We start from the raw sequence: 72,089 nt of genomic DNA on the forward strand, positions 1-72,089 counted from the left end.
ATAGTTGTGTTGTAGGCCATTATTCGTAAATGTGTGTAGGCATATTCATCAATGAGCTTTCCATATTTCCATTTTACTTCAAGACTAGTTAAATATTTTAAGGAAAAACATAGAACCCCATCCAAACTGGGTTCTTGTGGGCATCTCTTCTATAGGTTGTAAACCAAACGTCAATTTACTTTGGAAATATCAACATTGTTAAAAAATGATATTTTACCCTAAATATTTTCTTTGTATAAAGTGCTATGAGATATTCCCAAGGATTTTTTTTTAATTTCATACTAGCATTATCTAATTTAGTTTTGTTTTTTTCAGAGTGTGTGATTCATCTAGAGATGACCTGATTCACAAAATTCTATATATTAGCCTCTAAGTGGCTAAAAATGCTTTGTGACATTGTGTTTTACATATCCAAATACTAAATTAGAGTAACCTCTATCATCCACAAGAATACTTTTTGAGTTCTTTCTCTTTTGGTGCCTTGTTCTTACTGCACCAATGACTATAACCATAATTGTTGTTGGCAGTAATGATTCTTCCCAGTAAGAGCTCCTCAAAAAGGACCATTTGGTACAAAATTTGTCCCTTGCCTAGTAACATTGAGCAAACAAATTGATAGCATTGATACCAATCTAAGGGCTTGAAAGGAAATTTGCACAATCAAAATCTGGAGACACCAAACAAACATGAATCCTTTTTTGCATCTCTCTTTAATGAAAACTTAAGATGTTCAAAAATTATCAATTGGAGTGAATTTTCATATAGTTTACTTTATAATGTAATATTTATAAGTAGAGTTTTTTTAACTTTCCAAGCTATTAATCTTCTATATAGTGATATAATGACATTTATTTATCATCCTGTAGATACACAAGCACGTTCATTTGTTTAGGGAATGTATAATTAAAGAATTTGATCTAGAGGCAATTACTTCTCTATTGGTTTCTATTGATAGATATATGATTGACTTGGAACAAACATATTATCTTCCTCAAGTAGGTTGCACTTCCATGTAAAACTAAATCATATTTTTAGTTTTAACTATTCTGTAATACTTGAATGTTTGTTGTGAATTCTTGAGTTGAATCCATAACTAGCGTAGTGGTAAGAAGAACAAGATTTTAGATTAAATTTGCTCACTAACACCATGGAGTTACTACATAAATGTGACCTCTACAATACAAAATTAGTGTGTGTTGGCTAGATTATTAACTTTTACATCATCCAAAATTAAAGTTTAAATTAGATTATATTGACTTTAATGGCCAACATTGCTCACAATGGAGATGATGCTCACTGTGGAGGTACTACTAACACCATTTAAACCTAAAGAGATTCTCCTCTTGGACCCTTTAAATATGTAACACCAGACTTTAAATGATTCACATAAATTTGGGTATCTTGGTTAGTCCATCTTGAGCCAATTTACCAAAAATTTTGTTTGTTTAGTAGAAGGCAATGCCAGTACTAGTGAAATGATTATAAATTCTACACTCTGAAAAAAAATCATTTTCTATTTCATAAGGTAATTTATCATGAAAATTTTGTAATTCAAGATTTGTCTTTGCCTTCCTTATAAAAGGCAGCCAAACCTTCATCAATTGTATTTGTCTCGGACCAGAAAGTATAACATTTCCATAACCAACTGCCTCCTAAACATTTATAGAAATTTCTAAAACCTTTAGCTTTGTCTCCCACATGGCTAAGCCACATCTTATATCTTGAACTATACTAAGAATATAATTTGGAGCTTCTTCCCACATGCTGACAAAATCAACAAGATCCATCTTAGGAAAAATCTAACACATCCATAATAAATTAGATAAAAAATTCAGAACATGACTTCACAATCCTCTATAACATCTGTTGTAGATGAAAAGGACATCATTACCTTTTCAAAAATGATAAACAAGTCCATGATATTCTTTTCTACTTCAAATTTTACATGCTCGCCTGCTAAAAGAATAGGTGCATCATCATCCTTTATGAGCATATTCTCTACCTGCTATGGCACATACTTTTTGATTTCATCTAGAGAAGGAAACAAGTCAAATTATATTTTGTTTGCTGAAATAGAAACATGCATTGTAGAGAGGAACATGTTTCTTACTGTAGTTGGTTCAATTGAATAAGTACTGCAAGAATGGTAATGAATTTAAATGCTGCCCCCAAAATTTAATAAATTAGAGAATATCAAAGAAGAGGTTAGAAATGCATCTAATCATCTTTAAGTTCATGGTTAAGTGTACTTGAGTTTAAGTAGTGTAGGAAGAAGTATCACTTCATCTATATGAATATCATTTAAATATAATAACTTCTAAGTGTACCATTCCTTTTTATGAGCGATGAATTCTTATAAGTCTTTACTTCTAAAAAATACATCAATGAGCTTCCATCTACATAGTTGAATTTTGATCAAAATGTTAGGAATAACCACAATGACAAATATAATGTAGAAGGAAAATCAAAAGATTATATAATATAATCTAAGATACAATCAGTAGTTTTCACCTATGTGAATGGACATAAGCTGATCTTTACATGGCTGAATTATTTAACATTTTGGGGGAATGCAATCAATCTATTCATGGTTGTTGTATAATGTACACTTAGACTTAAATGGTTTAATAGTCTACCCACAACATGTCACAATCGCTCTCAGAAACATAAAGATCCATGTGCCTCATGAAGCATCTGATTTACATTAGCTAGCTTGGAAAGGCTAGGTAATAGAGGCAATTCAATGAGTTGTTCCTCAACTAATTGTCTATTTTCTATGATAAGTTCTTCTAATATTTCAACCATTTTATCTACACATGAAGTAAGTTGATGTTGCCCTCTCTCAAGACACAACATAAGTGCAACCACTACTTGAGGAGCCACATGTTTGAGGCTTATGGGAGATACTTGAGCAAGCCTTTGAATGAATAATTGCCACCCACATAGGCCCTTGTATTGAAGACTTTCTTTCTCAACAATATGCACAAGTAAAACCATAACTTTTGGTACAAAAGCATTAAGGTGAGAACCAATTTTTGGCATCACAGTAGGTGAACAAGAAATTAGAGGAAATTATAAGAAGATAAAAGAATGAGGGGGAGGCCTACATATAGAGGCAAGAATAAATAACACAAACACTCATCCAAATGATATATAATATGATTAATACTAAAAAACTTACTAGATTTGTACAGAACAACGTAGGAGAAGCATTAACAAGCATATACAGGCACATTAACTATTTGAAAGAATGCTCTGAAGAATCATGTTCTCATGGGATGTCCTAAATGTAGAATATGGTCAAGATTTCTTGAAAGGGATTTAGAAACTTCTAATAAAATGCCTTTGATGGCTGTTAAAAAGGTCTCCTTAATCTTTTCCAAAGTATCCCTAGTCTGTGCTGAATGAGATCTTTGGAAAATGGTGTGATCAAATGTAGTTCAAGTAAAATAATAGAGTTTGATATTTTTGAGGGAAAATAGAAACATCTGAGTACACCAGGTTTATCAATTGTTTGATTGGTTCTCTAAATGCAATCTTTCAATCTTCTTCCATTTAGTCTCAAACATTTTTTGTAATAGAAATCAAGAACTGAACCAACTTGTTGAACTTCATAGAGAATTCAATACTAAATAATTTGGTTGATGTGTCCAAAAAAATAGGCATTCAATTTGATAACATTCAACATCTTGCTTTGTTGAAAGATTTGGCGAAGTCAATTTTTCTCCACAGGTTTGAGAATTGCATGGAATTGAAAATATTGCATTGTCTTTTTCTTCTTTTTCCTATAAAGGGACATGACTTTGCTTAACAAAAATGGATTTCTAGTAGTCTCCTTGTTAGAAATAAGATTCTTCTAGCTTAGCATCTAGAATTCTCTTCCAAAGGCCTTTACATTTTTTGAATTTTTATTTGCAACAATTATAGATCAATAGATAATCACACCTCTATCCATTCATTTATGTTATATCATAGTGTACTACAAGGTTGTAAAACACACTGCTTCTGGGATGATAGATTATTTTATTATCATAATTTTTGGGTTTATGTACCTTCCATGGAAGCACTTATAAGAACGTGCTACTTTGTGGGTTGTTGTAAGGGATGGAAGTTTCTACATGCCATTTGTTACAACTGCAACAACTGCGGATGTTGAATTAGATAAAGTGTCATTCCTCAAGGAATGGGTATCTAATGTAAAATTATAACTCATTTTTGTATTCTCTTTCACTCCAATTTTCTAAATTCTTACACAATCAAATCTTAGAAAAATGAAATGCATTTCTAATGGATTGTGGAAATATGATTACTTTTAATGGCACTTTTTTTTTTTTATAGTATTAAATAAGAAATGCAGGGTGCTTCAGATAATACCAAGGGGATAGTAGAGAAGGTCAATTTATAGTAAAGATTTGCATTATTCTTGTAGATTGCTTCATACTTCACCAACAAGCTTCTCAGAATTGTCTATGGCACACAACGTGACATTACTATTAAATGAAGAAGAGAGAATGCTAGTTTTCATGAGTTTCTAGAATTGGCAAGATCCTACCCACCAATGGGTGACAGTGCATTGGAATTCATCAAGCATGTTTCTACTATTCTTGCTCTTGATCACTATGTTCAACATGATGTTTTGGTATATATCTACATCCAAAATCCCTTTAGTTCAGTTGTATTTTTTGTTTTGTGCAATGTTAGTCAAGATATGACTTGGGGGAATGCTAATAGTCTAGATGCTAGATATATCAACAAAATTAGTTATTGTTTCCTACTAATTTCTTCTTTTTGTTTTGATATTTTTGTTAGTATTTTTATTAAAGGTTTTGAATGCTATTAATTTTGAAAATGGATAAAATATGTATAATATAGCAAAGAAAATAGAATAATTAATGGTTTCTAGCAAAGTGTGTCTTCTAGGTTTATATATAGATCTATTTTTTTTACTAGACCAATTAATGGCATAGATTTTTGTATCTCCTCTAGGAACAACCTTGCTATGTTCGTAATGTTGTGATTCCCTTTTGGGTATGTGCCAAGAATTTATGATTTAAAGTGTTTTTCCTTGCACCAACTCAGATGTCTCCTTGTGTTTGATTAACTCTTGTCTCCTTTCCTCCATTATAACTTGAGTATCACTCATGATGGATCAAGAACCAACATTTTCACTAATGTGTCTATATTTGATTGCCTTTCTTTCTTCCTATAGTTTACGCTGGCTCAACACTCCTCTATCCTTGTTATTGTTCTTCCCTAAGAAGAAATTGTTTTTTATTGCTTGTCTTTTACTATTGATTCCTATTTAGTGGTAATAACTTGTCTTGTATTTCCTACTTGCCAAATTAACCCATCATTATCTGTTGAGTGGACTATGATGTGTTTGTGTGACTAGAAATTTGTTTTTCTTTTCTTGTTGTATGCTAATGATGATTGAGAAATCCCTATTTTTTATAGAATGGAGTAGCTGTAAGAATGGAGCAGCTAAGTATAAATTGATTTCTAGTTGTTTATCTCTTCTATGCTCTCTGAATGATTTCTAACATTAGATCTATGCATTCATATATTTTGTTCTCTAAAGTGTATTTATATCAAATTTTTTATTGGAATAAACTATATTCTTTTTTATTTGTCTTTTGCAGTTCAAAGACATGTTGTTATTAGATGACCTGATGTTTGATCATATACTTATATTTATTTGGCACTAATTTTAATAGTCTATATACTAGTTGGACACATTATTTTCTTCTCCTTATGATCCTCCTATTATATACATATTTAACTTTATATCTTTTCCTTATAAAATCTACCAATTGTTAACACATTTATAGAATAAGTCAAATGTTGTTTGAATAGGTTCTTATTTGTTGATTTGGATTGTTAGTGTTGAGTGTCCATGGATTCTAGACTGCTGAGTGATTCATGTATGTTTTATTTTTCCCATTTATTTTTGTTCTCTCTCCATGCCTATTCAATAATTAGTCAATAGCCTATTATAGGTGGGCATTTCATCCCAAACCTATCCAATGCTTCAAAACTACTGGTTTGATTTTTTTTGGGAGGTGGTTTGGAGTTTTAAAAATAAAATTAGATCTTCAAATAAGATTTGAGAATCAAACTACATTTTACAAATCACTACAATATTCCATCTTTACTCCATATAAACAAGTTGTGTTCACATTACTCGAGAAGTACAATAGAGAAAAATAGAGAAAGTAGGGTGGCATCATAGGTGGCCTAAGTAATCAAGATGACTATGAAAGCATGCCTAGGAATGGAGAATCAAACTCGAAGCAGGGTGTGGGGCAAAACCAAGGCACACAAGATGACTGGGTGTAAATCAACATAATGCAATCAACACTCTTAGAGCCCATGAGGCATTAAGGGATAGCACTGCACTGACCTACCAAGCACAATGGATCATTGATCGACAAAGCAAATAGAATCTCCATAGATCCCACTTAGTGCATTGATGGCACCAAGAGAGAGTATATACTCTTGAAGCTTTTTGCCAATTCAATTTTGTGCATGTACTCCTCTATTTGATAGCTCTTCTATTGAGTTTAAAACAATACTATTTTAGGATGCCCCACCTAAAATGGCTTGAATAGGGTCCCCTGGACTTCCCATTAAGCTTCATACCTATAACCACCAGAACAAGCTATAGCTGGATGCCTAGAAGATGATTTAAAAAATTTGTAAATTTTTATTGTAGTTCTGAATGAGAATCTAGTCTAAATGATTTGCTCTAAGATATTTCAGAAAATGTCTGAGTCAATTTTGCAAAAGTTTTGCTGGTAGCTACTAAGAGAAGTTGTATGATTTACATAAGGAGATTGGGATCCCACTTCTAGACTGTTAAAGGTACGCATCCCGAGCATTTAATACAACTCTTTGATGGTTTTCTTGAAAAGAAGAGGCTATATCTAATAGAAATGGATAATAAATGGCCCAATGAGAAGCAATATCAGGGAAAATCTTGTAGAAGAAGGAAACTTGTTCATTTAATTAGGATGCCATAAAGCAAGAATAAATAATTAGTGACACAGTCAAAGGCACAAAAATTCTCTTCATGCCTTCTTATCAAGAGCTCTGAATCATGATGTTCATGGGTAGGGAGGAAGGTAGAAATGTCTTTTTATTATTTTAATATTTAATTAAATTATCTTTACTCCAAGATTATATAAACGTTTGGAATAGTTACAAATGTGATAACTTTGCAGAAAGGGTTTGCACCCTAGCTTCAGTGTGAACAAGGTAATGGTATTCCTAATGTGTGTGGGAATTGTGGTGAAAGTGTCTCATGTGGAACACATCAACGTCTCCTTCAGAGAAACCCCATGCTAGGGGAGGTGCAGTCAGTATGTGATGAGCAGTCTCAACTATCCCCAGATCAGCTAGTGGCTATGGAGCAACTTATATGCATCTGTAGCCAGTGTTAAATAGTAGAAGTCTTTTATATCTACAACTCTATCTACAAACCATCAAAGGGAACTGATAGGAGATGATGAGAATTGTTGGAGTAATAATGGTGTGTCTAATATTGAAGGGGGTTGCTATGAAAAATGAATTGATCTCTCAAAAGAGAAGGAGCCTTATATTTGGAATGCTATTAAGTTTGGAATAGTTAACATACCAATCCCTCCAAATATTTCAAACAAGATTGAAAATCTTTAATGTTTTTTATTAAAGATTCAATTTTATTGTCATAGGTTATGGAAATGTTGGAGAATGTTATATTTGAAGAAAATACAGGGGAAGTGGACTACTTTGATAAGTCTACTACTAGTAAAGAAAATCACATTGCTTTTCATTTTGGTTTTCAGAAATTATTTATTATTTTTGACTTGTATAGAGAACACAAGAGCATTTTATCCCATTTATTTTATACCAAATACAAAGATTCCTTATGTTGGGCCTCATCCAAACAACATTGTGATGCATTTGGAGCATTACCACAAGTTAGCAAGCTCACATTTGCACAAAGAATGTATCATTTTATTAGTGGATACACTGCTCTAATTAGCTCTACAACTCAATCTCAATCGTACCATGAAATTTTTTAGAGTTCAATGTAAAGGGATTTGTGAGAAAAGAGATATATTTTTTTCCTACTAGTTGTGTTTTACATCTAGTTTAATAAGTACTTCATAAATTGTATATAGATTATAAATATCTTGTCATTCCAACATCAGCAATATACCAATACAAAAATCTTATAAGTAATATACTATAAAGCATTTATGAAAGACTAGAAGCCGCTATATAGAAATCTAGTTTAACATGTAGAAACCCCCTCCCCCTTCCCAATTATGAAAGATTAAGAGTTACAAGTTATAATTTCTCTTCAGATGTTCCTATAAAAATCTAAACTCATGCTTCTAAAATAAAATGAAAACCAATATTTCAAGCAACAAGTCAAATTGTGATACTTAGGATAATTTCCATGGGTAGATGAGTTTGACTCATTAAATACATAGTTAAATCCTAATAGCAATATCACATTTTAGTTTTATGAAACATCATTGTTATGACTAATGTATATGTGTATTTATCTTGAAATTCAATGAGCTCATGAATTATTCAAATGTTTGAAGGTTGCAGGGATAGACAATGGAATAAAGGAGCCCAAAGACACATTCTCAGCTTGTGTTGGAGCAAAATTTATCATGTTACACCCCACAAAGTATGTTGCAATGCTTGCTGAGACAAGTCAACACCATGGAACTACAACATGGTTGGTCAACACTAGTTGGTTTGGTGGAAGGTAAGTCCAAGACTATTTGTTAATCTCTAATAGTTACTTATTAGTGAAGTCTCATTAAAGAACTATATAATATGGATACTATCTAAAGCTAATGTAGAAAATTTTTATAGACAATTGACAAATAAATTGGTATCAATAATGTTGAAAATTCATGTAAATAATACATTGATAAGATATGGATATTGAAGGAATGGATGGAGTATTGATTATCAATATCAGTTAATAAAAATAATGATATGCTAAGAAATCTATAAACATCTTTCGGTCTATAGTTTTAAAAAAAAGTTTGTTTCCTTGGAGATGAAGTACATAATCAATGTAAGGAAAATCTTCCAATATCTCATACATGATTTATCAAGAAATTCTTGAGCAAAATCATGTTGGAATGTACCAACCCTTCATATACTTTCATACAATTTTGTAGCAATATATCTAACCATATTGAACCTTCAAAAGCTTTCATATGCTTATGCATACATTTATTTTTACTCATATATAAGGACTTCCACTTGTTTACATAAATCATACATCTATGGTGGGGGCAAGAGAATAAAGCTTGCATACACCAGGAGTATAACAATGGGTCCTTGTTAAGGCTAATCACAACTAGACATCCATATTTGGCCTCAATATTCTAGAGCATTTTACTTTTATTTGACTCTTTACAATGCATTTATATGTATTTTTCATTAGCATCAATATGCAAAATTTTGAGGGACTTTAGGTAAAATTATCCAGTTAAAAACATGTATTTATAAGAGTCCATGCTCACACACAAGAACATCGAGTACCCTAATAGTGTATGTACTCCCTTAGAAAGAAAAAAAGTAGTATTTTGATTCGACAAAATATGTAAAGAGAATTATTTGATTGTTGATCATACAAGATCTTTTACATTGTCTCCCATTAGTTCTTATTATAAAACAAATTGGACTAAATTATGTAGAACTTGACACTTAAAGGAAAAAGACATGTGAGGTGTCTCTATTTTGTAGGCATTTGAGGGTTGAAGTTTTTTGGGTAACTATTAGTTTTTTGTATTGAAAAGTTGAGAGCACTAGTCTTTTTGGTGCCTCTATGTAATACATAATTTTGTAATGTATTCTTTTATTTGGTGCCCTATCAATGATTTAATTTTTTCATTGGTTTGAGAAATATTTCATGTGAAGTTGTATAGCTTCTATTCTATTCCTTGGTCTTAGTTGGTAGCTTTGCAAGCTTTCTTCTCTTTCTTTCAATAGAAATAAAACCATTGTGATGGATGTTAAGTGTGAAGTCTTTTAATCGGCAAAGTTTACACCATCTTCAAGATGATCCAAATCCTTATGAACAAGCAATTTCAATTCTTGGATGAACCTTGTTCACTTTTGATGGGGACAACTTAATCCCATGTTTTGGTTTTGGGGGTGGTAAGTTTCAAACTTATTTTCATATTATCTTGCCAATTCATTTTCATATGATACTTTATACAGTTCACATGAGACAAAGTGAAATGTCTATCAGTAACAATATATTTTTGTTGCATTGTACAACTTCAACTCATGACCAACAGGTGTTTAGTTTCTATCCAGGTGGTAATTTATGCAATAGATTTGAAGAAGTACTAAGAAGATATAGGGAAAGAGTCCCCAACTGTGACTTGCTAGTTAGTAAGGATTTGTATTTGATTAAGCTTTTGTATGTATGATAAAATATAAATGTAGAATGGCTTGTCTATTGAAGTCTTGGGCTCAGAAAGTATGTCTTTCTAGAATGACTAATTGGGTTCATATTTATATTGTTCATATATGCAATCTAGGTATTGAATATAGTTATGTCATTTACTAATGTATTTCATTTTTTTCTTTTTTTCTATTAGGGCCAACTTCTTTTGCACCAATCATCAAACTTGTGATTCATATTGTGGAGCAAAGTGGGGAGTAACACCATGTCCTTTTGATAACTACAGATGGACATGTTGTATATCATTTATTTATGCTTCTTTTTAAATGTACTATTAAATTAACAAATTGAAACTTCTTTCATCTTGTTGGATAAAAAGTATTTGCTTACTAGAATTCTTGAATTATATGTAACATAGACTTACACAACATACATTGTCCTTATTGTTTATGCATGTACACTATTAGTCACGTGACTAAGTTTAGTCACATATATACAAAATTTAGTAGTTTTTTTAGCCACATATTGTTGTTTTTGTACTAGTGATGGAAAGGAGGATTGATATAAAATTAAGAGAGAGTAAACTATGTTGAAATGGATTTCTCTAGTGATCAATAAATTGTTGTTGTCAAGAGAACTATGATTCACACATCACGACCATGTGATTTTAATGGGACTACCCCTTGTGTACATCATGAGGAAGTGATGACTTCTAAATGATGTCACTTATATTTGCAGAAATTACTATAAAGAAATTTGAGTTGTTGTGAGACGGTAATGAAGTTTTTAAGAATTCATTTGAACCATCTATGAGTCTCTCCTTGATGATTGAAACTTGATGAATGAGTTGTAGTGTCATTAATGTGGAATATTCATACTTAATCAAGATATTGGCGTATTGTGGACAAGTTTGATAAGATAGAAGGACATGTTTGCTTCTTCTATTAAACTAAATGAATGTTTGGACCTTGAATGGAAAGAAAGAGCAAGTCGGAACTTAGAAAGGAGTTGTCATATTTGATACAAAATTGTTCAACAATATAAGAATGAGTGGTAATTTTGCATTGTGGGGGGAATAATAGTCAATTTTTCATTCCAACTTGAACCTTCTTTAGAGAGGAGATGTTCCATTCGCAAATAATCTAAGAAGACAATTTCTAAATCTTCATGTGTAGATAAGTATTTTTATCTTTTACATTTAGCGACTCTTTTTAGTCTCTTTTATTTGTAATTATATAAATACTATAAGGCTTATTTTCCTTGATCTTTTCCTTTATGTTTGAGAATATTCTTTCAGAAAAAGAAGGTTGGTACTTTACATTTGTTACTAGATATTGTGCAAAATCAACGTAATGATAGTAGCTCCAAAGACCTTGATGATCAAGATGGATAAAATGAGGCTATAATCTTTGATGATTAAGATTATGAGAGTCTTGTACATTAAGAGAGAGTATGAAACTTCTTTGAAGGCAACATATGAGCTTAGAAAATTGATACTCAAAAGGAGTCTAGAAATACATGTGGGTGACTGCATGTTGATGGGCATACTCCTATGTATATTATAAGGAAGTATTGACTTATCACTAAAAAATCTAAAGATTGATATCAAATTTAGAGTGAGTTTGATAGGCATTCTTGGGTGAAAAGAGTTTTTGAGGAAGTAACTAGAGGACCTGATTTCCTAGGATCAATGTTCAGAGGAAGAATTTTTGAGATGCACTCCTTTGTAGATGATATTTTTCCTATGAGGTAAAGTTCTAAGAGAAATTCTTCATAATGCGCTCTTCTCTATGAGAGAAAAGTATGAGGTAAAAACCATTTGTTCCACCCTGTAATAGCAGCTATGGTGGGTCCACCCTTTGACTTGGTTTATGGTGGATATCATGTGAGTTACTACATGATGTTGTTGTCATTATGTCATGAAAGCTAATGATATTTCATTGATTTATATATTTAGAGGGGAGTTATTGAAAGGTGATGATCTTATCAATAATTGGACCTGTTATCATAATAGACTACATTAAGTTATTGTCTCGGTGTGTTAGAAGTTATGATAACCAACATAAGATAACTATTGTAAGGTGACGATCTTATCAATAGATGACCAACCTTCTAACACCAAAAATGTTGAAGATTATTGGTGTCATTGTTATTAGGTTGGATTTTTCCAGACACATTGATATCTATCATGGTTATTAGGCCAAATCTTGTTGGACACCATGAAGATTATGGGTGTCATTGTTATTAGGCTAGATTTTGCCAGACAAATTGATATCCATCATGGTTATTAGGCTGGATCTTGTCAGACACCATGGAAATTATTGGTGTCATTGTTTGTAGGCCAAATTTTGCCGAACACATTTATATCCATCATGGTTATTAGGCTGGATCTTGCCGAATACAATGAAAATTGTTATGGTTCTTCTGGTCGGATATTGTCGGACACAATAACTTAAATCTATTATAGACTACACTTAAAGTGGTATTCAAACTTGTATTAAAGTTGTTTTAATTGCTTAATTTCCCTCCTTGCTAAAAGGAAAACTATTGAGAAATTTAGTCTCATTATGAATTGTAGCAAATTTCATATATAATATATATGTGTCTTGATAGATTTATGTTGATATCCTTAGATATGTTATTCAAGGAATATCATACTGAGATGATATCTCTTCATATACTTGAGAACATAATATGTTTTGCATCAATCCTTCCTAACTAAGAGGGAGTGTCAAGTTTGTAGTTACAGTCAGATTGATGTGATCATAAGTTTCATTATTGATGATAATATAAATATTCATATATATATATATATATATAATAACTACAATTCCAGATAACAAAACTTCAATCATATTTTTTTTATCGTGAAAAAGAATAGGTAAGAGTTAATAGCTAATCTACATAGTACCTCAATTTGACTTGGAATCTCAATTCCTATTGAGGTTATTTTCTATTTCAAATAAGTTCTATCCTGCTTAACCCAATGAAAAGGACTAGGGTGAAAATAAGCAAAACTAATAAAAAACCAAAATAACTAATTATAGTAAGCATGGAGTTCATTTTGGTCATGAGACAAAAAAATGGAATCCTAAGATGGCACCTTACATTTTTAAAGAACGTCAAAATAGTCATATTATAAATTTGACTTATACTGCTCATTTTTAATCAGAAGCCTGTGATTTTGTGTTCGATGGAGCAAAAAGAGGAAAACAATTTATGATAGTTGGTACAAAACATCAAATAGCTTATATATATATATATATATATATATATATATATATATATATATATATATATATATATATATATATATGTGGTTAGTTATATTATTTCATACCAACTAATGATGTTTAAACCTTGGAGACATGTCCCATTCTCTGATACTTATATGAGATCCAAATCTACATTTGAAACATATCTATAACAATGACAATATAATTACATTTGTAGACACGATCTATGTTAATTAACATAAACAAATGTAGAATGAACTAATACTTGTATATGGAGAAGATGATAATATTAGAAGAGCCAAAGCTGAAAGTAACACTTACGCTTTTTCTTAACCAAAAGATAGTTAGAATACACAATAACTTTTAAATTTGAAATTATAGAACTACATCAGCACTGGGTCGAAGTAAATACAAAATTTAAGGAACAAAAAGCTAAAATAAATAAATAGAATGTTAATATCAACAAGCTGAAATAAATAAATTGAATGCTAATGATCAGCAGGCTGGAGTAAACAATAACAGTGCAAGTATCATCTAATTAAAGCCAACAATCAACAAGGTAAAATAAAATAGAACAAAAATCTCAGAGACTAGAATAAACAGTGCTAGTATTTGAGGGTGCACAAATCTGCTAGAACACGCAAGGATGCTGACAATAGATACAAAGAAATTTCCAACGCTGGCGAACCTCCACATCTGTGCACAAGATTTAGAATTTGGTAGAATAAGTTATGTAGCTTGGGCGGAGTTTGGAAGTTTTAGAAATCCCATTAGAGAGGCATGCTGAAAGTTTGAGCAATACAATAAAACAAAACAAAACAATTGCAGATCTCATACATCAAGATTGAACAATCGCTCCGATAGATAATAAGATAAGAAAATGAAAAACATGAGAAAATTTTAACAAGAGCCGGTGGAACTTTAAGAACATAATCAAAAGTTGAAAACTAAATAAAAACTCTATTTCACAATTTCTCCAATATACCAACAATATAACCATTGACACAAGTAACTAATTATTTCATCAAAGTATTAAGTCAAGAGAAAAATGGTAAAAGAAACCTGGATAGCATAAATTATGAATTGCTCCTATTTTCTTCTCACAATTTTCCTACTTTTCTCCTTGTATCCCCCCACCCCCGGCTCTTGTCTCTACTTCATAAATATAAATGACTACTCATAGTTATTAAATAGAAATATCTACCCGTGCTTAATAAATAGAAATGATTGCCCATACTTAACAAATAGAAAAATGGTTGCCCATTCTTATTAGATATTTATGTACCATATTTATTTCAGATGCAACAATTTTACTTATTTTTGGTATTTAATTCATGTTATCATAAATTTTATCTAACAAATTAACAATTTTAATTCAACTATTTATATTTTTAATTTTAATTTTTTCAAACAATAAAATAAAAAATGTTAATATTTACTTTTACTAAGTCACTTTTTATTAAATTGTGAAGAACACGAACACACACACACACACACACACACACACACACACACACACACACACACACACATGCATTAATCTTAAATTTAAACACAATTTATGTTTATGATGTATAATTTAATCATTTTATACATTCACTCTATGATATTCCAAATTATAAAGGAAATGAACAAGCTATGTGTTCTATCTTCACATTCTCATACGAAAAATTCAACATTTCCTTTACTTGAGAATAATATAGATTGTTTTAATATAAGGAGTAAAGTAGAGATAAAACACAATGTAAAAGTAGAAATAAAATCAATATTCTAGCATGTAATAATGTCTAAGTGTTGCATGCGGCTACTAGATGATGCCCACCTACCCTTTCGAGGAGTTAACCTCCTCTAGTACCTTGACTACGCTCTCACCTTCTTCCTGTAGCCACTCAGAAAAACTCGAAGAAGCATTAGTAGGCCAGTGTCCAATAATTCATAATCAACATTAACTCATAACTCATGGATAAAGTAAATTTCATACATTGTATAGGTCATTTAAAATACTTGGCATCACGATTAACATGTACAATATGGAGCATAGAATTGGATTGAACATCATCATTCATCAAAGATAATTTAAAACACTCCACAATATTATTTAACTACTATAATATAATCTATCCAAAAAATACACTAAGGTCAAAGTCCAATGACCCTCTCAAATAAATATGTATCTAAGGTGAGTTGTGACACAAAATTCTCTAGAAGTGTTGTCTTGAGATTAGGCAAGACCAAATTTAAAAGTTTAAAATTAAATGGGGAAAGAAAATTAAATTAGAATCTTCTTACTCTCTCTCCCCCAACCAATATTTACTCTCTCTCTCCAAACCATAACCTTTCAAAAAAAAAGTTAGAGTTAGTGAGTTGGAGTTGATGGTCAATCTTTCTTATTCTCTCTCCCCAAACCTTTCTTACTCTCTCTCTTTGAACCTTAAATTTTTAGAAAGATAAGGTTAAGAGGTTTGAGTTGAGATTTAGACATTATCTAAGCGCTTATGCCTTAATCCTAACCCAAACATTTGAGTCCAAACCTCAACTTTCAAATAATTACTGGCTGGATTACACAAAGATAACAATCGTCGCAAGTGCCAGAGTTCCTGTGTATAGTCTATAAGATTTTGTGGTAAGTTTTGGGAAAAACTTTCATGGTGTACTTAACAATATATTTTTGGAAAGAGATAAAAGATCATTTTTACTATCATAGAAGAGTATTCCTACTCAACTAGGCTTAGTAGCACAAACAATAAAAAGGTCTTGTTCCAATATTACATTTTATAACATTATAGTGAAGACAAATAGAAATAGAAGGGCAATTAATTGTGAAATAATTCTCACAAAGGTTAAGATGTCATCACTTGATAAGATGGTAAGATTTTGGGCTACTGCGTGGTTAAAGGATTACAATATTGTATCAAATTATCAAAATGACATATTTGAAAATAGAGCATATGTCCTTGAATAATTCTTACTAATACTTAGCAAAAAAAAATATTTTATGTCCATGTTCATAAAACATATCATGATGAAGTAAAATATCTTTAAATTTTGTAATTGAAATTTTAAGATAGAGAGTAAACATTTAATGAATAAAAATTTCTAAATTTTATAATTAAAATTTTAAAGATAAATTTGACATTGATTTTGTTAAAGAGCTTTATGCATAAAAATATCTTTAAATTGTGTAATTATAATTTTAAGTCTTTATAAAATCGTGTGTTTTACCTAGTTCTTGATATTTATCAACTAAATCATATCATTTACATTAAACAAAGACTATTGTACTAAGAAACTTACAACTAGCATTTGCACCTAAAGGAGGTGCAATAGTGGAAGATTTTTATTTTTTATTTTTAAATGAGTTTTCGTTAATTTATGAGGAGTTAACATAGTATTTAGTTGCAAATATTTTAAAGTTTTGAAAGTTAAGATGTTAATATATAAAACTATCATAAGGACTCTTGGGAAAGATTGAAACATATAAGACTGGAAAAAAATATTTTAGAAACACTCATAAAGAAATGAAATACATGATTTAGACAAGTTAATGATTTGCAAAGAGAATTCATAGTTTCAAAATTACATATTAGAATAATTTATTTTAAATTAAACAATAATTTAAAAATATGGTTTAATTTCATATATATATATATATATATATATATATATATATATATATATATATATATATATATATATATATATATATATATATATATATATATATATATATATATATATATATTTCAAATAGAATAGATAATTTTTCTTATATTAATTTAAATAATAATAAATATTTATATTTATAATCTCTAATATATAAAGCCTATGATAAAAGTAATTATAATTTAAAACTATTTGCCAATAAATAATGATAAGTATCATCTCAATTTAAAGTAGTTAATATTTATAATATACAACATAATATTGAGTATAATTATATAGAATAAATATATAATTTCTAATAAGTAATTTTGATTAAATTATAAAAGATTCCATATTAACACTTTTGTGTGTGTGTGTGTTATTTTGAAAGAGGGGTAAACGCTTTGACCTGGAGCTATGTGTATATGAGCAATGTTAGTATGCTAATAGAAACCAAATTTAAATAAAGCTTCTACAAACTAAACAAAATTCATAAACTTCAAGATAGACTAAGATGAGCTCTCAATTGAAAATATGAGCCATTAATGGGCTCTCTCAATGAGAAGCTCTCTTGTTGAGTGGCTTTATCTAAATGGATAGGATGTATGCTCAATATGCTTCCAAAGGCTTCAATGGATGATTGTGAATTTTTGGTGTGGATAGATGGCTTTTGTATGGATTTGGCTCTCAAAATAGCATTATAAATTTACTTCATGGATTGTGTTACTTTGCAAAGGGGAAGGATCCAATTTATAGGCAAGAGGCTTGAGGGATTGAGGGCTAAGATGCAAGGATGGGAAAAAGCTCATGGAGGGCTCAGATTGCATGAGAAGAGAGCACATGGATTGTGCTTCTTTACAACTAATCAGGGAGTGACACATGTCACAGGGTGAGAGGATGGAGGAAAGGGGAAGGATGAGTCAACAAAGGAGGCTCAAGGGATAAAATCTTTATAAAGACCCTCATAATGACTTGTAAGAGCAATAAAAGGGCTTGGAAGAGTCATTTATGGCCTAGTGGGCTTCATAAAGTTTTGTGGTTGAAGATATTTGTGAGAGATACCATGAAATTCGAATTTGAGGGTTTAGGGAGGTTTTAAGCTTGCTTAGGGTTGTAAAAATGATTAGAGGAAGGGTTAGAGATGGCTTAGGACTAGGCAAGTGGATGGCAAGTGGATTGCAATTAATGAGGGTGGGTGAAGGAGGAGATATTTGTTAACTTTGGCTTGAGTTAGCAAGTCTTAACCCATGTTTAGGGAATGTGACAAGGTTAGGAGGGGATTAGGATTAGGGTTAAAGACATCTTCTAGAAGAGTATAGGCTTTGGATGAGGATGAAGACTTTCTAGAAGAGTCTAGAACTTCTTAGGATAAGATTTTATGAAATAAATAAAGTTTTATTGATTTCAAGGGTTTGGGTTGAGGAGATATTTATTAATATATTTTTAATAAACATGAGGATTAATATTTAATCTTGATTAAATATTTTGAGTTGGGATTAGGGGTAGGAAATGATGAGATTAGCCTTTAATCAAAATTAAAGAAGGATTAGAAGATTTTGGAAGAGGTTATTGGTCTTAAGGAAATTGGCCAACTTTTGGAAAAAAAATAAATTAATTATTTATTTTGGGATTTTTGGTCAATTTATTAATTAAATAATTAATAAATAAGGAAATAATGTTTAAATAAGATTTAAACATTTTTGGGAGGGATTTCTTAATTAAATATTTTTAATTAAGATAAAGGGATTTAATGGCATAAAAATTAATTAATTAATTAATTAATAAATGATGATGTCATCAGAAATTTTTTAGAAAATAAAAATACTTTATTTTCTAAAGGTTTTTTAGGTGTCTACATTTTGCCCCTCTTTGATGTGATGCCGCAAGTGGCATGACATCAAAGATAAGAAAATAAGATGCCCAAGGCTAGAGCAGAAGAGGAGAGAATGGACTGTGAGATGCCCCCTCAAGAAGGCGGTGGGGAGAGAAAGCGAGGCTCGACGACTTCTTGAAAAGTACAAGAATCCGAGATGAGCAAGAAGACTCAGATTTGCTTAAGAGAAGAGGTTTGGTTAGCTCAAACTCTCACTACGGGAGAATGATAAAGGGAGAATCAGAGGCATAAGAGGAAGCAAGCTTAAGATCTTAGGGATTGCAGAGGATGAAGGAGTGGAGCGCTATAAAAGGAATCCAGGATGGGGAGATGGATGAGGGGATTAAAAAAGCTGATGCAACAGGATTTCAAAGAGTCAGATTGGCGGAAGATGGGTTTCAAAGATCCCTAGGACTAGGATTGTGGATCTCGAAAGATGAGGCTTGGTGGATTGATTTGGATTGGTGGATCCCTAAGACTAGGATTGCGGATCCCTAAAGCTAAAGGTGAGGAGTGATTCAAAGAGATATTGATGCATAAGCTGGGGTAGGAGAGACAGATGCTGGATATGGATGGGGGATAATGGAGATGAAGGAAAACCATTGAAGCTTTTTGAGCGGGGGGGGATACTTCAAAGAGAAGTACCACCATGTAGTTGAGCACTAGATTTGCTATAGGACTGTTGGTTAATTGCCAAGGTTACGAAGAACATCAAGGCCTTTTCACTAATTGTCCAGAGGACTGACGAACTGACTCAAAACAAACACGCAAGGATTGCCCCAGTATCACACATGAATCCCAGAGGAAGCAGTGTGGAAATGACACTGGGTAACCCACAAGCAATAAAGAAAACAAGAAAAAGACATAATCAAGACCTTACGCTCTGATTGCCCCATTCACAGTATACCATGATATTTTTATACGTTGATGAGGGAACAAGGAGATTGCTTGGAAAAGATACTTCAAGACCCAAAAGGGAAGATCCCAAATCAAAAGAAAGTGAAAATCCAAAAGAGAGTCGTTTGCCAATGGGATGGGTAGGAGGAGGTACTAATGGACCAAGATCAGACATGAGGAAAGCTATATCCTGCAAGGACCTATTGGAGAGCACCTAAGCTGGTGGATTTGGATGAGTGATGCGTCTGGCAAGCTGAACTAAGAAAGATAACACTTTGGTGATAGGAAATCTAGCTAAAGGATGCATTGGAATAGCTAACCAAGATGTGCGATGGGTGCAAGATGCTGATCAAGGATGAACTGACACGAATGCTGGATAGATGCAATGGTACTAGGCTAAAGAGGATGTACAAGCTGAAAAACCAAGATATTTACAAGCGAGCTAATCAAGATATGATACAAGCTAATGGACCAATGATAGGGATGATACAGATAGATAAAAAGCTCAGGATGAGAGGATAGCAGGATGGCTCAATTTGGTGCAAGAGGCAGAAGCTAAGGATGAGGTGATAACGAAAGATATGGATTTGACAAGATGCATCCAATGATGATAAGAGATTTTGTGACCAAGGATAGCTAGAGGAGCAGGATGAGATGGCTGGATAGGATGGTAGATAGCTAGGATTATGATGGATATAAAGAGATGACATTGGGTTTGCATGAGGATAGCCTAGAGCTAGATACCAATGACAAGGGAGGATGGACAATACAAGATCTCCAAGGAATATAGTGCCCCCAATCAGAAGATAACATGCGAAAGGAGGTCTTATGATGGATGTGATAGGATTGAAGCTAGGATGGAAAAAGCTGAAGGGGCTAGGGAGATGGATGATAGCTGAGATGATTGGCTGAAGCTGCATAAGATTAATGGATGGTGTGAGATGGAAGCTGGAGGATGGAGGATAGGTGGATAGATTGGAAGATGGAGTTGGATCTCAAGAGATGACCAAAAGAACGAGGGTGATAGGCTAAGCTGGGGATGGCGGGATTACGCATGACACTTGTTTGCCAAGTTTTCATCATGGTACTTGTCCAAGGTGCTTGAATTGCCAAGTTTTCACCAGTGGACGCTTTATTTTTCTTTTCTTTTTTGACTTTTTGACTTTGGACTTAGCTGGAATGATTTTGGCTTTCTTCAGCTATTTTGGCTTTTTTGGGATTTTTCACTGGCTGTTGGAATGTTCAATTTTGTTGCTAGCTGTTGGTACACCGGATGTGTGATTTATGCAATAGATCGGATTAGATGGGATTGATGGTAGGAGATGGAGGGATGAAAATGCTGGAAAGGAGCATGAGATGGGGATGCTTGCAAGAGCAACATTGGCACATGTTGGAATGGGTGTGAAAAGAGCATATGGGGGATAGATGGTAGATGCGGGCGTGATGGAGGATTTTTGGAAGCATGCTTGGGGATATAGGCACCCAAGATGGAGTTAGGAGATGGGGGACATGAGTCACTAGATGGGGGATTAGCAATGGTGGATGCCATTATGCATTGGGTTTCAACTTTTTTCTTGGGGATCCACATGGTTTTGGATTTTCTTTTCATAGGCTTTTGCATTGTTTTGCATTCTTTGATTGGATTTTTCCTTTTTGGAGTATGTCTTTTAGAATAGACATATGATTGCCTAGGATGTGGATTTTTAGCTTTATGAATTTTGAAGTTGGCATTCACATTGCTATGGTAAGCTTTGGGAAGATGGTTAGGAGAAGCTTTGTGAGATGGAGAGGATATGAAAAAGCATGTAGGGGGATGATGATGGATGATGTGCCTTGATATGTGCCTTTGTTGATCTTGCATAGAAATGGATGGAATAAGATTTTTATGATGGTTGATAGGAGGATGGAGGATGGTAGATTTTGGGACATAGGGACCCAAAATGGATTTAGCGGATGAAGGGGGGATATGGTAGGTTGTTTTGGGTTGCAAAGATAGTGGAGGGGGGATGACATAAGATTTCTTGAAGGAGTGATGGGAGGCTTGCATGGTGGGCTTGGAGATAGGCTTGGTTTGGGGGTGTGGTGTACCAACACCTTTAGATGGTGAGCCTTTGGATACATATCCAAGACCATGAAATCCTAGATTTTTTTGTGTAATAATAGGCTCTCTGATTCCTTGCTCTTTTGGTCCTAAACCTTGACCTTGATAATGCCATCGATTGAGCATTTGAACAAGCTGAGGAAACTTTTTGCTTGTAGAAAATGGTAGAAGTGATTTATTAGGTGTATTGCAATGGGGAGATACTGTTCTTAATTCTTCTGCTAAGAGAGGGCCACCATGGATGAATGTAAGTGAACCAAGAGGGTAGATTATAGATGGTGGAATAGCTTGGATAGGTGGTAAGATGGAAGCATGGAGCAGGGGAGATGGAAGGATAGGATCTTGATGTAGCTGGTGGGATGACAAGATATCTTGTAGTTGAGGAGATATGGCTTGAGGTTTTGGAGATGGAGGAGATGGTGACTGCACTATGGATGGAAGACATGGTACGATGATATCTTCATTTATTCTTTGGGGGATGTCAACATGCTTTTGGGCAGGATCTTGATAGGATTGGTTTGGAGTGGATGGTGCGATAGGAGGTGAAGGGATGGATTCTTCAAAGGCAGCAGATGGATAGATGGGAGATTCAGTAGTGGAGATGGGTGAGTAGAAGATGGATGCATAAGGGTCATTATGGGAGATTTGGGAAATGCTTAGAGGTGATGTGGATAGGATTTGGAGGGATTTGATAGGTGGTGAGATTTTGATGCTTGTGGGAAGTGGAAGGATTTTAAGCAATTTGATGGATGGTATGGGGATGATAGCTATGGGAGATGGAGGTGATATTATAGATTGGGAAGCTTCATTACTGACTACTTCACATGGTTGGATTAGATGACATGGCTTATTGACTGCTGGAGGCAACTTTTCTTGTATTTTCTCTAGGAGATTCCTTGGAGACCCGTGTGTCGAAGGTGGAGGTGGATTGACAGGAATAGCTAGTGTGATGGGGGTGGAAGATTGGAAGCTTGGTTGATGGGGTGATGGAGGGGAAGCTGGAATATCAGATGGCATGACTAGATAGTTTGGAATAACTATTGGATTTTGGGGGATGCTTGGGGGAATGTTTCTAAGGCTTTAAATATACCCGTCATAGTCAACAAGATTTTCATCATCATTGGAAAAGGAGGTGGTGGGAGCAAGGACAATGCGACCAAACACATCATGATAGGATTGGTACTTCATGCTTTGATGATGAGTTTGATGGGGATGGGGTCTTGCGTATGGATGAACACGGAAGCTCATGGTTGGATTTGGGTTAAGCACAGATTTTGGATTGGCTGATGAAAGATTTTCTAGGGAGAGTCAAAGTTGCATGACAGACCTAAGGAGGATTGGCTGGAGATTTTTGGCTTTCCTGTGGATGGAAGACTTCAAGGGCATGCTGTCAAAAAGTGAGAGTTTTGCTTTTCTATGTGCTGGATTGGTGGAGATTGTGTCAACCTAAGAATAGACTAATGATCCTATGGGAATGACACGAGATTGATCACTTGTGGATCCCAACCTTTAGCTCAAGGTGATGAGAGATAACAGGTGACAAAGCTAGATTACCCTAGACAAAGCTCTGTCAAAAGGATAACCGTGGTGAGGCTGGTGGATTGATCAGATTGATTGGATAACAAATTCTAGCAGAATGACAACAACTCTCTAAATGCTTGGGTGTGATTTTGGATTGGGTTTCTAGCTGGCTAGGGGGGGATGATTTGGAGAGACTTTGGATTTGGGATTGTTCTAAAGCAAGGAACTAGATAGATTTGGTTGCAGCGGGGGAGCTTGGATGATTTTCTGATGAGGCAGTGACTACGCTAAGTATGCCTTGAGCTAGGAGATTTTTGCTTTTTTGGGATTTTGACCAAAGTTGGCAAACATTCATTCAAAAGCTATGAACAAATAAGCAGACAAAAGTTTTGAGCAAGCACGTCAAACACACCAACATCCTAGGAAGCTTTCTACAAGGATGAAATTTGTTATAGCTAGGGAGTCCTCGATATACACAAGGTACGTGAGGCCCAAATCCGTAGATGAAACCAAAAAGATGTCACACAGCTGAGAGGAGCGGTAACCCACTTCTCCTCTTTCACTTCTCAAGGGTATAAAGTTCCTTGAGGCTTAGCTCGAGTGACAAAATTTTGATCCCAAGAGAGGTGTCTTTGGATTCACCTCCTGATCTTTATACTCCGCCGGAACGCTGGAGTTGAGGTCATCCCAAGGGGTGATGAAATCCCCAAGCAGGCCTCCTAAAAAGTGTAAAACAAGACCACATACATGATCTTGGGCTTTAAAAGAAACGCGTTCATTCCAATTGATGATTTAAATTTTGTAAGCTATGATTGAAGACACTTGTGATTATGGCATACAATGTTCATTCCAATTTGATAGCGTCATTAGCATAATGAAAGTTGAGAGATCGTCAACATAAGAAATGCGAGCGCCATTGAAAATGCATCAAAACCATGCGATGTTCATTGATTTTTAGGCATTCAAGATTGAGTGTGAGTTTATTTTAAGCCCAAAACAAAGATGTGTGAAACTCGATTGCCAAGCGCGCGCTCGGAGGCCCTCCAAGTCAATAGTTGTTCAATTTTAGTGCCCAAAATTGAAGTGTGATCGATTTAATCTAGAGTTTTGGTCATTTAAAATTTTTGATAAAGTTAAAGAAAACGTTCAAAGACCAAGTGAGTGAGTTAGATTGTGAAACATTTAACACCTTTTTCAAGTAGACCCATCCCCATAAATGGTGCTGAGATTGCAACCAATGGTTGAATTGATGGGTGATTAGAAAAGAGGTGAGTCCAAGGAACTACTCAAATTGATTTTTGCAAATTTTTATTTAACTTAACAAAGTCTCCTAAATATCCAAAAATCAAACTTTACCTAAATTGCATGTGGAAAAGAGATTTGTTTTGTTCAATTTTAGAAGCTCCAAATGAAGTGTTTGATATTGCAATGGTTAATTGATCTTTGGCATTCAAGATTGGATTTGTTGTTTTAATCATGCATTCAAGGAAAATTTGATTTTAATCCATGGCATTCAAGAGTGTGTTTAGCAACTTGCATTCAAAGACAAGTGATTAAACATTCAAGTTTTTTCCTTTGAGCATTCAAAATTGAGATTTTGTGTGTTGTTTTAAGAACTTTGAAGTGATTTGTTTTAACCTTAGATCATTCAAGATTGTTTTGGACTCAAAAGTGAAAATGACTCTTTGGAATTTTCTTTTCATTCAAGATTTTGTGTTCTAGTTTGCATGTTTTAAGCCCAAAAATGATATTCCTAGATTGTTTTGATGCATGAAAAACCTAAGAAACATTCAAGATTTTGCAACAAGACATTTTTTTGAAACAAATAAAAAAAGTTTTAGGACTCTTAGTTTTCATGAGATTTTTAAAAGAACTTTAAAATATTTTCAAATGAGGTTCATTTTATCCTTGATTGATGCTTTGAGTTTGATTTAGATTTTAGTGTGCACTTAGTGTTGATTTTAAACCTTTTGAAATGGAAACTTGAAGTTCTTTTTAAATTCCCAAAAATGAAGTGTTCCTAAATTTGCATGAATGCATCTAAAACTTTAATTTTGCAAGGATGCAAATGATTAGATTGGTTTAGTTTCACTTGTTAAAAGATTTTTTCTTTTTTGCAAATTTTTAATTTTTTAATGGATTTAAGTATGATTTGGGGGTTCATTTTAAGCACTAAAAAGAAGTGTGTATGATTTTGCTTCCTTAAAAAAAAAATGGCCAAGATCTCCCACAAGAAGAAGAAGAAGAAGAAGTAGATGGAATAAGAAGAATATAGACAAGAAGAGGAAGAAGAATTCCAAATGCTTTGTCCACCTATAAGCTTGAAAAATCTGCAAATACTATGAGATAGACTATGAGTTCCTTTGTCTTCTTCATGCTCATGTGGACCTACAAAACCAATTTATACAATCCTACCAATCACAAAAACAAGCAAAATTAGCCAAAATCAGCAAATGACATACAAAACTTGACTAAAAAAGCTAATGAAGATGACCCATGCGGGGTCCCACCGGGCGTGCCAAAATGTATATGAGCAATGTTAGTATGCTAATAGAAACCAAATTTAAATAAAGCTTCTACAAACTAAACAAAATTCATAAACTTCAAGATAGACTAAGATGAGCTCTCAATTGAAAATATGAGCCATTAATGGGCTCTCTCAATGAGAAGCTCTCTTGTTGAGTGGCTTTATCTAAATGGATAGGATGTATGCTCAATATGCTTCCAAAGGCTTCAATGGATGATTGTGGATTTTTGGTGTGGATAGATTTCTTTAGTATGGATTTGGCTCTCAAAATAGCATTATAACTTTACTTCATGGATTGTGTTATTTTGCAAAGGGGAAGGATCCAATTTATAGGCAAGAGGCTTGAGGGATTGAGAGCTAAGATGCAAGGATGGGAAAAAGCTCATGGAGGGCTCAGATTGCATGAGAAGAGAGCACATGGATTGTGCTTCTTTACAACCAATCAGGGAGTGACACATGTCAGAGGGTGAGATGATGGAGGAAAGGGGAAGGATGAGTCAAAAAAGGAGGCTCAAGGGATAAAATCTTTATAAAGACCCTCATAATGACTTGTAAGAGCAATAAAAGGGCTTGGAAGAGTCATTTATGGCCTAGTGGGCTTCATAAAGTTTTGTGGTTGAAGATATTTGTGAGAGATACCATGAAATTCGAATTTGAGGATTTAGGGAGGTTTTAAGCTTGCTTAGGGTTGTAAAAATGATTAGAGGAAGGGTTAGAGATGGCTTAGGACTAGGCAAGTGGATGGCAAGTGGATTGCAATTAATGAGAGTGGGTGAAGGAGGAGATATTTGTTAACTTTGGCTTGAGTTAGCAAGTCTTAACCCATGTTTAGGGAATGTGACAAGGTTAGGAGGGGATTAGGATTAGGGTTAAAGACATCTTCTAGAAGAGTCTAGGCTTTGGATGAGGATGAAGACTTTCTAGAAGAGTCTAGAACTTCCTAGGATAAGATTTTATGAAATAAATAAAGTTTTATTTATTTCAAGTGTTTGGGTTGAGGAGATATTTATTAAAATATTTTTAATAAACATGAGGATTAATATTTAATCTTGATTAAATATTTTGAGTTGGGATTAGGGGTAAGAAATGATGAGATTAGCCTTTAATCAAAATTAAAGAAGGATTAGAAGATTTTGGAAGAGGTTATTGGTCTTAAGGAAATTGGCCAACTTTTGGGAAAAAAATTAATTAATTATTTATTTTGGGATTTTTGGTCAATTTATTAATTACATAATTAATAAATAAGGAAATAATGTTTAAATAAGATTTAAACATTTTTGGGAGGGATTTCTTAATTAAATATTTTTAATTAAGATAAAGGGATTTAATGGCATAAAAATAAATAAATAAATTAAATAATTAATTAATTAATAAATGATGATGTCATCAGGAATTTTTTAGAAAATAAAAATACTTTATTTTCTAAAGGTTTTTTAGGTGTCTACACTATGAACCAGTGAGGCCACAAACGGGGGACCTCATCCCCATGAGATTTGAACCTTGATGGCAAGGATAACAACACAACAACTTAAACATCACAACATGCCACTATTGGCAAAAGGGTTTGTGGTAAACCTAGTGTGACTCGAACCGGAGTTGATGCGTAGCACCGGGACCATTAGCCTAACACTATGCCTCACGACTCGCCTTCACACCAACTCGGCTACTCACTCACCCTTACTTTTGTGCGTGTGTGTGTGTGCATACATATATATAATTATAATTTAAAACCATATACCAATAAATAATGATAAATATCATCTCAATTTAAAATACTTAATATTTATAACATAATAGTGAGTATAATTATATAGATTAAATATATAATTTCTAATAAGTAATTTTGATTAAATTATAAGAGATTCCATGTTAACACTTTTGAGTATATATATAACTATGGTTTTTTATTTATAAAAGTTTTATGTGCATGTGTGTGTGTATGTATATATATATATATATATATATATATATATATTATTAATTTAATATTTAAATTTATTTATAAATATATATAAACATTAAATAAATTCATGTTATTAGTTTTACTATTCATATATTATTAGTTTTAATATATTTATATATCGAATTTATATTATACAAATAAAAAACATATACATTAAATAAAACATATTATGAAATCATAAATTATAAATTATAAATATATATGGTATAATAAAAGCCATTTAAAATCGCTAGTTTAGCATATTATGAATGGTAATTCTTAAGTTTTATTTTTTAAATATTTCAAATACTGATATGGAAGTACCATTGAATGTCACATTCTTAGATTATAATTTAATGTTAATAACTAATATTTATTTTCATTAATATGTAATCTTTACAATTACATCTTTTCATTAATGTTTGATATGTTCTCATTAATTATATTTTGTAAAAGAAAATATATGTTCTTGACAAAAGTCCAGAAAAAATTGTATTTTTTGATTGAAAAATAAATTACTCATTATCAAAATTGGTATTATCAAATAGTATTAATATTATATAATTATATAATTAAGTTGAGAGGCTTCTACAATGGGAACAACTTTCGTTGTAAACATTTTAGTATTTTTGAAAATTTTGATAGTTTGAGGTGGCGGTATGCATTGAAGTGGCAAGAAATTGTTGTGAATCCATTGATCAACCATAGAATTGAAAATCTAAGCTATCTAAACACAAATATCATCCATTTTATATTGTAGAATACTAACTATTATAAAGAAAATGCACCATGCAATACCAACTATTATAAAGAAAACTGATTGTGGATATCATTTAATCGTCTTCTATCCTTCTAAGAAATTTACAATAAAAGATTTCACATACATGGATATTTTGTTTCATATGGTAAATGCTTTAGACATAATGCATCCTCCTTTGAGATTTACAACCATAGGTTTCGGCACAAAGGTAGTAGTTCATTTTATATATTTCTGTGTAACATATTTCTTCTATCCCTCTAAGAAAATAAGCGATTGTGGGGGCATTGGAGGCAAGTGAGGATTCATTCATTTGGGTGATGAGAGAGGAAGTGGGGGATCTGTTATGGCATCTATCTCTATGTTTCAATTCTAACTACATCCTGAATCTACTCATTGACTCCTTCCTCTTCTCAAGTCTTTTGGCAAGGATTTTATACGACATTGAGGCTAGGTAAGCTTAAAAATTGAACAATAGAGGATGGTCTTTACATGATCTAGGGAATGCAAATACTTGTGTGTGGGGGCTCATTGTTATAGGTTGGTGTTCTTATTGGGATTTGACCTCAATTTTCTACTGGCATTTTGAATGAGAAATTTGAGGCCATGGAGTTTATGTTAGAAAAGAGACACTAATTTGTAGCATTGTTTTTAATATTTTGATTTTGAAATCTCCATTTTAATGATTTAAATCTTAATATGGATTTAAGATGGGATTTAATTAAAGCTTATTTGGTTCTTTCTTTAATGATTTTAATGTCAGCGTGTGTGATTGATTATCAAATGTGGAAGCAGTTAATTTTGTTTGATTAACTTCTGAAATATACTATAGATGATTTATATTTTTACTTTATTAAAAATAAAACATAATATGAATTATATCTATTGTATATTCATTTCAAACTGCTTTGAATATCCTTTGCATATGCCTCATCTAGAGGTTTGAACATCCTTTTCATATTTGTCATCCAGAGGTGAAATGGTGAGAATGGTTGGAGAGATATATGGAGAGGATGGTGGGATCCAAAATTTGTTAAAGTTGTATTCTATTTATGCTTAATATGTGTATGAATTGGATCTAACATGGATATTTGAAGAGTTTTTCTGGTCAATAAGATTAAAATATAAATGGTTGCACTCAACTTTTGAATTTCAATGCTTTGGATGCATTTGATTTTTTCCCAATTGATCCTAAATATCCTAACTCATCTTTAATCTAGAATGGATATTTGAAGAAAAAATAATTTTTTTCTAAGTAGTAAGATTAATATTAAAGCAATTGCATTCAACTTTGAATTTATTTTTTTGGGCTCAAGGATTGATCCTTTTCTATATCTCTTATTTTACCTTGTGCTAAGTAGAATAGAGTAGCCTTTGATGAGAAGAAGAGAGTTTCGAAGCCTTTGATGAATAAAATAGATTGCACATAACCAACGATCTTAAAAATTGTTGCCTATTATAGTGGAACATTAGCAATGGAGGAGAAATAAATTCAGAGGACTTATTGCTGATGAATGGAAATTAAACAAAGAAATATTTAATAATGTGATAATTTAAAAATTATAATCCAACTTTGATCTTTAATAAAATAGTATTATATTTTACAAAGCAAATTGAGATTTTTCATTTATTTAAAATATTAGAGATCAACACCTTTTCTAAAAAGAAAATGCAATGTTTTAGTTTCATCATTTTTATACATGTTAACTTATTATATAATTTTTTAAGGTTGGAGCATACAAGCAATTGATTGCTTTCAAAAATATTAAAAATAATATTAGATAAATTGACATTTTTTTAAGAAAAAATAATATAAATATGAATATTTAGAAATAATCAATCTCTTGTATAAATGTCAAATAAAATTTTTATTGTAGAGACTACAACACTAAATCTAACTAAACAATAAATTGAATTTAAACTCAACTATAACCTTAATGAGTTCAAATTAAACCTTAACATTAAGTCACTTTGAATCTTAACTTTATACTAAATTGAACCAAGAGCTAACACTAAACCAAATTAGACCCTCACATAAAGTAAATGGGCCCTTAATCATAACTCTAAAATAGGTCAATCTTAACATAAAATCAAACATATAAAATGTTAAACCATATTAGCTCACCCTATATAATTTCTTGGTCCCTAGTAATGCTAACCCTTATAAAAAAATTCAAGCATTAAATCACTTTGAAATTTAACTGTATACTAAATCGAACCCTCACCCAGACACTAAACCAAATTAAACCCTCACATAGAAAAATTGAAAACATAACCCTAAGTATATTTTTTTCAAAACATAACATATACAAAATTGATTCAAACACTAAATAAAATTAAACCTCCAAAATGTAAAAGCCTATTACTAACCCTTATTAATGTTTTTATCATAAAGATTAAACCTTAATCTTAATCCTAACCCTAAATTTTGATGCTTATATAAGTCCATAAACCTAACCTTAATTTCTAAATTCAATCCTAATTGTAAACCATTATCCTAACAATAAATATGAAACAATAACTCCAAATAATGACACTTAATACTTACCCTCATATTCATAATTAGAAGAGGGAGAGGGGGAGAGACATGGTGTAGAGATAAATGGTAACTAGGTATAGGAGAAGGGAGATAAGAGGAGGGTGAAAGATAATAATTAGGTGGGGAGAGATGTGAGAGAGACAAAGAGAAAGAGAGAGAAAGAGAAGACAAGTTGAGGGAGTGTGAGAGACAAGGTGATGCAGGAGCATCCAGAGGTATAAGGGCAATCCTCTATCACCCAAAAAAATGTACTTAGACTTAGTTTATGTTTCATGTCTTTACATTTTTGGATACCTATTTGTGTCAAATAAAGGTTCCAACTCTCACAGTTCCACTATCAGTGTGTTTGAAAATCTCGAAAAAATAGGAGCATGCAATTTGGCCATAATTTTGGTGACCTAGAAGGTGTGAATTGGCCAGATGAATATAATTGTGATTTAGAGCATTCTAGAAAAAGAATCAGGTCAAAAGGCTCCATGGTTTGAAAGTTATTGCAGTTTTTCAGGTTTTGGAGACCCCCTAAGAATGCTTCGAAGTCAGGTTAGGGGCATTAAATGACCTCAAAAAGGGTCAAAAATGGCAGACAAGTGAAGCTTGTCCATAGGGCTATAGAGCGCTTTGAGAGCTTTCCAAAAATGTAAACGGTTCATCAATCGAAGCTACGGTTCAAAAGTTATGCCTCCCGGATGTTCGGTTACCATTTTTGGATTCTTCTAGATTTGCACTGACTTCTAACGCAACTTCTGGAACCTTCTATTTGGTCAGTGGATGCCTACTAGCACTTTCTAGAATGTACTCCTAGTCCTTAACCCTCCAGAGTCTATTTAAGGAGATTTTTGGCATTGTAAAAGGCAGTTCGGAGTGGAGTTTGAGAGGTGGTACTATAAGGAGAAATTATCTCCACATTTATGCTATTGTAAGTCCTTAGGGCATGTTTTGAAGTTTATTTTTCCTGTACTGTTGTACTAGCTTATTTTCTCAGTTAATATAATTTTCCCTTTTCTGTTGTGTCCATTTTGGTTCTTGGGTTGTGTCCCCATCACAAGGTGTAGAGATAAATGGTGATTAGGTGGACAAGATGGTGAGAGGAAGTGAGAGATAGGAAAAATGGAGAAGGAGGGGAAGATATATGGAAGAAAGAGACAACATAGAGGGGTAAGATATGAGTTAGAGAGAAAGAGAATAATTAAAGCATTGGAGAGGGAGAGGCAAGGGAGATGGTAAGATGGAGAGGAGAGAGTGAAAGAGAGTAATGAGCACAAGATAGATGTGAAAGACATAGAGAGAGATGGGGGTAATTAGTGGGAAGATATGGTTTGACTAGTGAGGGTAGAAAGTGGAAAATTAGAGAGATAAAGATGTATGGAGAGAGATATATAGAGAGGAGTGAGAAAGAGAGAAAAGGAGAAATGTGTGTGTGTGTGTGTGTGAGAGAGAGAGAGCTGGGGGGGGGGGGGGGGTGGTATGATAAATATGATAAATAAGGGAAATATATGGTTATAGGGGGAGGGAGATGGAAGAAAGGGGAAGAGGAGTGATCAATTAGAGAGAGAATGAGAATGAGGAGGCAAATTATGTAAAGTGTCAATGATAATAATTAGGGAATTTAATAGATGGACATGGTATTGGGGGAAGGAAGAGGGGGGGGGGGAGAGAGAGAGAGAGAGAGAGAGAGAGAGAGAGAGAGAGAGAGAGAGAGAGAGAGAGAGATAAGGGCATGATGAAGAAAGAGAGTTTTGAGAGAGAGGGAGAGGGAGGGAGAGAGGGAGGCAAGGGGGAGGGAGGGAGATAGAGATAGATAGAGAGAGGGAGGGTATGGGAGAGGGAGGGGTTAGGGGTTAGAGAGAGGACTTGTGTGTGTGTGTGTGTGTGTGTGTATGTGTGTGTGTGTGTGTGTGTGTGTGTGTGTGTGTGTGTGTGTGTGTGTGAGAGAGAGAGAGAGAGAGAGAGAGAGAGAGAGAGAGAGAGAGAGATGGGTTGGAGATATATTATATTAGGGGGAAGAGATGGTTAGAGGGGGGGTAGCTGGAATAAAGGGGGAAGGGGAGAGATGAGGTAGAGAGAGAATGGTGATGGGTATGGAATAGATGGACATAGAGAGAGGGGGGGTGGACCCAATATTGACTTCCCCATATATACTAGAGAATACATAAGCTTGAGTATGACCTTTTCTCTATTTCAAATTTGTATATAATCTTAACGATGAAACTTATGCTAATGCTAATGAAAACAAAAACTCTAATTTTAATTACTTGAATAAAAAACAATAATTAAAATTATTTATTCTAATAATTAATTAAACTTAATAATTGAAAATAAATATTTTTTAAATGCTAAAATGATTAAAATAAATAAAAATAATATATTTAAGCAAATACTATGATTAATTATGCACCTCATCTGCTACCTTTTACATATATAAGCTGAGAGTTATCCTTCTCGAGGGTCCTATTTTCATAATCTAACTCAGTGCAATGGAACTCTTGAATTATATATATATAATAATTCAAGAGTTCTATTGCACTGAGTTAGATTATATATATATAAGCTAGTTATTTAAAATTAAATATAGATATAAACAATATAATTTGTTTAAAATCTAGAATGTGAGTGGTTCAATTAATTGATAAATAGATTGAATGAATCCACTAAAGATGTGTATGGATGGCTATCAAAGCATGATAAGAAAGAAACTTTCCATCTCCGACATGAATCAAGAAGCATGGTTGGCAGAATCTTTGTAAAAACTCAGGAGATCCATTATATCAAAAATGCTTTTGTAGATGTATGTGCTAGGTATCCTAGAATTTATAGAGTGCATAGATTGCTTGACAAAATGTTAAATAATACTTCTCAGAAGGTAGTGAATGATGGATTTCATACTGCAAGCAAGGCAGAGTGGATTGTGTCCAAATGAGTTTCTCGCATCCAGTTACACATGAGACCAATTTGGTAGATAGTGTTTTAAAAATTTCTAAAGATGATGGACTATAATCCTCTCCATACTCAATGCGAATATGGAGAGTGCCAATGAAATGTTTGGCAAAATATGCTCAAAGAAATGCCAATTGGTTCATGTAGAAAACATTTGAACAAAGAATAGGTGGTTGATGATGCAATCGAGTGGTGTTTTGGTTGTGAACACCATGGTTGATATCCAAGGAGAAACAATATAGAAGGTGTGGAATGTATTTTTGAACCATGCAACATGATATCTAAATAGCTCATGCTGAAACAAAGATATTAAAAGATATAAAGATGAAATGGATTTCAAATCATTACAACATGAAGGTATTCAAAAGCATGTTTGAAAGTAGAAGATGATCATCATGTGCAGTGGTCATAGGGACAACTTCAAACTATAAGGACTTCTCCTACAAAACCAATGTCACATCAACCATCTCCATAAAATATAGAAAGTTCAATGAGAGTCAAAGTCTTTTGAATATTGACCAGTCAACATTAGTTGATAAACTATCATTATCATTAACAAAAATGATACATATACATATGTGCTCAAATTTAAAAGAAACCATAAATTCGTTACTAGATTACTAATACTAGATACCAGATGCCAGATACCAGGTGATCTAACCATGACAATCAAGTTGAAATGAGCTCCAGAACCTATCTAAGAGCACAAGGGCAAGAATATTGTAGGAGTGCTTTACCACCCTACCACAAAGTTGTTATGCTTCTTTGAAATCTTTCCTGTCATGAAAGATACCTAACCTGGTAACAAGATAGTCTAAACAAGTAAAACTTAGAGGAGTAATGGAATCATGCTACACAAATAATGTCAAGAACATTAATCGATCAACCAAATAACAAAACAACACTTTCTTAATTATCACTTTAGTTTCACAATCCCTTCTACGTCACTTATAGTAAGTAAAATATAACAAGGTTTATCCATCATTGAGTTCCATATACCCATCCACATATAAGGATAAAAGCATAAATTCCATTAATCATGGATCAATTAATTAAAACATCTTAGCTCATTTGAAGCAAGAAATTTAATCCAACCTCCAAAAAGGAATACAAGTACTACCATCAATTCTCTATTGACACATGTTATAAATACACATATATTAAGCCAATCACATTGTTAGAAAGATTAATCTTTCCTTGGATGTATTAATTGGGATATTCCAAGGATCCCTAAGTGTAGTTTGTCCTATTGTATACATGTGGAGGACATGTCATTGTTTGTCCTTTATTCCACATGTAAGGACAACTCGTTTTTATTCCTTTATTTAGTTTATCCTCCTTAAGAGGATTGTGACACTTTGCACACACCTATTATGAATGTGGCATTCATAGAAATGGGAGTTACAAATGCAACTCGTTTTCTCATCTCTATATAAGAGATGCTCCTCCTTCCTTCTTCTTCACTCTTATCACTTTGATGTTATTGTATTGAGCTATTTTGCTCCAACAGACTCTCTCTCTCTTCTCTAGGCATTTGCCTTCATTCATAATACTCACAAGGGGTTTTCTTTGCCTTCCCCTTATAAATCCTTGTCTCCATTGTTGAACCATCTTGGTGTATGCTCTTGGATTTTTCTTATCTTATGGTAACATTGTTTCACACTTAACTTACTTGGATTGTTTTTTGTTCCTTGCTCAATCTTATCATTTCTTACATGGTACCAGAGCAGTTTAATCTTTGTTTTGAGTGTTTCATGAAGGTACGATTCGAAGGAGACTCTTGAGAGAGATTTCACTAATTTCTTCTTTAATCTTCTTAAGATGGAAGAAATTTAATTTTTTTTTGAGTTTGGTTGGTTTGCCGCTAAACTCGATTAACTTCTGTTTGCTCTAATTTGTGCAGGTTACTTCTTATTTTCTATTAGTTTTCATCTAACCCCTTTTGGAAGGCTTGCCGCCAAAGGGTTTTTCTATCTAAATATCAATTTTTTTTACTCTTGTTAATAGCAGATCAAAACATTTCTTTGTGCCTCTATAAAACAAAGGAATTGTTCATTTTTTCAGTTTGAGTCATTTGGAGCTCTCTTTAAGAAATTGCTCTTTTTCTAAATCATTCTAAAATTTTGTAAAATCGGTGTGAGAATAGTGAAGTCTTTGGATGGACTTATGCTATTTCTAAATTTTTGCATGTACGTGACTGTTACTGGAATTGTTGGATGGGCACTCAACAAGGCCATTGATCATCATTATGTTTCTGGACCCAGAAGCAGCATTCCAGTGGGGTTTTTTTTCTCACCATTGTTTTTTCCCCATGGGAAATAAGGCCATTGATTCTATGGTCATCTTCTCTCTATTTCTGGAGCTATGGGAGTAGCTTCATGTCTGTCAGGGCTTCACCATCTTTGAATGTGGACAACAGAGAGCTTGGCTTCAAGTGCTTCTTCTACCATGTAAATGGATCTCCTTGCATGCTGATCCCATGGCAAGAAGTGTAAAATCCCAAGAATATGCATGCCTAAAACCATATTCAGACATCACATTAGTTGGTTCACCCTTTCCTTCCTTATATATCCAGATATCCGTTGTTCGCTTCCGCTCAGATTATCCAATGCTTGGACTTTTAGACTTTCGGATAGGAGACCTTGAAGGGCTCCTACTCTTATTTCTCTTGTGTCACCTTTTAGATGGTGAATGACTTTTATGCCTTCTGTGAGAAGGTGAAGGACTTTTACGCCTCCACTTTGATGTTATGCTAACCCTTGTGTGCTCCATCTTTTTCACGTCATGGCTAGCCTTTCCTGTGATGAGATCGTGAATAAGGAGAAGGACTGTTGTCTCGGAGCACTACTTGTTCTACCTGAGCCGCACAAGGGGCTAGGTGCTGGAGCTCTCGTAGCTGATGGTGGAGTGCTCCTTATCGCGTAGGTCGAACTCACGGACAGACCCATCGGCTCTCACTGAGGCAAAGATGCCCGTGCCGCCCCAGGAAATGTCGTAGACTTCCTTGTCATGCGCGATGAGCTGCATGTCCACCACACCCTTGTCGATGTCCTAGATGGTGTAGGTCGTGTCGATGTTGGATGTCCCAATGTGCTTGGGTTCTGCCTTGTTCTAGTCGAAAGAGGTGAGCGGTTCGATCCTTGGTCCTCCGAGATAACGGAGACCACCGATATCAGGCATCATCTGCCACAGCACAAAACACCCAGTCTTTGTTCCTTTCACTGAGCTTTTCATCATCTTGCTCTCACTTTCGCACTCAGTCACCACCATTTTCACCCTCCCCATTGTGTACGAGCTCTTGATCGCATTCTAAAGCTTCGCGCACCTAGTTGCCGCAATGTACTGGTGTACAATGTACTGCGCAGAAGACACTTCCTACCCAAATCAAAACAATAATGCACATGTCTTTGGTGGAGAGTTGGGGAAGAGGGGCAATAGAGAGGGCAACAGGAGCGAGAGGGTAGGTGAGAACACCCAAGAGGAGCCTCAGACCAGAGCACCTGTAGCCCTGGAATGACTGCAATGTACGTCTTTCAAGCTGCCCTTTCCTCATTTATCTGATGCTTGTTCTTTTTTCCTAGGTGGAGTTTAGTTTTTAGGCCTGTTGGTTTCTATGTAATGTTAAGTTTATCTGCCACTTTGTTGTATTTATCTATGAGAAATGATAGAGATTTTGAATATCTCTGGGCATCATTATGAAGTTTCAATATTCCCACTCTGTAGTTTATAACAGTTGTTCTAACAATAACTATTTTTGAAAATTTTGTTTGATTCTTTATTTTAAATTTCGGAGCCCTATTTCAAGCATACCCTCAGCAGAAGCCTCGCTGTTAGAGTAGATAATCCAAGCAACATCATTAATGGTGTTTTTGGGGCTAAGTGGTTGAACAATGTTTTTTAATTGATGATAAATTAAGTAGTAGGGAGAGATGGATTTTAAAGGTTTTTTTTGTCTTTATTCATCATATTCATTCTTCTTGATATATTTTTTATAGAAGTATCTTCTCAATGTTTTTTGTTAAAGGTAAATATTGTGACTTATCGTATATTTATTTAAGTATATATGGGTGCACACATATATATCCAAATAAATATATAATTTCATTTATGACTATTATGATTGAGAACTTGTTATATACCTTCACAAAATGAATTGAGTACTCATGTTTACCCTCAATGGAGTTTTATACCTGATATCTATATTTAGTTGATCTTCTTTAAATCTCTTCATTTTACTTAATTCTGATTGGATTATGAGTAATCTTACACATTTTCCTTCATTGTGATATTTTGATGTGCCCATAGTTGCACTTTTATGCTTTTATAGCATCGTTCCATGCCCATGTTGGCACTTTATGGTTTTATACCATTGATATACATGATTTATATGATTTTTTTTTGAATTTCATAGGGAGCCAATTTTTTCAAGGATAACTATGTAGGTCCCCTCAGTATAACTGATACATAGTTTCCTTATCTAGCCCATGGAGTATCCCTCCATCCTATATTGGTGTGCACTCATTTTATATGGAGTTTCCCTCCATGTTGTTCCATTTTTGTTCCTCAATGAAGATGATGTTATTATTGGAGTTTTCCCCTCCAAATTCAGATAATTTGATCCAATTTGAAGGCAATATGTTGTTATATCCTCATAATCCATTCTTTTGATTATCCTAACAAAAATCATGATAATTCTACTTTGATTAGCATGTCTCTCCTTTATGTTATTTTCATATATTAATGTGATAATGATCTGCATACATTATTGCTTAGATGATGAGTCATGCATGTTATGGAGGGACGCCCCCATTAGCTTGCAGTGGGATGATTCATTAGTGGACTGTCTATATCCACATGATTGATGCAATGTTGATGCAAGTATCATTAGTTGGCCTTGTCTGTGGTCATTAGTACATTAGTATAATATTTTTTTCATGAGAATACTGATCAAACTTTTTATTTATTGATAATATTTTGAGCATATACTTTATCTTGATATCAGGTTATCTCTATTGTTTTGTGGTAACATGTTTTACTCATTTTTTCTCTATGAGAAAAGGATTTCGAATTTGCATATATGATGGCATTCTACTTGTGGATAGTTGTCTTGTTTTTTGTTCTCTATTTTTTTTTTCAGGTGATCCATCAAGGAACCTTCTCAATTTTTCACATATGAAGATGTGTCTATGCTTCCACTTGATCACATTCAAAGGACTCATGTACTTCTCTTGGATCTGCAAATGTACCATATGGCTTCAAGATAATCAAATTACTTCATATTGAAGATTAAGTTGCAGATTTTTGTAAAAATTATGGGTTTAATACCCCTTGATGTAATTTCCCCAAGTAAAGATTAAAGGGGGGTGTTGGAAGTTGTAATATTTCCTTGGTGTATTTATAAACCAAGGTTAGACCTTCTTCCTTTATTGTTGTAATATATTAGGATATAAGCCAAGGTATCCTAATATATTTCTTTTTTGTCCTTTTTCCACTACATCTTATTTTGTCCTCTAGTGGAATATGTAAGGACAAATATTTATTGTAATTTGTAATTTAGATTATTCCTCCTTAAGAGGAATCTCACACTTGGCCTCACACACTTATGAATGGTGGCATTCATAGACATGGGAGTTACATTCTAACTCCTCTCTCTCATCTATATTTAAGAGATGACCCTCTTCTCTCATTTAACAATGAGGTTTCTTCCTCTTCTCAATTATTGTATGAGCAATTGCTCTCTTGCTCTCTCTCTCTCTTTCTTCTTAGGCTTTTCATGCCTCATTCATAATGTCACAAGGGGTTTTCTTTGCTTTACCCTTTCCAAATATCTTGTCTCATAATGTTGGATCTTGAAGCTTTCTCTCTCCTATTTTATGGTAATATCTTTTCATGCATTTACTCACTTAGATTCTTTCCTGGTATTGCTTATTTACAGATTTCTTTTTCCATTTCTAACACACATAGCTAACAATGAAACTCCTTCTTCATCAATAAATATTCCTAGTATGTTATCCTATCTTGAATTCCTCTCATAAAACATAAATACACAAGATGTTTATTAAGTAACAAGAATGACGCCATTACTTCCAATTCATCAAGAGATCATATTCTCTTCCACAACTTATAGATTTTATATACAATGTAGGAAGTAATGAAAGATGCAATAATGCCTTTGTCTAAAAATGTCACATATGCATCTTGAAACAACCATATCTATGTAACATGATAATTTAAAGGTCAAAAATCTTCCATGAGTTACCAATTTCATAACATAGTTAATAAAGTCATGGTAAATTAAATGTTGAATAAAACTAAACTCTAGATCATATATTAAAGGATGACCATGTAAATATTATATTACAAGGGAACTCCTAAGTGCCCAAACTATACTTAGCAGCCAACTCAAGTAAACAAAAGACTTACATACTCAGCCAAAGCCACCAAAGAGTACAACCAAAATTCAATAAGGTCATAGGAGGTGTTGATAACATTAGTTTCCAATTTCACTAGACTTCAATAATTCATAATTTTGAGAGAGAGCAACTAGTTATTGCATAGCTCAATGCATACATTCAACTCTATGCCTTTGATGTGAGACTTGTTGACATTCACATACCAAGAACATTCTCATCCTATGATCTTCTCAATAGAAAAATACATATCATACTTTGTCCAGCTGGTATTCATCTATATCGAACCCCTTTCATAGCCTAATTCGATTACCAAGATGCTAAAGAATACTCTATTTCAGTTTTATGACAACATGAAAGACACATCTCAAGTTTTAATTCTAGTAGACACACAAGAGTAGGATTTTGAGATAATTTGCTAACACAACATTTAAAACCTAGTTGTACATTACCATATGACTTACTTCCACACTCTAGTAAGAGAGAAACATTGAAGGAAGCGACAAAAGAATAATAGTGGGAAAACTCTACCGCTAATTGAGATGGAAGGAAGATTTCAAAATTTTATTGATAGTCATAACAACAACAACATTTCTAGACGTTTAGAATGAACTTAAGTTAGAGTTTTTGAGTCAGAACAACCTTCCACGTATTCATTGTCAATGTCAATTTCAATTACAAATTAAACATGGCAGTGAGAAAGTTCGATTGACTACTCAAGAGATTTATATTTAGCCCCTAGATGACACTACTAATTTCAATACATGTTAAACTGCCATTAGATATGGCCTCAATCCTTATGTGTTGTGATAGACCAACAACAAGCTAAGTGACATACCATGAAACTAAACAAACCCCCGGTGTTGTGTAAGGTTTAATATACTTTACTTATTATAGGCCATGCTTATCAATCTTTACAGTGCAGCTACTTTGGGGAACACATCAACCTTGAGGAGGACTACAATGTAGATTTTAATTCATGAGCACCATGATAAGAATGAACACAAAAAAGAAATTCACACACCATAATCTTTATCAGTTTAAAGAAAACCCACCCATTCTAAAAATAGATGCCACAGTAACATGGAAAGAAATATGATTCAAAACAATTAAGGAACCTGGTAGAATTTGTTGATGCCCCTAATATTCATGTAGAATTCCTCTTTTTCCTAATGAAACCTGCTACCTCTTCCTTTTTTGCCATCCAAATTGAGATGCCCAACGAGGTCCTTCATTCTCTCTTCTATACTCAACTGTGTGTTACAGAAACCAAAATAGTTAATCCCTCTGTACATGGAATTGGATGGGACTACGAGTTGACAACATTGTTATCAACTCCTCCTCCATTCAAAACTAGGCCCACAATAAGGAACAAACCCAAATCATTGGCTAGGCTTAACCAGCGCAATGTGAGCTACCCCCTCTCCTTTGGTAATCCAAATACATGTATCTTTTGTTTTAGTTACGTAACTGCTTTTTTTTTTAACTGTCACATAATTTCCAATCCATAACTACTAATTTCTTAATATAATTTCATAGTTCAAGAAAATGAATCCATGTATGAAAGAAGTTTTGATTTATTTGGAAGTCAAATGAAGTGGGTTGTGACACAAACCTTAGAGCTAGTGGATCACATCATCTACCAAATCTCATGGTAGTACTGATAACATATTAAGGGAGAGTGAAACTTTCACAAAGCACAATGAACTATTTGACAAAGAGTCTTTGAATCACCTTCAAATATAGTATGAAGAAATGCGGGGAGCAGCTTAAACATCACACTAAACTTCATTTTTAGACTAAAAGTGTTAAATAGTCAAAATTGAATTGTTTAACATTACATCGTTAATATACATGTGTTGATATATATGTTATGTGGGTTTTCACTTTACTAATATATTGGGAATCAGGCAATTGATTACAAGTCTATTAGTCTCCATAGCCAGGGAAGATTATATATTGTTACCTTGCTAGAGCACAAGTGCGGATCGCATAGAAAATAAAATGTTCAAAGGAAAATAGTAAAAGGAGCAAACTCAATATAGATTATGCACATGAATCGCTTGATCAAAGTCAATATAGCTACTATGGACTAAATATGGAGAGGCATGTGATGTGTTTCACAAAATGACTTAATTGGTATGCATGAAAATTCAAAAACATAGAGTTTACACAAAGAAGCATATGTATGATGAGAAGATGGAAGAGGTTTGGTCTTGTGGCATGATCCTTTATACATATTCAGTTTGAGGGAATTCTGAATGAGAATGATTGCCAAATCTTGAGAATGTGGTACACTTGTAATTAGCTGATAGGCTGCCTTGTGCTAGGATGCCCACTAGCAAAATAAAAAGGTGGTTGCAGAAAAGTGTGAAAATTCAAAATTGCGTTGGTCCAGCAATTAGGTACTATCATTGAGTTGTAGGTTTTCTTAGAAGTAAAAAAGTTAATGAATGATCTTATTTTAGTTTTTTGGGAAGGGAAATGCTTTTCTTGTCCAAATGCATCAGATTTGACAATTTATATAATTTATTAATTAATTTTAAAATCGTAGATCAATAGTTTTGTGATTTTAAAATTATGTAACGCCCCGCCAATGGATCCAAAAGAATTAACCTAAAGTTTCACTAAGTTTGCTAAACATTTTTTTTTTTTTTTTAGTAAGAAAGTATGACATACACATCAAACACATAGTAGCGGAAGTAATAACATGTAATCATCAACAAACATACATTGCAAGTTACATTTCTTAAAGATCCCAAGACGTTGAGTCACGTTTAAATTTAATTAATTCTAAGTCTAACAACTATCACATACATATAAAAGAATAATCAGAAACTCCAATGTCCATAATATACATTTGTTCTAAATGCTCCTTGGCAAATTAATTCGGAATGCTCAATCATCCACTGTACATGTCACAGGGTATGAAAGGCTTAAAAGAATATACATATGTAAAGATAAAGATACAACATCCTCAAATCCATGATACAAAGTACAGTAAAAATATATGAAACTATTCACCATACATGATACATCCATACATCCATAATGATAAAACATCTATCATAAAATCTAACCATCCATCATAATAATCCAAGAACATAGTGAAGGTAAATGCCAATCATGAAAACTCTAGCCACGGTGACCACAGAACGGATCTCAATGGTAAGAGTAAAAGCACTACCACCTGACCATGTGGAACCTAAATGGTCCACTCCCACCGCGCTGAGGAGATAGTCTCAAGTCCCAAATAGGATAATGAAACCTATAATCAAAAACACTCTCTAAGTCCAGGAAATCCTATAAGTATGCTAACTCAAGGGTTCCTAAAAAAAATCGACATCTAACTCCCAGAGGTACCACAAGACACGTAGGAAACCTAATATGCAAGCGAGAAAGTGTCATCGCAAAAGTCACGTAGAAGTTACCCGAGCAATCCCTTAGGAATCCCGGGTCCCTATTGATCTTGCGGCCACTAGTATCCTCTCGTACTGACGAGGCATACTATGGAATGCAAGGTCGTAACCAAGCGTTCTCTCTACCCCATCCTAGTCTGTACTAGCACTCATGGCATGGGAGAGAACATACAATTATCTTGTTAGGTTCATTTTCTCTCATTTAGTGTAAATGTTTTCACTTATTAAAAATGACTTACAGTGGGTTTCTCAAGGCAGCCTCTTAGAGCTCCGACCCCCATTGCAAGCCACTTCCCGACTCTACACATAGATAACCTACCCTAGCTCATGAACTCGTAAATCAAAGAATCATAATAAAACCACCTCAGTCCTATATGAGCAACTGAAAAACATCATAAAAAGATAATCCACAAAATTACATCAGTTCTTCATGAGCAACAGATAACATCAAATAGTAATCATGTAATCATGACAGTTCTCTATCAGCAACTGAAGGCATCAATGATAAGTCACAAAATCCAATGGTTCTCCAATGAGCAACCAGAAAGTAATACAAGTATAACTGATCAAGACTTAGAAATGGTTAAGTTAGGTATTCTCAAATACATACACCTCAGCTTCACACATGGAAACTGGAAAGCAATAAAAAATAGTAAACACAATCATGTCATAGAGCACTTCATCACATTACCATGGTCGGGTTAAGAAAGATCGAGACCAATTCATCATGTCATCACATTCACAACCCCCGAGCCTCCAGTAACAACCTAAACGGGTCAACACTTTAGGACCACCCAAACCCCAGACATAACCAGTACATAGAAAACATCATAGTTTCACAATGGGTTTGATTGAAGGTAAATTATCGAGTTAAAGGTAAGGACCTAGTTCTCAGTTAACATATGTTTCAAGTAATTAAATTTCATAGTTTGGGTTTGTTTCCAGAACACACAATAGGATTTAAATTGTAGTTTTCAATTAATGTACATTTCTAATGCAAAGGTTTCCCCACTATTACCCTTAAATTTTAATCCGATAATTAATTCAACCCACAGATATATAATTGCTCTCACGTTTAAAAGTTAATTTTCCTAACAAAATAGTCTAAGATAACCTTTTCATTTTATTAAATTATAAAAGAAATCCCTTAATGATTACAAATAAAATAATCATGATTTTATTAAAAATCAATATTTTAATATCCTTTAATCTTAACAAATATTATTTGAAACATATTTAATTTAAATAGATTAAAGTTTTAATTCAATATATAAATATTATTATTAACATATCAAATTGTAAAATATTATAAAAATTTGATAGTAAAAATATTAATAACATAAATTAAATTTAATTAAAACTTATATTTCTTTTTAAAAAAAAACTAAATTGCAATTTATATTATAAAAAAAAACACTCTTAAATCACATGCGGACTGCATGAAAAGTTTTTAATTAAAAAAAAACTTAGCGATTTTAAAATCGTTGTCCTACGGCATTAACCCGCTAAGCAGGGTACTCTGTGCAGGGTACTACTGCGTCGGCAGTACCTGCTACCGCAGCAGTACAGGCTACAAATTAATGTGGTCGGCAGCCGGGTTCGGGGCTGGGTCAACGAACCCCCCCCCACCACACACATATATATGTTTTTATTTCATTTTTATAATAAGACTTTGTTTTATAAAATTTTTATAGATATTTAAATTTATTAAACAATTTTTTTTATTTTTTATTTTTTAAAATAACTATTATTATTATTATTATTATTATTATTATTATATTTTTTAATTGATTTCATCTATACTCTGATGGAGAAAGTAAATAAATATTATCAACCATCCAAATTTAGAATTTCATCTTTAGATTCGACCCTTTCTTGATTAAATCCTATGTTTTTTGATTTAGAAACTAGGGTTCTTTCAGATCTCTTTTCTAACCCTGACGTGTATAGAAGATTAATTCATGAGCATTTATTAATTTTCAATATTGGAATGTTTAAACTTTCATCATAGAGAATTTAGATATACAATCCACAGGCACGAAGAAGACAAGGAATAGAGAAATTGCGTAAATAATCAACGATCAATACACAAGACCCTACCCGATCCTGATGCTAATACAAAACCCTCAAAAAATTAGGGAGAATTTGCTCCCCTTCAATAACTTTCCTAGAATTCTCCTTCTGAAATTCGCTGTCAAAAGATGTCTTCCAAAATTCTTGTCCAAATTCGTCCCTCTAAAAAAATGAACCCCCAAAGTTGTGATAAACAATTTCTCCTCAAATCGGGGCACTTAATTGTGCGTTTACCCGAGAAGACTCTTTGCACAACTCAGTTAACTCCAAATTAACTTTTATTATCTTTTCTTATTCTTTTGCATTCAACTTTCATGCACATTAAGTTGAATTATTAAATAACTTTATTTAAAATTTCACTTGACTTCTATTCTTAATTAATTTATTACTTTAAATCTTATGTGCACTTTTAAGAAATTAAAATAACATTATTAATTTCTATAATTTAATCTTTTAATTTAATTCTTATATTTAAACTCATGTTTAGATCATGCGATCTAAAATTCTTAATAAATTAATATCTTTCAACTTTTAATTTATTTTAGAACTTAATTGATAACATATTTAATTAATTTAAATAACAATAATATTTAGCATTTATTTAAAAATGAACTCCAAATATATTATTATTAAATTAAATAAATATTATCCTGTTCTAAATTTATCTTTGAACTTTAATCTCCAAATTTAATTCTTTTATTAATTAATTAATTAATTAAATATAAAGATATCATAATAATTCTCTATTAAATTAAATCATTAATTAATCTTTTTAATTAGACTTAATTAATAGAAAATACACCAAGGACTCATAAAGCAACATACGAAAACCCATCAAAGAGAAATACATACCAAAACAACAAAAAGGGTTATAATCACGAAATTACATCATTTGATGCATTCGGAGGGTACTTAACTCAGATACTTGTCCTAATTATCAATTAGGACAATTGGCTAAAGGGTTTAGGATTTGGACTTAAGAGTTTATCTCCCCTCTCTTACCATTGAGACAGTGCGATAGGGTACGCTCATCTTGACAATTTAGGGAAGTCGATACCCGATACCTGCAACTTGCATAAAATCCACGCATGTACAAACACAATATTCTAAGCTAAACAAACAATGGCAGGAAGTGGTGCATCATGTAGATACCGACTAGCAGGTGACTACGACTCCCTTACTTAACCATATCAGAAACACCATACATAAATAAAACAACACGCACACCATACACATGCAGTATGGGGTAAGTATATATAAGAAGCACATGAAATAATAAGCCATCTAACTAATCATCATCGATAACTGAAACCATTGAATAATCATCATACATGCATGAAATATAGAGTACCAAGTAATCTCATCATATAATAAACTGAGTGTAAACATCATCTGATAATCTCTAAAATAATAATACTACTCATCAAACATAAATTGGCCTAAAAGAGTTTGGCAATCATATCATAAATGTAGCTCGAAAATGTAAACTAGGGGCAGGCACTACAAATTAATTAATAAATTACATAAACTGTCAAATCGGGTGCAAATTTTTTGCATAGATGTGGCCACTTTTCTTAGCCTGAATCTCCTAAGGGGTGCTTCTTTTTATTAAAATCAATTTACATCATCTAATTGTATGCTCTCTTATTATTATTTTGGTAGGGAGGAATGAACATTAAATTACATACTTTTGAGAGAGGAATGAACATTAAAATACATACATTTGAGGGAAATGATGATGAATAATATTTTTACTATAACTAAACTTTACCATTCATTAATTTTGCAACATTGTAAGGATGGAGATTCCATGGGAATTTCTTTTTCAATTTTTACTCCAAGTTTATGTAGAACATTTTTTTTTTTTTTTAATGCAAAGCCACTTTAGTAAATAAGTAAACTAGGAATAAAATAACTTTTGAGTAAACCATTTCGAATTATTATTTTTAAAAAAAATTCAAAGGTTAAATATTTGTGATAAAAATAATTTATTTAAAATGGTCATTAGTTCAAATATATTGATTAATATATCATTTTTATATAATATTTTTTAAAAATAAAATATAATAATAGTATAAATAAGAAAACAATGAAACTAACACACTTCTATAATGATATTTCAAGAAATGTTTTAGAAAGATTTTTCTGAAAAAATGTATATTAATTTTATTTTATTATCTAACTATTTATATAGTTGAAAAGTATTAGAAAATCTTGACACTTTTATATTCAAAAATAAATTAAAAAAATATAAATAAGCAAACAATGAAACTAACACACTTCTTTAATGATATTTCTAGAAATGTTTTAGAAAGATTTTTCTAAAAAATGTATATTAATTTTATTTTATTATCTAACTATTTATATATTTGAAAAGTATTCAAAAATCTTGACACTTCTATATTCAAAAATAAATTTAAAAAATTGTTGATCTGTGACACCATAATGAAATCATTAGAGGGATAGATGGGACGTAGTCAAGAAAAAATTTAATAGTTTACATTCCATATTGAAAAAATAATAGAAGTGATTTTAAACATAGCCAATAAAGTTATTGGAAAAAATATAGGACACTCCATCTGCACAATAAAAGAAGGAGAAGAAGAAGCTAAAGGACAAATTTGAAAAAATACTCTAGGGCACCCTCTCTTCCAAAGAACAATGAAATAAGATGAAGAAGAAATGGGACAATAAAATGAAGAAGAAGATGAAAGAGAAGTAGAATAAGAAAAAGGAGTACAAGAAGAAAAATGAAAAAAATGAGCAAAATAAAGAAGCAAGGAGAAGGGGAAGATAGAGGAGGAGGAGTAGGAGGCAAAAAAGAAGAGGGAGAAGAAGAAAAATGAGGAAGAGATGAGGACGAAAGGGAAGGAGAAGGTGGTGAAGGAGAAGGCCAAGAGGAAGAAGGATAAGGGGAAGATGAAGTAGAAGAAGAAAAAGAAAAGGCAATAAGAGAATAAGAAGGAAAAGAAAAAGAAGAAGAAATTAAAAGGAGTGGTGCAACTAAATGAAGAGAATAAAATGGAGAAAGAGGTGAAGAAGAAGAAGAATAAAGAGAGGGAATGGAGGAGATGAAGAAGAAAATTAAAAACTAGAAAGGAAAAAAGGAGTAAGGAGAAAGGGAAAGCTGGAGAAGGAGGTGAATGAGGATAACGGGAAATACAATTGATTTTCTCTCCCTTCAATTTCTTAGTATACAAAACAAGACATGTCTTTCTATTAGTGTAACTATTGCACCTCTTGTTTGTGCAAGTGCTAGTTTATTAATGATATAGCTATAGGGATGCCCATTAAATCAATGTTATCAGATTCTATAAAATCCAAAGACTAGTTGACCAATTCTCTAAGTCCAAATATATCCTCTTCAGTAGCATGACAATAACAAGGTATGCTTTTGAAAGATTTGTTGTGGATATAGTGAAAACTCCCATATGATAATATACCGGATTATTACAAAGGCTGATAGATTAAGAAGAAGTTTTGGTATATTAAATTAAATAAATTGGATCATAATGATATTATGAAACTATAAATTTAAAGATTTGTCCTAAGTTAGTAAAAGGGTAGTATTTGACATTTTAAGATATCCATGAAAGCAGTCAAAGCATAGTGGTTGGAGTTCTAAAACATTATATCACCAATCATCATGCTCAATTTATTGGAATGGAAGGTTGGATAGGATAAACAATGAAATACAAGTTCCAAGGCAAGGAGCCTCCTACAATTCTGACAAGCACACTTCTTGAGATGTCTGACACAAAAATGGGACACATTGACATTGCAGATTTCTGACAAACAATAATAAAATAGGAGAGATTACCTTTAGCACAATGAACATTGGACAGTGGGCTAGCTCATGCAAGAGGACATCCATTTGCAGTTCAATGCACCAAACTATTTTTGAATTGTATGAAAGCATATGATCAGAATACTAGAACCATCAAAACTTTAGAAGGTAATGTAATTGCAAGGCTTGATCCAATATCTATTTCCATTTCATTTAGATTGTTGGTACGAGAGTAATTTATAGAGATCTACACAAAAGCGCGCAAGGATATTTATATCAAAATAAAAAGAAGTGTTTGAATATTATTGCAAGAAGTTGGTTGGATCAACCAAGAAAAGGAAAATCACAATTTCCGAAAACTCTTCGCAAGACACTTTTCAATGAAGATATTTCATGTATGATTGTTCTTCTTTGTAGGATGGTTAGGGATGAGAAGGTTGGGAATTTTTAGGTTTAGATGTTTTTATACATCAATACCATAACTAGTGGAAAGAAAATTATTGATTGGGACGAAATGATCAGTGGCGCCCATCACAATCAGTTGATTGAATTCAATTTGAATCAAGGATTCTAAATGTCTATCTTACATTATGTATAGAATTTCTAGTATGAAACCATGGTGTGATCTCAATCCCTACATGGGGAATATAATACAAGTACACAAATATATAATTATTACCACCAGTTGCATCTGAAACAAAGCAAAAAGCATAGTTGGGAGCTACAGCTAGGGAGCTATAGGGAAACATTAGACTTTAAATCTCTCCTGAAGCATCAATTCTCATTAGAACCTATGGGAGATTTATCATACAATACCCTCATTTCACTTACAATCAGATTGGATGTTTTTAATAATTTCCTCTTATGTTGGCATGCTTCATGGATGACAAATCGGTACTTATAGAAGTTTGCAAGACAATTAGCTAGGTGAACAAATAGTGTAGGAATAAATGAACCATTCCTTTCCAAATTGGTATAGGACATTATAGTTGAGTTTCTTCTTTAGATGCTTAAAATATTGAAAGATCTATCATCGAGCTAACTCTTTACTCTTTTCAAAGTCATTTTCCATTTGATGGCAATGGGTATGTTAGAAATAATTTGGCACTAGGACCTGGGTATCTTTATTTCCCTACAATGGAAAATTTTTGGACAAATCGTGAGGATGATTTTGAGGTGAGAAAATAAGATTGGATGAGATTCATATTTCAACAAATCATTGATTACAAGATTTGGTGGGATGTGATAGACATACAAGAAGATGGATTGAATCTAATTGATCCTTTCTTCTTTGAACAAATACAACTATTGGAAGTGTCTTACATTAATTGGTATGTACAAGAACTGAAAGATCTCAAGGAGAGAACCTTCTTTATTATTCAGTGAATAGAGAATTGGCTAAAAAGAAAAGTTAAAGAGGCCACATGCACTAAGCCCACTGGAAAGGGGAGTGCAAAGAAGAACAACAGTTCGCAAGAAGGTACATATAATTTAGCCATTCCGTTTACTTTTCCTACTACTTCTAGTTCACCATAGGGTACACAAGATGGGGGTGATGACAAAGATCCTAACAAAGGAATTGATTTAGTTTCAATACATGAGCTCAATACAGTCACTATGAAGAAGAGGTCCAAACCCAAGGAGAAGACCTTAAATCTAATTCAACAAATGATAGATGAAGCTCCTAAGATGAATTCCTTACCATCATCATTCGTAGATGAAATTATTCAGTCTATATATTATGCTATACGCTCACCATCTCCAGAAAGTGTTGAAATGATGCAAGAGATGCCAATCATAGAAAATAAAAATAACAAGGAGCTCTTATCAATGGTTCTAAATGTTCCTTCATTGATAGAACCATCTGCTACTATCTCAACATCTTATCTATAACAAATCTTGGAGAGAAAGAAGAAAAGGGTGATCTAATTAGAAACTAAAAATCTAGATGTGGTGTCTAATCTACTAAATAAAGGTACAAAGGTGAAGAAGACTAGAGTAAATTCTAGATTAGCAATGAATCTTGTCTCAAGAAACCTATTTGTTAAGATCACACAATGTGTCATTAGGAAGAGCATAGGTGAAGTGAAGATGAATATGATTTTAACATAACTCAAGTGGGCCTAAGTTGGACCACTCGTAAAGGTAGGGAGGATAATTTATTAGTGTCGTTTGTTGTCCTAATGATGTAGGAGCTTCCTGAGTGTAAGAGAAATCTTGCATCACCCAAAAATATTTTTATTTTCAGCCTTTTCTATTTTAATAAGGAGTAGTAGATAGGGTGGTTACTATTTATGGGAACTTACTATTTTTAGTAAGTTTTTCATATGAGCTCAGAATGTCCTAATTTTAGAGGTGGATATTCATCTTGGATATATAAGCCTAGTAGTTGAATCCATTTCATGTGTATTCATGGATTTATTGTAGATTTTTTGTTTACAATTTTGGTATATAAACTTTAGGCTCATCGTTGGAGGCCTTAGAGTGGCTGGATGAGGTTTTAAAAATGGATGGATGGGCGCTTGTGCCAATCTAAGCCTCTAGATAAGGAGTTGGGGTTTCCAAAAAGTGGTTATAATAGCCAATCAAAACAATGGTTCAAGAGTTACGATCTTCCGAAGTTGGGCCAACCAAAACATCCAAAATAAATGTCAAAAATGTATTTGGCCAACTTTATATATACTATTAGGGTCTATTGGCCCTAGGTATTAAGTTTGAATGTCTAGAACCTTCCCGAATGACATAGTATTTTCTATTTAATGAATGTTTGAACATGGTCTAGGACAACTCTAGATGGTAATTTGCAGCTTTGTCTTGCATATTACTATAATGAAGGGTGTCCATGTTGGTTAGCATATTGTAATTGTGAATTTTCTAATTCCACATTTGTGGTGATAATAAGAAGTCTATATTTTGTTCTTGCATTTTTTGTTGTTTCTTTGTTTCTATTATGTGTTTATGTTATTAAGGGGAGCACCCTTCATCACCTAATTGGATAGTCAAAAAGAGATAAGAAAACTAAAAATCATCTCAAATGCCATTTCTAGCTCTTTCTTTATGCATCCAATCAATGGTAGGTGATTCATTTCTAGATCCTAGTTCTTCTACATATATAATTGAGGATCCTAAAAAGATGTTTGATGAAAGTGTTATTCAGAACGTAAAAGAGTGTCAAACATATGGTAAGATGGTGAAGGTATGGATAAAGAACATGAAGGAACAAATCTCAAGATTATTTTAGCAAGTAAATGTCATGTATGCTAAGGAAAAGCACAATGAGAAAAGCATTCTAATGCAGTGAGAATCTAAGTGTACCCCTATTGGAGGAAATTTGGATCCCTACAAATAACCACACATCATAAACACACAAAAAAAAAGATCTGATACCAAACACAACTCTCTATTTACAAAATAATTGATTACATGCAATGTTCCAGGCTGTAAGGCCTTCCTGGTTATGACCAATTACAAAGCAAGTAATAGTTTTGTAAGATCCCTCAAGATCCAATCCAAACCCTAGCTAGTCCAAAATCACAACAGGATAAGAACACCAAGAAGAATCCATACATGTACCCTCATGTCCACTACATAATCCTCTAGTTCTCAAGCCTCAGCTACTAGCCCTACTCACGAACTCACAAATCCACCACAATCCTATTGTAAATTGCCTCACATTCAACAATTTGTCCACAAACTTAGGAAAACTCACCCTTTAACTACTCAGCACTGAATTTAGGATCCACTCCTTCTAAATGAATGAAACTATCCCCTCCTAAAGACTTCACAAGACCCCTTACTTATACCCAACTAAGGCACAAGTTGACCCAGTTCATTACAAATTAAATTAAATCCCTTACATTAAATATATGTAGAGCCACTTGAGTTAGCTACAACACTCATTTAAATACCCAAATTTGGCTACAACATGAATTAAATAGCCATACAAAAATTAAATGCCAAAAGTCAGCTCATAGATAACTTGACACCTACAAGAACCAAGACCAAACCAAGTTTCAAGAAAAGTCAAGCTGAGCATAAACCAAACCACAAGCATGACTAAGTTCCCAATTTATGTCGAGCATGACAGTGCATGCTAAGCTCCTAGTACATGTTGAGCTCCTAATATCTATAAAGCAACCAACACATGTCAGGAAACCAATACATGTTGAATACACATAAGACGTTGAGCTATAGAAGATATCGAGCTCCAACAACAACCGAGCCCCCTTTAATGATCAAGCAACTCAACCAACACCACATCCAATAGTGACCAAGCACCACTCCTTCTTCAACCAAGCACCGAGCTTATCCACCAAGCCCATCCAATCAAGCCTCCAACCGAGAAACACCATAGAGATGACTGAGCACCTTTAGCTTTCCATAAAAGTGTTAGAATCTTCAAGAACCTCAAATGCCCCTACATCAAACTCCTCTACTACAAAGAAAAGTGTGTCCCACACTTTGATGCCCAATAAAAAATTAACAACTATCTTTATTTTCACCAAAGACTTCCAGTCCAACAAGGAAAAGAAAACCAACATGCAAATCATTCACATTTGTACCATTCTATCAAAAACCAAAATCTCAACCATCCAATCAGCATGCTCACTCCTAGAAACAAACTAAACATAATGCTTCATTAGTAAATCAGCAAGTAGTGAATCCACACTAGCAACAAAAAAATCCACATCAAAAGAAACATGTAGATCTCCATCAAGACATTCCAAACTCACAATAGCAACCATCCCATTACTCACAACAAGATGATCTACAACACATAACTCACCACCAACAACAACTAGATCATCCATCACAAAGTGCTCTGTAATCTTCATGTTAAACCCAACCAGATGATCATGAAAACCAATCCCAATCCTAGCATCAAAAAGGTTAGGAATATCCTTAGCAATAGCATCAAGTTTCTCTACAGGTTCTGTATTAGACTCACAAACTAATTAACAAAACCAACCTCTTCCACCTCAACCTTTCTATGCCATCTTCTCTCTAGAACAAGTTTTCTAATCAGCCAGACAACTCTCTTCCAGATCGGTAGACTCTAGCTCCACAAACATCTACAAAATGCTCTCCTCATCACATCCTTAATTGATCAAAAAAGCTAGCTTCAAACCAAGCAAACACCTCCTTATCTTGATCAGCCAAACTAGCTTCAAATTGAGTAGACATCTCAATAAGCCTCTGCTCCACCAAATCATAGAGATTCGCATTTTTCCCAAGGTCTAATCCTCTCAGAGCCATCTCCCAATATCTTTGCAAACTCTCTAGAAGAAAATCCTTCTCATGGTCCTTGTGAGAAACCCAAATTGTTTTCAAGTTAGATCACAACATTTCACATTGCACAAACAATCAAGAACCAAATCACAATTCTAGGAACATGAATCTACAATACAAAAACTCTCTGTGACCATCCCTCAATAAGAAACCTTCTATCTTCACATCCATCAATCAATCTGCAAGTCCTCTATAATTGCAAGTTAGAACCACAATCTACCACCTCACAATCAAAATATCTAGGACTCTAGAGAGAATAATTCACCACTAGATCAAGATCTTCTCATATAAACTCCTCTTAACCCAAGTCCTAGTGCAAACTTTCTCAGCTCCGATGATCTGTCTACACACTCAGGAACACCTTTTCTTTGATACCACATGATGTAGTAAGACTTTGAGGGTACCCCTATTGGAGGTAATCTGGATCCCTAAAAATAACCACACATTGGAAATACAACAACAAAGCAAGATTTAATACCAAACACAACTCTTTACTCACAAAATAACTAATTACATGCAATGTGTTGGGCTATAAGGCCTTCCCAATTACGGCCAATTAGAAGGCAATTAATAGTTATACAAGATTCCTCAAGATCTAATCTAAGCTCTAGCTAGTTGATAACCACAACTAGATAAGAACACTAAGAAGAATCCACACTTGTATCCTAAAGTCCACCAAGAAATCCTCTAGTTCTCAAGCCTTAGCTAGTAGCCCTGCTCATAAAATCACAACTCTACCACAATCCTACTATAAACTGCCTCACATTTGGCAATCTATCCACAAACTTAGGAAAACTCACCCTTCAGCTACTCCACACTGAACTTAGGATCCACTTCTTCTTCTAAATGAATCTATCCCCTCCTAAAGACTCCACAAAACCCCTTACTTATACCCAACTAAGCCACAAGTTGGCCTAGTCCATTACAAATTAAATTAAATCCCTTACATTAAATATATGTTGAGCCATAAGTCAGCTAAAACAAAAAGTAAATACCCAAAGTTGGCTATAATACAATTAAATAGCCATATAGAAATTAAATTCCAAAAGTTAGCTCACAGACAACTTGACACCTACAAGAATCAAGACCAAACTGAGTCTCAAGAAAGGTTGAGCCAAGCATCAACCAAACCACAAGAATGAATGAGTTCCTAGTACATGCAAAGCACAAAAGTTCATGTCGAGCTCCTAGTATCTGTTGAGCAACCAACACATTTTGAGTAGCTAATACATGTTGAGCAACCAATACATGTCGAGCACATAGAAGATGTTGAACTACAAAAGACACTATGCTCCAACAATGGTCAAGTCCCCTTGAATGATTGAGCACCTTGGCCAAGACCACATCTAGTAGTGATTGAGAACCTCTCCTCCTTCCTTGACCGAGCACCAAGCTTATCCACCAAGCCCATTTTGTCAAGACTCCAACTAAGAAACACCATAGAGATGACCAAGCACCTCCATCTTTCCACAAAAATGATAGAATCTTTAAGAACCTCAGATGCCCCTACATCACATTCAAAATGAATTGGGAACTCCTAAGAAAAAAATTATTTTGGAGAGAAATAAAAGGAATGTGCAATGATATAGTTAGATCTCTAAAATTAGTCACAAGTGAGGAAGAAGAACAAATTGATATATGGATGGAAAAAATTAAATAGAAACATGCTAGCATGAGTCAACAAGAAGAAAAAGAAGAAGAAGAGAAGATCCTAAATTCTTGCAAGTAGTTGAAAAGAAAGGCCTTGGGGAATGTACCAAAAATTGTAGAAGGTATCAAGCTATCATTGAACATACTCAAGATCCAAATATATATTTCATTTTAGAATTAATAGAATTAAAGATCAATGTTGAACTTAGAAATAAACAATGTTCAGATGTAGACATTATGGTAAGATTAAGCACTCTCTCAATGGCATTGATCTTTGCATTAAAAAACTACCAAGTTGCACTCTAGAGTTGGATGAAATTAGGAAAGGCCATGATCTATGCAAGCTAAAAACACAAAGTTTGGTCATCATCAAAAATAAGAATTTGGATAAAGTAATCAAATCATTTAGATCATAAAAGGTAAATTTGACCCAACTACTCACAATAGCTCCAAACCAAAGAGAAGATGCAGAAGATACAAATTATCACACTTGAAGCTAAAAGTACGAATGTCTAAAGTTGTCTCTCATGTTATGTTTGTATATTTTGTGAAAAGTCAACTCTAAGACTAATTTGGCTTTTAGTCAATGCCTTAACTTTTCCCTAGTTAGGATTAAGCATTGAAAGTTAGAGTTTGTATAAAGTTAGAATTTTTACAAACTATATTCAAAAATTTCCAAAATCTTACTTTTCAAGTGGTTGTAAAGCAACAAATTTGGTTATTCTCGAATAACTTATAAATTCATGATCATCACATGTAAAAGGGACATTTGTTGGATTTTAGTTAAGAAAAGAACACTTATGCTCCAATTTTATTGTAAGGCAAAGTTTAAGGACCTATCAAATTGTTGGAAATAGTTTGCCATATATCAAGGAAAGTCACATATCAAGGACCTATCCAATTGTTGGAAATAGTTTGCCACATACATTCCATTAGGCTAAGTTGCATAATTTGCAAGCGAAAAATTTGTTTACCAACATGAAAGAATGAAATTATTGAAAGCCCCATTGAAACTCAGGGATGTCATCATGATTGTAACATTTTCTTCCTGCATCCTCACCAAAAAAGATGTTGTTCTACTGCAAATATCAAGCCCATTATAGATCATGCCCTTTTTAAAAGCCAAAACTTTGTTGAGGGAGTAATCAAGGGATCCACCAGTTTTGAGTCATGGGTCTTCCTTGTGTTGAAGGTCAAATTTATCCTTGCAGTCATCAAAATGCTAGTGGTTTTTCTAGTCAATGATGTAGGAACTAGTCCTTTTAGGTGGAAGGATTGTTGGATATGCTTCAGATGTATTAGAATACTTTCACATTGTGTGGAGCAAAAGTTAGCTTTTCTTCAATGGACTCATTTTTACATGAATGGAGATTTGATTGCTTATGAATATTAAATTTTAATTTTGATAAGGTTTTCAAGACTTTATTAATCATTAGATATTGTGTGTTGATCACAACCACCAATAATAGTCTAAACATGAAGGCAACTGATGATAATGGCAAAAAAAATAGGCTTTAAAATTCAAATTTCTTGAAGTCTTTGTTGATTTCATTTTTTCTAAAAACCATATAGTTTTTTAATTAAAATTGAAAAATAGATTACATCAAATTCCTCTTCAAGAACTATAAAAAATGTCTACCTACTCAACATTTATATACAACAGCTCTGTCCAACACCATTTTGATCATAATCATGGCAATTTAAACAAATATTAAAAGTTGCATAAGGTTTATATGCAATTCTTACAATGTTTATATATATAAAATTTGATTTATTTATTATTTGACTCAAATTAGTGTAAGCATGACATGTTAAAATTTTAATGAATATGAATGTGTTATGTAAACACTTACTATTGCATACATCAAATTTTAATTAAAATAATAAGTATTAGAAATTATTAAATAAAACAATTGTATAATAATTATTGTATCATCTTAAAATGGAAGCACTTCCATGTTAGGAGTGTTTAGCCCTCACAGTAAGTGGTATGAGGTCATGTAAAGTACCTTGAATTGGTCTTTTCATGGATCTATCTATTTTCCCTTGTTCTACTTCTCTCTCCCTATTTCTAGCCTATTTTTGACAACTTTCTCCATGAAACTGAGGACTTTGACTTTCTAGGTCAAGGACAAACTTTTAGGTCAAGGTTGACCTTGACCATGACCTAGGTCAAGGATGACCTCAACCTTGACCTAAGGCAACATCAACCTCATCCCTGACCCTAGGTCCATTTTTCAATTTCTGGGAGTTTCAGGATATTAGGCTTCAAAAAGTTTCATTTTCCCCCTTCTAGGTCAGCTATTTTAGGTTTTGGAATGGTAGACTCTTAAATTACATTTAATTTAGATCCATTTATAAGGGTTAAGGTTAATTGGGACTTAATGCTCTAATGTCAGCCATTTCTAGAAGTTTGTGCACTAGATCTCTACATAAGGAAGCCTTCTTCCCTCATTTTGACATCCACCTACTATAAAATTTATGCACACAAGAGATATCAAACAAATGATTATTCTATGAATTGAAGATCTACTACCTATCAAACATTCAAGCATTCAAGCATTCAAGTGTTCAAGCATCCAATTCATCAAGGAGATCCATTGTTAGCCATTGAAGGATTCAATCTCTATGGAGCCCTCTTATTGAAGATTTCTCCATCTACATTCATCCAAGCCTTTTTGTAAAATTTTTTCCCTATTAAATGTTTAAAAAGATTGTTAGGTCTTACCCTATTAAAGGATTTCAACACCTTACTAAAAGTGCACCTTGTTAAAGGACTTGAACTCACAATAAAATAATCACCCTGATCCTTGTTAAGACTACATTGTTAGGAGATTTTGACTAAATCACCTATTAGAATGTTTCAGCATTAATCCTTCAACTAGCATTAGTTTTCTAGATATTAGATCCTCTCTATCCAAGTATATCCTCAATCCTCCTAATCATATATGTATCCTCTATCTACTATATTTTTTTCTCCTTTAACTGATTCTATAATTCAATCCTCTCACATCTCCTTAGACACCATGAATATTTTTTCTATGCATGAAAAACTCCTCTATCGCACTTATAAAATTTAGGGTTTCTCTTCCTTAAGAAGAGTTAGGTGACCTAAGGTTAGGTAGGAATCAACAACTATGATTCATCATTTTTTCCACTTAATTCATCCCTTTGTTTAATTGGTTATATGCATTGCATAGGGATTCTCAATATAGATTTGACTTTATCTTCTAGAATCATAAAACAATCCTTAAGTCAGCCCAAAAATGGTTTACATAGAAGTTTTTTCCATTACAAACAACTATGTTCAAAACTATTTACTCAACACTTGAAGCCTCTGATGCTTGGCATCCACTAGATCTTCAATGTTGTAACTTAGCCTTTGAATGACTTGGCATCCACTATTTACTCAACATCTGAATCAATTGGCATGCACCAACTTGCTCATCACTAGAGTGACTTGGCATTAATTATCAATTTGGTGCATACTGGAGCTTGACACTAACCGTATATCCTTCTCAGCATACATTACATGAAATCTTATGCTTGACATACACTACTTACTTGGCATGTACTAAGTTTGATTAAGTAATAACTTAAGTGTATTGTCACTCATGTGTCAAAACAAAAATGAGACCAACACAAATAACACGTGTGCCTCCCCTAATCAAAGAGATGTCATAAGAAGGAGGATTGGTAGCCAAAATCACAATCCACATGCAAAGTTGTTTTTGGACTCAACTTAGACACAATTTGTTGCAGAATTTATTGGTATGTATCATCAAATTTGAATCAATCAAAGATTTTTAGTGATGGATAAAACTTTTTATGTGAAGATAACTCACATGTGCACAACTTGTTGTAGGATACATATTGAATTTTCTAACCATTTTGATGTTTTTAGGCATATACATGTGTTTTTGCATTCTAAGTTTGTTTTGCAGGATTGTGACATGAATGAGCCACCTAGATCTTCAAGGGAATTCATATCCAACATTTTATGTGAAATAGGGGATGACCAACAATTTTATAAGACATCATGCTTGGATGGTACATTCTTATTTTGTGGTTCTTTGCAACTTTTATCAACTTGTGAACATATGGATAGTACACATACAATTGAAAATGAAAGAGTAGATTACAAAAAATATAAGACACTATCATATGCTCTAAAGATGGGAAACATGGTAAAATATGTGATTTAGTCATTGAAAATATTCCAATGTATTAGTTCATGAAGATTTTTTGTGAAAAGATTATTCAAGTTGTGCAAGGATATATTTCCACTAGATACCATTGTTTCGGTTGTAGAATTTTCAAAGAACCACACACTACAACCACAAATAAGCTACAAGAAAAGTATTATACTTCTCAACAAGTTTCCATATTTTTCACATAACATTCATGCATTCACCTACAAGTACAAAGGATGACAAGAAGATATTGAGGGAGTACCATTTTTACATCACTGATGACTGATCACATTCTATAGAGTTTGTACATGATTATTTTCAACTATTTTATGGTTTTTTGGCTAACAAGGGCATACCATATCGCCAGCACATTATTTTGTTAGAAAATTATGCATCTTAATTCAAGAATGCACAGATGCTCTATTGGTTGAGAAGGATGCATAGGTTGTGTGGAATTAAATATATGTGGAATTTCATAGAGGTTTGTCATGGAAAGGAAGAGCACGATGGTGTAGGTGCATGCATCAAAAGAGTCTTATCTCATGAAGAATTAAAGTACAAAGATGTAGCAACATTGACAGATGCAAAATACATCATACATTGGTGTAACACTATAATGGGTCCAAGTAAGGAAAGTGACTGTATGGTTCATAGATTTTTTTGGTTGATAGATAATACTAACATTGCTACATATGAGGATTGTTGCACCCTAACAGGATCAAGTGAGTTGCACTCTTTGAGAAGCTCTAATGTAGCTTCATGGAGTATCCACACATGAAAATTAATATCAAAATTAATATCATAGCCTTATTCACATGCCAGAAGACAATATCAAAGCTTATTATAATGATTCCCACCCTTATTGTGGATACAAATTAAATTAAAATGAAATACTTGAAACATAAACAAGAAAAGAAAAATATATATTATGATAATTAATAATGTCATACATGAACAAACCGATGCATCAAATTTGTAAGTCTAATAGTGTCATGCATCAAATATGTGCCATACATCAAATTAAAAATATCATATATACATCAAATATATGTTGACTATGTGCACTAACATAAAATCCAAGATATATTTCTGGTAATGCCTATACATGTTTTCATCCCTATATCTTCTCCTTCCCACAAGGGGGAGGAAACAAATCCCTAGAGGTCTTTGATCATTACATGGAGGGAGATGATGGGGATGATGGGGTCTTCCTCATGTGCTCACTCGTCCTCTTGTTTATGCTCCTCTCTAACTGGAGCTGATACAAATATATATATATATATATATATATATATATATATATATATATATATATATATATATATATGAATCAATAATTACTATACATTAAAATAAAATATATGTATACACAAAATTAATTATTTTCTTACCACCATCAAATAGTCTCTCTATACATCCACCTTAAAGGCTTAAAGATGATCAAGAATAACAATGCCCTACAACAATTCAATGAATATAATCACTTGATCATACTTATAAATATCATTTGAAATTTCAAAAGTAACTATTATGAATAACAACTAAAACTATGAAAACCCTTTCATGCCTCGGTTAGTGGCTTCAAACTAGCCATTGTCACAGCAACTCCACGATCGATGGATTGGCAAAGATGAGGAGTCCCTAACATCAACAATTGTAAATCATATAATACAATTTACATATTTTTATAAAATAGAATATAATAAAATGAATTAAATTTAAAATGTTGTGTTCTTTTGGATTTTTAAATAGTGCACATATGTTACCTTTCATTATGTCTTTTTTTCTAACATCTTTATAGGATTTTTTTTTGTATAATATCTTCTTTGTTCTTCTCTCTTGACATGTCAAATATCCAATTGACCACTAACAAAAACTACATGGCTTATAATGGACTCAAGGGAGGATGCCAATTGTGCTCTCATAGGATTAGTTTTCTCACAAGCTTTTAACCTACCAATGATTGTTTCTAATTCTTTTTCCCTCTTTTTATTTCATTCATTATATTTTCTTGGGTACCAAGAGGAGGTCTTTCAATCAGTGAACATTGTGGAGGTTCTTACTCTTCCTCACAAGAGTTTTCATTTTGATCTTGTGGAGGGTTTTCATTTTGATTTTTTTGATCAGGCTAGGGATTTGGCGGTTGATTATTCGCATTTTTTGATAAGAAACCAATTAAATTTTAAATAGATAAACAAAATTGAAAAAAATACAAAAAAATGCTAAAACATACAAAATAATGCAAAAATAAGAGTAGAAAGCATACTTCATGATATCGATCTTAATATCCAGCAATGAGGAGGCATTTTGAGGAGAGTGAGAAAATATTGCACCTTCTACAAAATATGGGTGTTGTTGGGAATAGAGAAGAACACCAGCACAAGGAAACAAAGAAAATGAGATGGGTTGTTTCTTGCAGCCCATAAATATATGTTTAAAAAGCAAGCACATGCTATGTCTTAGGCTCCACGAGCCTAAGGCTTGTGGAGCCCAAGCCATAGTACCTGCACACTATTGAAATTTTGAAAAATAAAAAGATGTGTTTCATCTTTTTGGCACCACAACTTGGTGCATTCACCCATTTATCTCAAGATATGCATTTAATTTAATAAAATTCATATTAGTAACATTTTACTGTTAATCAAGAAATCATAAAGTTAATTTATTAAAATTAGTATTGATAACATCATTAGTAATTACATAATGATTATAAAACATAATTTTAATTTATTAATTTTACTTTAAAATAATAAAAGTTTAATTTTTTCTTGTAAAAAAGATATTCTAACTAAACAGTTAGGAGGTTTGGGTCCTAGTCCCTCGCATAATACTTTCTACAAGGGATAAGCTTGCAATAGGCCTTATCATGAGGTAGAAAGGGTCATGTTGTCCCATAATATGAATGTTGTGTGTACCCCTCTTATAGGTGTGTGTGTGTGTGTACACATGTGTGAGCATGCATGCCTACGTGTGTGTTTATATAAGAATATTTTAATTTAAGAAAAATAGACCCTGTAATAGTTAAATTTATAAATTGAATCTTTATTTAATATTTTTTTAATTTTATTTTAACAAAAATTACTAAAAATCTATTTTTTTATAAATAAACCTATACTTTGTTTATAAATAAACCTATACTTTGTTTGAACTTAATTAAAGTTTCCCCACTATTTAACTAGATTATATTTTATTTAGTTTTGAATAAAATTTCATTTATTAAAAAATAACCATGATTCTTAAGAATTAATATAAGCCTATATTAAATCTAAATTTTTCCCTATAGAAGAAAAATTTATCTGAAATAGCCATCAACACCACACACATAGATGAAAAGGAGATCTTTTTGAAAACTCTGATCCTACTTGGCTTCCAACAAAGAATCTTTGATGTAGATCCTCAAACTTGTCTTCTTGCCTATCCAAATCTTCAAGCCTATCGTAAGGCACACAATGCTTCATTTTCCTTTCTATTCCTCCTACTGATCTCCCTAGACATGAATGAGAACTAATAAAAATATCAACATTTTTCTCCTCTCAATCTAAGTATAATCCCCCCAACTTGTTTACTCCACAATCTTTCCAAATCATACTCAGGAATGCTTCCCCATTATATAGACTTTTGATTTGCTACAAAAGTTAGGAAAGTTGTTTCTTGAGAAGCCATGACCATTCCCAAAGTTCATTAAGATTATTTAATAATAAATGGATTTAATTAGTTTAGGATTAAGTATATAACCCATAGGTAAAACTGATTAACCTACACTTTTTTTTATACTCACAACAAAATGACATAAATAATCATAAAGAACACTAACTAAAATAAACTACATAATGTTTTTATATTATTTTAACCAACATAAGCCATAGCCACTTATTTAAGTATACTTTAATGAGGTAAGGTTCTCAAGGAACATGGGGCACACTACAGGTACAAGGTCCAAAGTTTCATCCCTCTCCTCATCATGATATAACAAGAGATAGTAGGAGAGTGATAGCAAGATAAATAGTAGGCATAGGTAATTATGTTTTATTTTTATTTTATAAATCCATATTTTTCCTTATTATCATTATTTTTCATTCTAATTTAACCATTTTATTTATTTATTAAAAGATTCAACACATATTATAAGAATCACATATCAAATGTAGGACTGCAACTAACTATCCCACACATGAACACATGAAGATATATAGCTATGCATATACATGTGCACCCATATATACATACATAGTAATTTCTATATAAAAATACAAATGGAAGGTAACCATACATGAACAAGAACATCCTATAAACATGAACATAAATCTAATGGATTAAGTTTGAATGCTAAACAAATTAAAGAAAATTAATATACCCATGGGACCATACATATTTAAAAGAAATGTCTAAGACCATTAAGGGTTTTCCCTATGTGAACTATGGAACTATATTAAATCAATAAATTTTTATATCATGCTTTGACATGTGTAGTTAGGTAGAGTAAACATCTGGTACTTATACATCCTTGCATCACTTAATAGTGAGAACAAACACATATATAAATCTATATTAAAATGTAATGGGCAAGGAAGGAGGACAAAAACATCATGTAGATCTCTTGTAGGAGTGATTAGGACTATCTTCGCTCATTTGATAGACACATCAAATAGATTATATACAATAAATAATGGGTTAGAAGGGCTAGACCAAAATTTAATCATAATTGTAATCATATAAATATAGAAATCAAGGAACTAATATCAAGATAGTTAAAATGTTTATTAACAAAAAATATATATTATACATAACCTAGATCCATCTAATAAATGTCTCGACAACTAAAAATATTAGAGTCCACAATAGCTATTATAAACTATTATGCCAAATCAAAATACAATAAATAGAATTTCTAGGCTAGGCACTACAACAATGACTTGGTCTTACCTTTGAAAGGCCTCCAATAAACCCTAACAATGTTATAATCAAAAAATAAAAATTTCACACTTATGACTTATTTTACCAAATAAGGAAATCCATGTTCTACATTAGACAAGGTAGAAGATAATGAATTTATATTTTTATGATTATATCAACAAGCTTCTAAATGGGCAACAAATATTTATTAAGTAAACAAGGATTTATGGTGGTGAAAACATTTTATAGGTAAGATTCCTAATGCTCTTTTGTTTTTGTTAGCATCAAACTCATAGAGAGAGAGAAAGTAAGAAGAAGTCCACATATCGATAGATGCACATTGCTTACTTTTTTATAAATATTTAAAGGTTGTCAATTTTCCTAAACTTCTAGATGGAACATAATGACATCATTGGAATGATACGAAATTTTCTTTTCCTAAAAGCTCCCTCAATAGAGCAATCATTTTTACTCCCCCCCAACTCACCCCACTAAATGTATTTGGAATAATACCTTGGTGCTATATTTTGTTTGAAGCTTCATTATATAGTTTGGAAAAAGAGCTAATGTATTTTTAACATTTAGTTTATCAATTATTTATGAAAACTATATATAGCTTTTAACATTTTATTTTTCCATATAAGTTGTATAGATTTACTTCAATGTATCACTTGTTATTAAACAAAGATGTAAGGTATTTTTTGTGGTGCAAGATTTGGGTGGCTTTTTCATTCAAGTAAAAGGTGTGAAAATTAGTCATTTGTCTTAGTGTGTACATGAATCTAAAAATATACAAATTAAATGTTTTGAAATTTGCACCACATTGATTAACATCATGAATTTGACTTGAACCATGACTGAGGATAACTATACTTCAATACTATATCATCTTAAAATGGAAGCACTTCCATGTTAAGAGTATTTAGCCCTTCGAGTAAGTGGTATGGGATCATGTCAATCACCTTGACTAGGTCTTTGCATGGATATAGCCATTTCTCCCATGTTCTACTTCTCTTCCCCTATCTCTAGCCCCCTTTCCACTTCCCTTCTACATTTTCTAGCATTTTGGACTGAGATCCTAAGATGTGTGACCTTAGGCTCAAGTTTAACCTTGAACTTGACCTAAGTCAAGGTTGACCTTGACCCTTGCCTAAAGTCCAAATTTCAAGGTTCCATGATTTTTCGATGTCGAGTTTCAGAAAGAATTATTTTTCCACTTTTGGGTTAGTTGTTTTGATCTCTGAAATGGTAAACTCTTAAATTTAATTTAATCTAGGTCCATTTCTAGGGGTTAAGATTAATTGGAGTTTAATGCTCCAATGTTAGTATCTCTAGAAGTTTGTGCCCAAGATTACTATATAAGGAAACCTTTCTCTCTCTCTCTCTCTCTCTCATTTGACCTAGCCATCTATTATGAGACATCTAGATTTCTACAATATACTTTCATGATCAAGAAAGCATTTTGTCAAGCATTTTCAAGGAAGCATCCAAGATATTGTCTCCATTCATGTTCTCCATTGTAGATCAAGGATTCAAACATTCAAGCCTTTGAAGGGATTTGATTCAAGCATTCAAGATTCATCATTCAAACCCTAGATCCAACCATCACGGCAGTGCGATCATCCTTCAAGATCCTTTGTTCATCTTCACGATTTATTCGTTCTTCTCTCAAGGTGGATTCCAAGAACACAATCAAAGAGGTTTTTATTTACATTTTTTAATGTTATGTTCAAGCTTTCATATCATCATACTTGTTTACATTTCAAATACAATTGCATATCTATTTATTATCATAGCTTCATTGTTAGATTTACTTCTACTACTTTCTAGCATTCTCTATTTCAATTCCATTATTAAGGTTGATTCTAAACTAGGGTTTGACCAAGGAAAGCCCATCATCCAAACAACAAATCCATTTTTCTTGCAGATATAGCTATAGGATAGCAAATATTAGTGTAGATTTAGTGCAAACTTCTAAGATCCACAAACAAAATTTTGGCCAGAGTAGTGTAGGTCAAGGTCTAAAATAAAGGGGTAAGATTGTGCCCTGCTATCTGGGTCAAGGTCAACCTAACCTCAGAAGGACAATTTTTTTGGGTTTTCTCTATCTTGACATTTCTAGCCTGGAGTAGGTTGTAGAATTCCCTAAAATTATGCACAAACATCATAAATAAGCATTTTCCATATTTACCCTACTTTGAGGTTAGTATTTGCATTCTATTTCATTCAAGGTTTCAAGTACATACTTTCTATAATAGATTATAGGTTTTTCTCCTTTCTTCACATTCTCAATTGTTTGATTCATTGGTATATTGATCACTTCTTTTTGATTAATTGAATTGGACCTTTCCTTTTGGGAATTTCAGTTAAGGATAGGTCCTATATTCCCCCTCATTCACACAATACCTTTATACCATTTTTTCTCTATTCATTTTGGTGAACCCAACATGCTTACCCTCTTTTCTTTTATGGAATTTGATGCCCTATTTTGTTTTGTGGTATTAGATTTCCTTTCATATCATCTTGTGTGTTTACCTTCACAATTCATTTTGGCAAACCCATGATAGACAATTCTTTCTTTTTGGCTTTAGATCTTGTGTTTCCTTTTATGTTCTTGCATTTTAAATTTCAAAAATACAAAAAAGAATCTATATATTTAATAAAATCCTTTTTCTTCTAGATTATGAAGATTATTAAGATGCTTTGGTGTGTGGTCATGTTTCTTATTACCCTTATTTTAGCATATCTTTACCATAACTATGATGTTTATGAGAGTATCTATCATTCAATTTATTATGTTGATGATTCTTCATTTTATTCTCATTTATACTTTTATGAATTTGATCGATATTATTCTTCTGACATTCAAAACTTTCATTAAAGTTTCATGTGGTAGACATATTATTCTCTTGCATTATGGAAAGAATTTGATAGATGATACAGTATCTCCTAATGTTCCTAATCCTAATCCTAATCCTATCATTCCTAATTTGATTCCTAATTCTATCATTCATAATCTAATGCCTAATTCTCCATTTGTTAATCCTTGTTCTTCCCATATTTATGGTGGAATCCAAGCTATAGTTCAAGATGTAGATGTGCAAGACTCTTTTGATTTGCCTTCTCCTCTAGTTCATTTTTACATTAAAGGAAAGGGTAAAGAAACTTCTTCAAAACCTATTATTTCACCTTATACAACCTTTACTCATGAACATTATAATCAATCACCTCCTATAGAATCTTTACTAGATATGTATAGTATAGGATATAATATGATCACTAAACAAGGTTATCAAGGTTCAGAGATTGGAGTTAATGAGCATGGTAACAAGTATCTAGTTCATATACCCCTAAATAGGATCTGCATGGTGTTGGTTGTCCACAATCTCTAGTCAAGGTAAGTGATGTTACAAAATCATCCTCTTCATATTCTTCTCCATACACCTAAAATAGATAATCTTGATACTCGTCAAGATATGGCCAAGAAGGTGTATGTTCAATTAATGAATTCCAAAAAGAAATATTTAAACCTATACCAAAAGATGCATTATCAAAGTATAAATGTCTTTTTCATTATAGTAATAGACACTTTCTGATTGTAAATATTTTAAATTATATGTTCATGAAAGAGCTACTTTAGGAATTATATCTCACTCTCGTGAAATTTTATAATTCCTTCATAATTTTGATATAGGGGATTCTTGTCATTCTGGTATAATATAGATATTTTCTCCTCTTGTCTCTAGACTCGGGGGCAAGAGGTGTATTTCTATCTAGTCTCCTAGGATCCATTAGGCCTTTTATTAGGCTTAATTGGTATTCTTTCATCCTATTTTTCTATGATTATGCATTATGTTTATACTCATTTATAGATTATATTCAAGATATCTTTTATAAGACATTTTTTTGCAAAGGTATCCCTTGCCTTGATTACTGGGGGGAAAGGTTCTTTCATCTTTCTCTTTGTCTAGAGAACTTCTTTCCTTAGCTTAGTGGTACTTATTTATATTGTAATATTATTTCATCATAATGACAGATGTTTTGATTATGGATAACCTTTTTATATGAGAGGTTGTTGTCCTAGCTCATCAGCTCTTCTCTATGTTGCAAATTATGTTCTTTATAAATTCTTACCCTTTCTTTGGTGTTAGAGTTTTTTTTCTCACTTCAAATATTTCTCTTCCTCTTCTTTATAGGGGGCTTGATGATTGAATCTTTGTTCCCATTTATTTTATCTTTGAATGATGACATTTTATCTAAAAGCATTCCTCTATGGTGGGGGTCTCATTGATAAGATCTCTTTTTTGGAGGATCCTTTTTCCATGAATGACATATCCTTTTCATAATTCTCTATACTCCTAGATGTAGAGCTAAACACCCTTCTCTAAGAACATAGTGTACATTGTTGTTAATGAGATATCTCCTTGCATTATGATGTAGGTATCCTCTTTCTCTTCCTTATCCTATCTAGTGGACAACCACGATAAGGAGGGGGGCATATATTGGGCTTCCCTTGTACTATAATTTTAAAAATTTATTTATATGCTAAATCTTGAAAGGTAAGACAATAAGTTGCTAAACCCTAAAGAGACATGCATTTTTCAATTTTCAATATACTAAATCTTGCAAGGTAACACACATAAGTTGCTAAACCCTAAAGAGACACACATTTTTCAATTTTCAATATGCTAAATCTTGGAAGGTAACACACATAAGTTGCTAAATCCTAAAGAGACACACATTTTTCAGTTTTCAATATGCTAAATCTTGGAAGGTAACACACATAAGTAGCTAAATCCTAAAGATACACATTTTCAATATGCCAAATCTTTCGAAGGTAATGCACATAAGTTACTAAAACTTTATCAAACACATTTCATATTCATAGTGATACAAGAAGGTTGATCTATAGGTATTCCAAAACCTATTAAAAGTTGCATTACAATTGCAAGCATAGTTTATGGGTGAACTATGAAGTTTGGCCACCTATTTGGCTCTCCCTCCCTTGGTGATTCATGGTAAGGTGGGCATCTTACTAGGTGAGGTAATCACTTCCTCTTTCCTTTCATTTTGCTTTCATGCTAGTAGGATTGGATCATGAAGCTATGTTATATATAGTGTTCTTGTTTTCATTCTTATGTAATCATTTATGCTTTTATGATAGTTTTCCAAATATGATATTAGTATGAGAAATATTTCTTGGCAAGGTTTCTTGTGCTAGTTGATTTGTGTTTTGTTTAGTACTAACCTTTCTTTTGTGTTTTCTTTTTTTTTTCACACTGTTGTGCATGTATGTTGAGTTAGAATCCTTAGCTTGGGGGCTTGTGTCCTTAGCTAAGTTTTATTTTATCTACTTGTGAATCCACTTGGATCTCTTCTTTCTTCTCCTTTACTAAGAGTTTGCATTGAATCCATACTCTTTCTCAAGTGGGGGCTTAATGTATGATCTTAAAATGGAAGTACTTCTATGTTAAGAGCATTTAGCCCTTCGAGTAAGTGTTTTGGGGTCATGTCAAGCACCTTGAATAGGTCTTTGCATGGATCTAGTTATTTCCCCCTATTTTTCTTCTCTTACCCTATTTCCAGCCCCTTTTCCACTTTCTTTCTACATTTTCTAGTATTCTAGATAGAGATCTTGAGATGTGTGACCTTAGGGTATAGGTTGACCTCAATCTTGACCGAAGGTCCAAATTTAAAGGTTCCATGAGTTCTAGATGTTGTGTTTTAGAAAGAATTGTTTTCCCACTTTTGGGTCAGCTATTTTGGTCTCTAACATGGTAAAGTCTTAAATTAAATTTCATCTAGGTCCATTTCTAGGAGTTAATATTAATTGGGGTTTAATTCTCCAATTTTGATCTCTCTATAATTTTGTACCCTTGATCACTATATAAGGAAGCCTTTCTCTCTCATTTGACCTAGCCATCTAGTATGAGACAACCAAATTTCATCTAGGTCCATTTCTAGGAGTTAATATTGTTTC

The 72,089-nt window shown here is 32.8% G+C and overlaps 1 pseudogene; it reads right to left on the reverse strand.

Moving 5' to 3' along the window:
- Window positions 1–1,258: 1,258 nt before the first annotated feature.
- LOC149528610 (BTB/POZ domain-containing protein At3g05675-like) lies at window positions 1,259–37,422 on the reverse strand (annotated as a pseudogene).
- Window positions 37,423–72,089: the final 34,667 nt, after the last annotated feature.

This window comes from Cupressus sempervirens, chromosome 11 (genome assembly GCF_028749045.1).
Source record: "Cupressus sempervirens isolate cs-2001-9-10 chromosome 11, ASM2874904v1, whole genome shotgun sequence".
Lineage (NCBI taxonomy): Eukaryota > Viridiplantae > Streptophyta > Pinopsida > Cupressales > Cupressaceae > Cupressus > Cupressus sempervirens.